Raw genomic sequence first — 72089 nt, 5'->3', positions numbered from 1 at the left:
AATGGCCGCTGCTGCTCCACTCTCTAATACAGTTGACATAACCTCATTACCCTACACCGACGTGAAACCACACATCAGACAACGGCTTCGTGAAACATGGCAAACACACTGGAGTGAACAAACAGACAACGAGGTACACGTAATAAAACCTCATTTGGGACCATACACCACCGACACACGCAATAGATACACTGAAGTCGCCTTGGCTAGATGACGGATAGGGCACACACATGCAACGCACTCGCACCTTCTCCCTGGATCCCCAAGACCTCTGTGCAGCAGGTGTGAAGAGGCCCTATCTGTGATCAACATCCTCATACAATGTAAGGCACTCGACATTACACTACGCAAACACTTCCCACAACTACACACATGACATATTCTACCACACCAGTCATACTTCTTAGGAGACGATGCCACGTTTTCTGTTCAGCGCACCTTTAGGTTCCTATCAGAAGTTCACTTTTTACAACTCATCTCATACCACATACACCCATAGTTTTACCCCTGGTCCTATACACTAGCCACCTCGTTCTTTTAACCACTCTTGTTCTTCACCCTGGCCCTTTACTCCAGCCGTGCTGATAGTTTTTAACTGATTTTATTTCGTGTTCTCTCCTCATCAAATCACTTTGTGTTTGGCGCTCTTTGCCCATGTCGGCCTTGCGCCAATAAAATCAAACCATCATCATCATCATCAGGTTGATTCACTCTAGCCTGGTTCCCTGAATTTGCTTTAATCAAGCTTCCAGGTATGGAAGCCAGCAATTCTGCAGGAAAACCGGCATTGCGCAGGCGTCGTGTTTGGTGCTGAAGGCTGCATGCCACTTGGTGGCAACAGGACTTTTTCAGAGCTGCGCACATGCGTTTTTGGCTATACCTCTTTTTACAACCTTGGAATGGGCCGAACTGTAGTAAAGTACTGGTTTTTTGGACCGGGGATGGTATCTCCAGCCCACCTGACCGTCATGGAAATTGATGCTTAAATCGAGAAACTGAAGGGATCCCTCTTCAGGTAACTCAAAAGTGAATTTGAGCCCTTTGCCACATGGATTAAAAACGCCTAGAACTTGGTTCGCAAGTTCAGCCGAATCATCAGCACGCACATCCTTCAAAAGAACCAGGTAGTCATCTTCATGCCGAAAGACGTTTAGAACCTTAGCACCGCAGACTGTGTCAAGGCACGCGTGAATACGCTTGTCACAAAAGAATCAAAACAGATCACTTAAAATTGGGGCAATACATGAACCAATACAAATCCCCTCCTTTTGAAGAAAGGGTGTATCATTAAAAGCAACTGTTGTAGAGGACAGGTAAAATCCTAATGATTCCATAAAATTGTCAATAATAAAAACCAATAAAATTCTGAGAAGTAACAGGGCCAAAGTTGTAGATGCTTTCCCGAACGGCGCAAAAAAGTTTCCCGAACGGCACCTTAAGCAACTTGAGATGCCTTTGCAAAAATCTAGAGAGGGTCCCTTGCCATGAATCCTTCTCCGTCACAATCGCCCATAATGGAAATCCCTCTTTGTGCGTTTTTTGCTAAAAAAACATATCTAAGAAGTCTTTTTTCGCACCAGCTATGGTTTTCTTCAGGCTTTCCAAGGTAATCTCATCACACAGAGCCATTGCCTTCTTCCTTAATTGTTTCTTTGAGCACTTAACTGGAATAAAATCCTTCGATAGAGGTTGCTGTGCTTTTTCAGAAAAGTCCCCCTTAGGAAGAACTACGAATCCACCCTCTTTATCTGACACTAGGAGCGCTAAGTTATTCGTCTTCAAAAAGTTTATGGATTCCCAGACTTCGAGGCTAGCGTTGCTGCTCGGTCTTGTAGACATAAGGCAGTCAGCACCTTCTGAACGAACCCGGTTTTGTTTATCTGGCAGAACTCTATTAGCGACATTCCTTACTACAGAAAGCAGTTAAACAGGACTTTCCTGAGAATGTACAGGCTTTACCTGAAAATGTACAAAACGTATTGGACAGGGGACCTAAGTTTTGCACCGAGGGCCATGAAAATATTGCTGAACCGCTTTCTGTAGTAAGGAATGTCGCTAATGGAGTTCTGCCAGATTAACAAAACCGGGTTCTTTCAGAAGGTGCTGACTGCCTTATGTCTAGAAGACCGAGCAGCAACGATAGCCTTCAAGTCCGGCTATCCATAAACTTTTTGAAGAAAAATAACTTAGCGCTCCTGGTGTCAGATAAAGAGGGTGGATTTGTAGTGCTTCTTAAGGGGGACTTTTCTGAAAAAGCACAGCAAGCTCTATCGAAACATTTTATTCGAGTTTTATTTTATCCCAGGTTTTATGCTCGGCATCTGTATAAATGCAGATCATGTCCGCGATCGTTTATTCAAGCGCTTGCTCAAAGCGTTTGCCTGCGGACAGTATGCGGTTGTGTGTCGTGGAAGTAGAGGAGGAAGAAGGGCGCGTGCACACTGTCATCACTAGTAAATAAAGGAGGTGGAAGGGCGTTTCCAGTTTTGCCGTAGCCTGGCTTACTGGTTTCCTGCGGTTTACAACAACTTTGGTGCCGAAATCACCCTTCTTCAACCCCCCGGCATTGTCCGGAGGAGCCATTGGGCCTCAAAGACGACGATGAACCTTTTGAAGCCCAAGCGAACGGCACGGCGGGCCCTTCTGACGAAACTGGTGAACGAAGCCAAGGCTGAGCTCCAATCTACGCCTCCAGACTTGCTGAGCTCGCAGTGTGTGCTCCAGCGCTTGACAACTTGCGAGGTGGAACTCCGCGCGATCAATACCGAGATGGAACCTTTGATACCTACTGAAGTACTGGAAGCTGAGCTAGAGGCTGTGCTACAGCACGAAGATGAGGCGCTTAACGCGAAATCAAGCCTCAACACAGTCATAGAATCTCTAAAGAGCCCTACTGCGTCAGTTGCAGCATCTGCGACTTTGATTGACGGCTCGTCATGGGAGACGCTTCAGTCATTTAGCCGTTCAAGAGGACCCCGTCTTCCGCAATTGGAAATAATGCCATTTCGCGATGACATGAGCAAGTGGCTGTCGTTTTGGGAGCAGTTTGAGGCACCTATCGACAAAAACCTGACCTTGAGCGTAACGAAGAAATTTTTCTACCTGAGGAATTACCTTTCTGGAGAGGCCGCATCAACAATTGCCCATTTAGAGACAACCGAAGCATGTTATAAGGATGTCACCGAGATGCTTCGCTCTAGGTTTGGAGATCCGTTCCGCATAGAACAGGAACATCTCTACCGTCTACGATCCCTAACTGCTGATCGGTCTTCCTCCGATGATACTGGGTTACGCCGCCTCTACGATACCCTCCAGAGCTGCGTTCGAGGTTTTACGGCATTGAAAGTGCCAACTTCATCATACGCCTCGATGCTTATGGACATACTGCTTCGTAGTCTTCCTCCCGACATTGTTGTTCAGTACCATCGAAGTTGTGCTGAAACTTCAACATCGACTTCTGGGGAGCGTGCTCAAACAGCTGATAAGAGACTGCAAGGTCTCATAGAATTCATTTGTATCGAGGTTGAAGGCTGTGAGAAATCACAACCAGTGCTTGAAAAAGGGTCAGGAACCTACCACAAGACGTATTGATGGCGCAACCAGGACCTTCACAAGCCACGTCCTCCGACAGTTGTGGTCTTTCACAAGCGCAGGAAAGCCACCATCGAAAGAAAGTTCTTGCCTTTTCTGCAAGAACAGACATTTGACGGAGGAATGTACGGCCAAGCTGACGAGTACTGACGAAAAAGAGATTCTTCGCATCGACGCACGCTGTTTTCGCTGCACAGCCAAAGGGCATCGCTCAAGCGAATGCCGGAGACGCATCGAGTGCTCAAAGTGCGAACGAAGACACGCGACGTCTCTCTGCATGCAGCAAGGTAATAACTCTGGACAGCCGAAGACTAACGCCGAAAATAAGTATTACACATCTGCGGAGACAAGCCAAAACATGAAAGAGGGTCCTGCTGTACTTCTTCATACCATACGTGTATGGGCTATTTCCGACCAAAGCAGGATGTTTTGGCGTGCTGTCGTTGATGGAGGGAGTCTTAGAAGCTTTCTTGGGGAAGATATATCCCAGAAGCTGAAACTTCCGGTTGTCGGAGACGTAAACGTGCCCATCAACACATTTGCAACACTCGGAGAACCAAAAGTCGAAAATATCAAATAGTTCGACTCAAGCTACAAAGCCAATTCGACAGCGGTGAATGTGTGTTGCACGCCGTAGAAATTCCAGAAATATGCCAGGATATCTATTCCCGTGTAGTTAATATTCTATTAGTCAAGAAATTTGAAAAAACAGGCGAAGACATCGTGGACAGTGACAAATTTGGGCGGAGTGTTGAAGACGACACTATCGAACTGCTTATTGGCGCTCATCAGATGTGGCTAATCATGACTTTAGAGGTGACCAGAGATGCCAACGCAAGCCTCGGTCCCAAGAACACAGTGTTTGGATGGACATTTCAAGGTCCGATGCAACACCACATGCCTTGCACGCCCGCATGCTTGGTTAACTTTTTGCACAGCTATACGACAATGACAGACCATGAAATCCCTGAAGCCAAGCTTGGGAATATTGGGAGATGACCAAGAACGCCACACAAGCAGAGTATTGGAGGATTTTCAGCTTAATATTTCCAAAGTCGATACGCGATATGAAGTAGCCTTACCGTGGAAGTTTGATCCGAAAGAATCCTTTGAACGCCACCGATCCGAAGCCCTGGGACGCTTGAATGTTCTAGTTAGACGACTCTTGAAGAAAAAAGATTTGCTATACGGCTATACAAGGCTACGCAGCAGTATTTGGTAGACGGACATGCTGAAGTAGTGCCAAAGTGTGACACGTGCGGAGACAGGCCGCTATACTACATGCCCCAAAGGGAGGTTCTCAAAGAAGAGCGCGCCACGTCAAAACTTCAATTAGTCTTTGATGCCTCTTCATCCGGACCACCCAGCGTTTCTCTGAATGACCGCTTGGACACGGGCGTGAATTTGAATCCGGACATTCTGGAACATTTACTGAGGTTCACACGACACAGATTCGGACTTAGCGCCGATGTTCAGAAAGCCTTACTGTAAATCGGAATACGAGAAAAAGACCGGGATGCTTTTCGATTCTTTCGGTATTCGAGCGCACCGACTGGAACTCCTTTAGATCGCCTTGAAGAGTGACACATGACCCGTGTTCCGTTTGGAGCAACATCGAGCCCTTTTGTGCTCTCCGCATCGATTCGTCACCACCTCAGCCAAGTTTCGGAAGACAAGAAAGGAACAGCAGAACTCTTAAAATCATCATTCTACGTTGATGATTTGTTGACCGGAGCCAAAAGCGAAGAGGAGACTGTACGCATCTATAAACAGAGTAACGAGATCATTGAAGATGGAGGGATGCTACTTAAGTGCTCAACTAATTCCTGTAAACTACACATTTCATTTGACAGCAACGAGTAACAATGGCTGCACTGAGCAAAAAGGAACCAGTCCTACCATCGAAGGATAGAAAGGTTTTTGGCATTGTTTGGGATGACGACGATCCACTTCATGTCAGCATGAACTCAACAATACCTTTGTTGAACAAAACACCAGCAGCAAAGCGGATTGTGGTACAAGCACTCCCAGGAATTTTTTACCCACTCGGAGTGATATGCCCACTCGTCGTCAAGGGCAAAATGCTGTTTCAGTGACTCTGGACAGAAAAGACCAGTTGGAATTTGCCTTTTCCTCCACACATGTAGGAAGGATGGTCGAATTCGTCAAACAATGTCTGCAAACTTTAAGACATCAGAACTCCCCGCTACCTGTTTTATGGGCATGAGAAACCACCTTGAAACTTGGAGGTACACGTACTTTCTGATGCGAGTCCTCAAGCTTATGGCGCCGTGGCGCACCTTCGTTTTTTGAGCAACACCACATCAGCAGAGACTACGTTCTTGTTTTCGAAGTCGAGAGTACCACCAATCCGAAAGTTGACAGTGCCAAAACTCGAACTTATGGGAACTCTCGTAGCCGCAAGAATCGGTGAGAACCTGAACAGCAAGGTCTTCTATGCCACCACAGCCATTTGGTACTGGACGGATTCGTCAATCTCGTTGGGATGGATAACTGGTAACCAAAGGCTGGAACCATTTGTCGCTCACAGAATTTCCAAAATTCGTCGGACGACTGATCCCTCACAATGGAGACTCTGTCCTGGATCAGATAACCCCGCCGATCTAATCACCCGAGGTTGTTCGGCTGAAGAGCTACTCGGAAACCAACTGTGGTGGAAAAGTCCTGACTGGCTGAGATTGACTCCGGATGCATGGCCTGAGAATATTCTCAGCATTCCCCCCGACTATTCTATGCCAAACACTGTACACGTCATACTCACTGGTTGCACATGAAGCATCGAAGCCGACGTTGTAGATATTCACAAACTGAGCGACTTACATAAGCTGACCAGAGTAATCGCAAGGGTATTGCTGTTCTGTTTCAATTCACGTGAGCACCCCAAGAGACCACTCACTACACGAGAACTCCAGTCAGCGGAGCGGTTTCCGGTAAAACAAGAGCAAGAGAAACACTACAAGCATGAACATGCCGATATAAAAACATCGAGGATTTGCAAAACTTACCCTATCATGACGCCTAAATAATTCATTGACGACTACGACCTGATGCGCGCCTGAAGCCGAATGTCTAATTTTCAAGTCACCGAAGAAACTAAAAACCCGGTGATATTACCTACCAAGAGCCATTTGACGGTCCTAATAATTACCGCTACTCACCGTAGACTCCTGCACAGCGGTGTCAGAGACGTCCTGATAGACCTTCGCGAACAATTCTGAGTACCAAAGGCCCGGGAGCGCATCAAATTCATTATTTATACATGCCCAACTTGTCCAAAATACAAAGCGAACCCAGGTTCTGCTTCTACACCATCGGTTCCAGCTGACAGGCTTCGGAAGTCAAATTCGTTTGACGTCGTCGGCATTGACTTTGATGGACCACTGCTGGTTAAATACGGAGTGACAAAGACGTGTATTCTTTTGGTAACTTGTGCCGTGACGAGAGCCATACACTTGGAGCAAGTTTCCAGTCTTAAGACAGACTCATTCATCTCGGCATTAAAGCGATATATAGCGCGAAGAAGAGTGCCCAGTGCCATCTACTAGGACAATGGCAATACTTTCAGAAGCGCCAACCGAGAGCTTCGATCACGCTTCCGAGTTTGCGCTTCCCCTGAAATTCAAGAGTTCTGCACTAAACAGGCGATAACTTAAAAGTTCAACGCAGACCCTGCACCCTGGTGGGGAGGTTTTTGGGAGAGACTTGTGGGCAGCGTGAAGCGAGCTCTGCGAACTGTTCTCGGCAGAGCTTCAGTAATTGCAGAGCAATTGAACACCATCCTGTGCGAAATCGAAGCGGTAGTCAACTCCCGCCCGCTTACTTTTATGAGCAATTCCATCGGTGAACCCGAAGTTTTGACCCCAGCTCACTTTCTCATCGGTAAACGACTGACTGCTCTACCCACCGTTCAACTCGATCTCCTGGAACAACGTGCTACCGACATAACCAAAAAACGGCATTATCGGAATGCTCTGATGAACGCATTTTGGCTGCGATGAGAGAAGGAGTATTTGCTTCAACTTTCATCGTTTCATCATGTCCATACAAAGAATTATGTACCTCTCAAGATTGGAGACGTAGTCCTCATAGAAGGAAGAGGCCCAAGAGGATTATCAAAAACGGGAGTAATAGAACAGACATTTCCTGGCGTGACAGCGCAGTTCATGCATGCAATGTTCGACTTTCAGCGGGACAGTTGTTGACACGTCCCGTACAAAAATTGTATCCCCTGGAAATCGTCAAGAGCCCGGGGGAGAATGTTGTGGAAATAGAGGAGGAGGAAGGGGATGTGCACACTATCAGCATTAGTAAATAAAGGAGGTGGAAGTGCGTTTCCAGTTCTGCCCTACCCTGGCGTCCTGGTTTCTTGCGGTTCACAACATTGTCTTCCTTTGGGAAGTCCCGCTGAGCGTCATGACAGCTTCCGTGAGCTGCGCCGCGAAGGCTGTTCCGCGATCTATGACTGCAATTGATGGAGGGCCGTGTCTGAGCAAGATGTTCTCGAGGAAGAAGTGGGCCACTTCTGCAGCTGTTCCTCGTTGTTAGGGTCTTGTCTTGTCGTAGCAGTTGCGACAGTCAGTTGCAACGATTACGAACTTGTTCCCGGAAGATGAAAGTGGGTAAGGTGCCAAAAGACCCCTTCCAACTTGTTCAAATAGTTTTTCAGGAATCTGAACTGGTTGAAGCAAACCGGCTGGTCGTCCCAGTGGAGATATCTGTCGCTGACAATCACGGCACGTCCGTACATAATGCCTCACGGTGATGGAAAATCTTGTCCAATAACATTTTTCCTGGATTCCGGCCAACGTGCTAGTGAAGCCCCGATGAACCCGCGTCGGGTTCGTCATCACACGCTTGTAATATTTCATTGCGTAGCGTAGCGGGGATGACTAGAAAGGGGGTATTACCACTAGGGGTGAAGTTTCTCTTGAAGAGCACATTGTTCCGCAACGAAAAGGATGAAAATCCTCCTGTGAAAGGTTTCTCAAACACCACTTGTCTATACCTCCAAAAAGCAACGAGAGGCCGCAATTATGGGTCTTCGCGCTGCTTCTGGGACATGGTGGTCGTGTTCACAGCTCCTAAGAACAGAATGTCGTATTCTTCATCGTCTGCAGGCGTTAGTGGAGCTCGGATGCAACAGTCCGCATCGGAGTGCTGTCGTCCATATATATATAAACGGCGATTATGTCGAATTGTTGGAGCCTGAGGATCCAGCGCGCAAGGCGCCCCGAAGGGTTTCTAAGGCTCGTCAACCAGCGTAGTGAATGATGGTCGCTTACGATTTGAAACAGCCGTCCATAGAGGTAAGGCTGAAATATCAACACCGCCCATACAACCGCAAGGCATTCTTTTTCCGTTGCCGAGCAGTTCGACTCCGCACGGGAGAGCCTCCTGCTTGCGGAAGCAAGAACCTTTTCGGCACCAACTTGCTTTTGTACTAAGACTGCTCCTAATTCGATATTGCTTGCGTCCGTGTGGATGATCGTCTCTGCGTCTTCGTCAAAATGGGCTAAAACCGGCGGTGTTTGCATGCGCTGCTCCAGGTCATTAAAGGGACACTGAAGTGATTTGTAAACATTGCGGGATTACGTGCGCAAATTGTAGTTTGGAGTCTCTTGGCCCTCTTTGGACCACTCTGAGCGGGTTTACGCGAATTTATTTAGTACAAAAATCAATTCGAAAATGCTGTTCTCCTCTTTGCATCCTCGCCCATTTTCTGTGGCGTTTTCGTGTGACGTCGGGAGGTGATAAGCTGGCAATTGGCTGCGCTCCTGCACGGCTCCCCGGCCTTTCAGACAGATTCAGTCGGTCCAGCGTTTCGTCCGCCGGTCGCCGACGGGTCGTCGCAATTCGTTGGCTTAGTTGAAACGAAGCCAGGACACCTTTTTGAATAAACGAATGTGCCTTTCTTTACTTCGTTAGTTTGTACACTGTATCTAGCTCCAAGTCAAGGTCGATTCACACAAGCGCTGCACAAGCGCACACGCGACGCTTCGCTAACTCGTACACCAGTAGGTAAATATAACGCCTCTTGACGGCGGGAGAAGTGTCAGCGAAGTCAATATAGGTACTAAGGAAATAAAATCAACTGATACTTTCACAGTATAGCGTAAAATTAAGGTGCGGGAAGCACTTTCTTGCGCGCGGCGAACAAGCACAGCGGTCAGCAGCACGATTACGCATCGGCGAACGCTTTTCCGTCTAAGAAATGCAATTGCTAGACGTGAGATATTGTGGAAGCTTGGGGGACGCTTACTGCACGAGCGAAATACAACACATAGTCACCTAAGCTGCTTTAAATGCTAAAACTAAAGAAAAGGCTAAACTGGTTATAAAGTATATATCTTATATTTCCAACGTCGGCAGCGCTCTGCCGTGGCGTAGTAGTCTGGAGCGCTGGGTATGTCACCAAAAGCGTTTTACAAGTCCCGAGTTCGAATCCCCGCGGGTACAATTTTTTAAATATAAGTTCTTTTTCGTTTTCCGCCGATGTGTTCTGTGCGGAGTTCACCTTTTTTTGGGCCGCAACGTTCATTGCTCTACGAACTAGTTCACAGAACGCGCGCAGGCTGGCACTGGCCTGCTAGCGAGTTCTCGTTGGCGTGCTGTTGCCATAAACACCGATGGCTTGCGGGCAGTGGGCACAGGCCAGAATCAGAGACCCTTGGCCTGGTGCGAACACGCGTTTTACGATAGAGGCATGAGTGAGGCAAGCTCCAAATATGGGGGAAAAGCGCATGGCATTTGAGCGTCTGCGGGGACGCGGAGGGCGTTCATCCACTGCATAGGCCTCGGATAGTGATTGCTACAATTCCAAGCCGTCCTGGGAGGCTTCTGTTACGAATTTTACAGCCGACAACATGGCAGAAGCGCGGGACGACGATTACTGAGTTATTCAGAATGCCCATCCAAAGATGTCATCAGATATCAAGCACGTTGTTTTACAGAGCCGAAACCGAAACTTGTTTGGTTGCTAACCTTGGGCATCGTCCAATCACGGTGCGTGTCCTCCCGTCGTCACAGCCTTTAGTTGGTGCTGCCGCCGCAAACCGCGCATGGTAGTTTTTCTTCTTCCGCGCTTTGTAAAGTAATTACCGACTTGTCAACCGGATAAATGATGGAACGTGTGCTAATTTGAGCCAGTCTACGCAGTGCAAGAAAAAATGAAAGCTTCACAAATTCCCTTCAGTGTTCCTTTAAATGCCATTTGCTGTTCCTTGTTCCACACAAATTGGGTATCATCTCGGGTTAGGCGGGTTAAGGGGGCTGTGATGTGGGAAAAGGCTGGAATAAATCGGTGCTAATATAAGAAGAGTCCCAAAAAGCGGCGTACACCTTTTTTGCCCGTAGGTTTCGGAAAATCGGCGACAGCTGCAATTTTGTCAGAGTCTGGCTGTACTCCTTCGGGGTTAACGACGTGGCCTAAAAAGCGGAGCTTCTCGTAAACGAAATGGCACTTTTCCGGCTTGAGTGTGAGTCTGGCCGAACGTAGTGTCAGGAGGACCTAGCAAAGTCTTTCCATGTGCTCCTCCAAAGTGGCGGAAAAGACAACAACGTCACCGAGGTACACAAGGCACGTTTTCCATTTCTGCCCGGCCAAGACACTGTCCTTCAGCCGTTGAAATATTGCTGGAGCTGAGCACGAACCAAAAGGGAGAACCTTAAATTCATAAAGCCCACCCGTGACCCGGTGTCACATATGCAGTTTTCTCCCGGTCGGGCTCATCGACCTCGATCTGCCAGTAACCACTCCTGAGATCCTGAAATCGACGAAAAACAGCGTGCGTGGCGCAGTCTGTCAAGGGAGTCGTCGATTCGCGGCAGCGGGTACACACCCTTCTTGGTGACTTGATTTAGCGTGTGGTAGTCGACACAGAAGCTTAGACTACCATCTATCTTGCGCACCAGAACAACAGGAGAAGCCCAGGGGCTTTGCGATGGTGGTATCACATCGTCCTCCAGCATTTGTTTCACCTGGTCCCGTATAGCGTCTCGTTCCTTCGGAGATACGTGATACGGGTTTTGGTGAACAGGTCTCCCATCCTCCACGGTAATGATTCGATGCTTCGTAAGGGGCTTTTGTCGTACCTTGGTTGTAGAAGAGAAGCAATCAATAAATGGTTGTAATAGCCCCAGCAGGCATTGTTGCTTCGTGGCTGGTAGACCAGGGCATATGTCGAAGACGGAGGGTTCACCACCACCTGGCGCTGTTTCGGCCTGTACGGCTAGACATTCTATGTTTTCTTCAATGTTCTCAAAACGTGCTACGGCGGTTCCTTTGCAGATTTGCTGGCGTTCGTTGCTGAAGTTTCAGTGCTATTTTCAGTAGTTCGGTGCTATTATCATTTACGTGGACTACTCCTCGTGCGATTGAGATGCCACTGGTTCAACGAAGGTCACTTGTTGCTTTAACTCTCCCTTCGCCACACCAGAATCCCTCGCACTTCACGGAAACCAAGGCGCACGACCTCGGTGGCAAGACGACGTCTTCATCAACGACACACAAGGTCGATGAGGATTGTTCGTAATCAAGGTCTCGAGGCGTGACGTCGTAGAGAATGTGACTAGATGCTCTGGGATATTATATGCGAACGCATCTCATTCACTCAACTTGTCCCTGCATCCATCCGGCGTTGTCGGCGTCCAACCCTCCCCATTCTCGTCGCCGCGCCAGGTGCGCTCTCCGCCGCTCTCCGCCGCTCACCCCCTCTCCTCTCCGATAGCGAACACTCTCTTGCGAGGGGCATTGGATTGGATTGGATTGGCTTGGCTTGGCTTGGCTTGAATTGGATTGGATTGGATTTGATTTGATTGGTTTGGCCTGGCTTAGCTTGATTTGATTTGATTGGCTTGGCTTGGATTGGATTTGGATTGGGTTGGATTAAAGTGGATTGTGTTGAATTGTGTTGCGTCATAGCCGCGGCAGACGCACTGGCGCCGGCGCGTCCCCTCACCGTTCTGCGCGCTATAAAACGCGGTGCCTGCGCCGCTCCGCTCCATCGTTCCAGCGCCGTTCCTCCGCTGTCGAAAGCTGCAACGTGAACCCCCTATGCGTCGGTTCCCGTGAGGGGAGGTGGGAGTTTGATAATGGCGTGATATGCTCTCTGAAAGACTATTCCCAAGATAAGGTCTTTACAGCACTGCGAAAGCATTAAGAAAGTGCCGGCAAAGGTCGTATTATTTATACGGATTCTCGCAGTACAATTGCCCGTCGGCGTGATTACGTCGCCGCCTGCGGATTGAATCTGTGGCCCAGACCGCGGCCTTTTTACTTTTCTGAGCTTTTATGTGAGTCCTTGGCTTATAAAAAAAATCTGTGCCAGTATCTACCAGAGCAGTTACTTCCTGCCCGTCGATTAAAACAGAAAGATCGGCGCTCACCCCTTAATCGGCGCATTCCTCCGCCATACGCCGACCGACCGCCGGCGACATCGGAGGGTCTTCGGAGGTTCAATCGGCAGCAACTTTGCCTGAATAGGTGGCTGGTTCTAGTGACTCGGAGACCTCCCTCTTGACGCATCCTGGGAAATTGAACGATTGAATGAAGTGTTCAAGCGAGTTGGCGAGGTCGAGTGTGGCCGCTGTCTCACAGACTGTTCTTGCCTCGCCGCGAGATAAGCGTCGATTTCAGGTGGTCGTTTCCGAAACGAGGAAGGCGACGAGCGGCGGGTGAAAACAGGCAAGTGCAATTTCTCGGTATGGGCAGCGACGGTACACGTGACCCGCTTCACCGCAATGGTAGCATAGCGGTCTTTGTTCTGCGGTGCGCCATAAGTTGGTTTGCGTATCGGTGGCTGGAAGATAGGTTCAGTGCGGGACTGTCTCAGAAGGCGGCTTTCGTTGCGTCAGAAAAGAGGGTCGTGCAGACGACGGAAGACCCTGGGCTTTCGCATAGTTTACTTGTAAAACTTCTTGGCTGGGTTCAGGGGACACAGTCGCTTGACGGATCTCTTAGCGGATGACCTCAGCGTTGGTAGCAATGGCTGGCTGCAAATAATTTGTGGTAAGCATTCTAAGTTCCTCTTGGACAATCCTCCGGACAAGGTCACGCAGAGAATTTTTGTTGGCTGATGAGAGAATGGCGACGTGCGCCGAAGTTGCGTTGTCAAGTCGGTTGTATTTGCGGCAGCGATCCCGCAGCGCTCGTTCGATGGCGGTAGCTTCTTTTATAAACTGCGGCACAGTCTTTGGCGGGTTTCGCACGAGTCCAGCAAAGAGCTCCTCCTTCACGCGGTGCATCAGGTACCGGAGCTTTTTTGGCTGGGACATGTCGGAATCGGCTCAGCGAAAAAGACGCGCCATGTCCTTAGCGAACATCGCCACACATTTGTTTGGCTTCTGCCCGCGCGATTCAAGGTGTTGGAATGCGTTGCCCCGACGATGTGCGTTCGGGAATGCCTCGTAAAGGTCGTGGCAGAAGTCGTCCCACGTTCGAAGGCTAACTTTATGGTTCTCCAAACCATATACGGGCACCGTCCTCTGGCGAGTAGTAAACGTTTCTTTGTTTGTGGACGGCATTCCAGAGATTGCAGGAAGCGACTCGTTCGTACTGGTCTAGCCAGTCGTGGACGTCTTCGTACACTTCGCCATGGAAGCTGGGTGGTGGCCGAGGCTGTTGGAAAATCACATGTGAGTTGTTGGACTCCATGGTTTGCGTTTCGTAAGCTTGACGCGCCTGAGCGTTCCCGGGCATGTGGCCGAATTCAGGGGTTAGGCCTAGAAGGCTACAGCTGATGCGATGGACAGCAGTGGCAATGAGAAGAGGCCTGCCGGGGCTATACAAACGGCAGCCGGTAGGACTGCTGAACATAACCCGCACCTCCATCAGGGTTTCGTTGCAAGAAAAGCAGCAGGCAAAGTTGGGGGCAAAGACAGACGGGGATTTATTTAGGGGAACTTTTGCCTCTAGGAAAAAAGCACCAAAAAGACGTGGTCTCACGCGAAGCGCCGATCCCCAAATCAGCGTTCTAGAGCACGGGCCGTTCCACGAACTCTCTTACACGCGCCCCGCGAGGAGCCTTTCGTCGTCGTCGTCGTTGTGGCTGCGCCTCATAGCAGGCGCATTCGTGACAATATAGGCATCCTTGGAATTCGGCATCGCAGCTCAGTGAAGGTTATTTCGCCTTCCCACAAACCCCCAAAATTGTCATTCTAAGTGAAATCTAGAGGTAAAGAAGCTTCGTTTGATAACAGTGCGTATGGGAAAAGCGTCTAGTTGCAAAATCTTCTTAACCTTCAGGATTCAAAAAGCGGCAGGTTTGGGTTGCCGAATTGAAAGGGAGCTGCGCAAGCGAGATTACTGGGATTACCCGCTATCCGATATCGCAGATGCTGGTATGCGACGGAATATATGGCGAACATTCTCGCCCTCAGTGCAGCTGGTGCACCGAAGTGTTGGATACTTATATTATGTCGGCATCCCGTGTTCTCGTGGCCCGTATACAGTTGTGTTGCTTGTTGTCGGTGTATCAACATCAATTACAAGTGCATTTGTACCACTGTATTTCCGTGATGTGTGTTACAAGCAACACTTATTAGGTTTCGATGTGAAACGCCTTCTGCCATGAGTCCCATTTTTTATTCTTTTTTACCTTCGCTATTTTTGATGTGTATTATTCAGTTATGATGCATGATGCACTCCAATTTTCGTGTACTAGTCTAGAAACATATCTTCATTTTTATTCCAAATTGAGGCTTTTGTCATTGAGAACAAGCGTCCCATTCCACTGCTTCTTGCCGTAGTTTCCTGGTACCAGGTTGAACTAATGGAGTACGTTACAATCTCCTGACTTAAAAAAAGTCAATGCTGCCCGCTAACGTGAATGACAATCTCTAACTACCCGAAAGACAAACTTGGGGTTAAGTAGATACTGATACAGTGAATTGAAGGAAAGACAATGATGAAAAGGCAGAGCCAGAATCATTTACAAGGCAAAAAAATTGCTGGACGTTGATTGGGATAATCGTGCACGTACCACGATGAGCGCGTATGCGTGCTGGTGTTTAACGCTAACGCACGCATCAAGCCTTGCGCGCGAACACACACATTGCGGTTTCTCGAATGACGATTTGCATGTCCTTCCTGCGGGCAGCGCTCGATCGTTCTTTATGCTTTACTGTATAATTCCTCGATAATCGCTTCCGATTTTTCGCCTACGTAAATGCTTTCCGCGAAGCGAGCACAAAAAGCCTCCATGGGCGACGCCCAGCAAAGTCATAACTTCCTCGTGCTATGTCATTAGTACGGCGCTGCGATTCTCCTGATGTCTACCGGGGGGGGGGGGGGGGGCGACTTTGTATAGGCTGCTCGACGGTGGCACTAGCCTACCACTCGTACCTCCCCTCATGTTAACCTCCACAACCAAGAACCCTGAGGTAAAAATAAACAAAGTAAAAAAACGTACCTTCTTCCCATTCCTCGAAACCAAAGAAAAGCAATTTGCCCAGTGGTGAAGAGTTTGATGGGCAATTTTTAGTAAAAACTGCTGACATTAAAACGGATGCGACGATATCCATTACGTGGAGCGAAAACTTTTGCTAAAACTTCTGCTATAAATCGGGGGACGAGATGGTGGTGTAGCCAGGGTTCATAACACATACCTCGAATCTATAGGTTGCGGGAAAATTTGACTACTCCCTTCTGGACATTTTGAGATTCATCCGCGTAAATAACGGAAGGCTCCGGGTGGTTGGATGAATTTTTTCTAACAAGGGCTGTTATTAGAGAGCGCTGGAAAGGTTTCGCGGAGGGTGGACAAGTGCTTTCAAAGAAAAATTGTTTTCCTCTAGTATCAGGTACTGGAATAATGTCAAGAAAGTTAATAGAAATATGAGTGAAGAATGTCTGCAAGTATTTCCCTTTAGAATAAATGCGCTTCAGCAACGAAGAAAAGTAGAATCCTTTTTTCTTTCGCTTTTTGTACCGAAAGCTGCACTACGCTACTCCGGGCAATCTTCGCAGGGTGACCTTGAAAGCTAGTGGTCAAACCACATCCCCTCCCTCAAGCGCCCCTCATGGAGCAGCGTCCGGTGGCGAGGGAAATAAGAGACCGGGGAGAGATAGGTGAGGGGGGAGCTGAGACGGGTGCGGAACCCGTGTCACCACATGGAGAAGGAAGGCGAGGAGGTCAACGCCGCTGCGATAAGCACACCCCTCACCTAGGGAGCCTACATGCGCCGCGCCTTCGCCGTGCCTTCGTCGACGAAGGCGCGGCGCATGTAGGCTCCCTAACGATGATGATGATGATGATGATCATGATGATGATTAGCGGCTTTCCCTTTAATTCGGGGTGTCGGTTGTCAGCAACCGACTTGCCTGTTTTATTACGTTTACTTGCCCTACTCCCAGCTAACCTATAGATTTGCTTCCTCCAACCCATCTCTCCCTTTTTTCTGTTTTAAACTCATCGCCCCCCACCCCTTTTTTCTCCTCTCGCTGTTCTAAATTCTCATTCGTATGATTACTCCGCCTGCGTACCCATCCCTTCCCTATTTTTCCTCCACCACTATTCCAGTCGCCTCTTCGTCACCTCTATGGCCTTGAAGTTGAGGTTCCCCCTCTCCCCAAATCCCAAAGCCTCCGCCAGGGTCGTTTTCTCCTCACCCTGCGGTGGCCGTATCTCTGTGCAGCTCCTGACAATATGGTCTATAGTTTCCCGATCACTGCCGCAGCATGCACGCGTTTCATCCTGCTGCTTGTAGTTACCCGTGTATGCCCGGGTTCTCAAGCACCCTGCCCGTGCCTCGAAGAGCAACGCACTGCCTCTCGAATTGCCATAGAATCCCTCCTCCTTAATTTCCCATTTCTCTGTCCTATAAGTCTCCAGGGATTTTCCGGTTCCATTCTCTGTGCCCACTTCGTGGTCTCTGCTGCCTTTACCTGCTTTTTAACTGTTGTGTAAACCCCGCTTTTCCCTACCGACTTTTCGTACCGCTTGGTCAGCTGTCTGGTCCTCCGTCTCCACCGCGTGTCCACGCTCCTAATATACAGGTAGCTAAACACCCTCGCGGCCCATTTTTCGTCCTCCTTGTCACGAAGTCGCTCCTCAAACTTTATCTTGCTCTGCCCCTCCCTCTCCTCGAAAGTCGAGCAGCCCATATCCTCTTGTAACGCTTCATTTGTAGTTTTGCTGTGGGCCCCTAGGGCCTATCTGCCTAGCGCCCTCTGCTTTAATTCCAGGCCAGCTTGAGTCTCTGGCTTCATGCACAGAACCGAATTAGCGAAACTTAATCCTGGTACCATGACCCCTTTCCAGACTCCGCTTACCACCTCGTATTTTCTGTTTCCCCAGAGGGCTCTATGATTCATTATAGCTGCATTCCGTCTTCCTTTCGTCTTAAGGTGAACCTCATGCACCTGCGTGTAATCTTCGCGGTTGTTCAGCCATACTGCTAAATCTTTGTACTCTTTCACCAATGGTATTTCTACTTGCTGCACTGATACTATTTTGGGCTCCTCGCCGTCATTAAAGACCATGATCTCCGATTTTTCTCAGCTAAAGGATAGCCCTAGGTGCGTCGCTTCTTCACCGCCTATATCCATCAAGCCCTGCATACTTATCCGGTTGTCCGCCATCAACAATATGTCGTGTGCATACATTATCCCCGGAACCCGTTGTTCCACCACCTGCCCGTTTTTCATGTAGGATAAGTCGAACCCCAGCGTGCTGACTTCTAGCTTCCTCTCTAACCCCGCCATGTAGATCATGAACAGCAGCGGAGAGAGAGGACATCCTTATTTCAAATCCTTGTAGGTGTATAGAGGCCTATCGTATGTTACCCCCTCCCACACTATTTGCACTTGGTTCTCCCGGTATAGCTCCCTGAGTAAGCTAATGAATTCTGCCCCAACTCCCTCGTCCTCCAGGATACTCCAAAGCTGCTCCCTGTCTACATTATCATACGCCGCTTTAATGTCCAAAAAGGCTAACCACAAAGTTCGGTTTTGCATCTTCGCCACCTCTATGCATTTCCTTACCACAAATAAGTTGTCGCCCTGCCTTCTGTTCGTTCGAAACCTATTTTGAAGCTCCCCTAATATCCTATTTTCTTCCACCCACTGCTCTAGTTCGAACTTCACTGCCTGTATTGCTAACCTGTACAGCACTGACGTGACGGTTACTGGCCTATACGAGCTCGGGTTTGTCCCGACTCCTTTGCCCTTGTGCACTAAGTTCATCCTGCTCATTTGCCACGCGGCCGGTATTGCCTTTTCTTCTATCCTTGTTCTGATGGCTTGCAGTAGCTTTCCCTTGCTCTTTGGTCCTAACTCGTTAATCAACTCCATCGGTATCCCATCCGTGCCTGCCGCGGTATTTTTGGGGATCCTTTCCTCTGCTCTTTTCCATTTGAGCTTGTCCCCATCTATCTGCAGACATTTCGGCCTACTCGCCGAAATCTCTGTGTCGCTTGTGCGGCGACATCGGTCACCGGCGGGATGTATGCCCGACACCGAAGGTGACCGTCTGTGCCCAATGTCACGAGCGAGATCCTTCGGCCGAGCACACATGCACCCCAAAGTGCAAATTATGCGGCCTTGCACATCTCACGGCAAGCAAAGAGTGCCGCAAGAAGCTTCACCCACCACCGCCACCTCTGCATGTCCGCGAACGCCTAGCCAGGACCGCGGTAACCTACCAACGACAGCCCCAACAACCAGCTGCTGCCGCCCATCCGCCGCCTCCGACCCAGATTCAGGACAACGCTCGTCGCCAGTACCACTCATCGCAACAAGTAAGCTGGTCTTCAGTCGTAGCGCCCGAATTTGTCGCCCCACAAGACTTCCCCCCATTGCTTTCACCGACAATCCCTGCGCCTGACAACAGCCCCCGCATTCAACAATTAGAGCCAGAAAATGCGCAACTCAGGAAACAGTTAGAAGCCCAGGCAGCCCGCACAGAACAGCTCGAGCGCCGCATAGAAGAACTGCTCACTCATCTCAAAAACTCACGCCGGCACCGGCAGAGAGCACATCACAAGTTACGCCTGCTTCAGCAGTAATGCAGCAACCTTGCCTGCCACCCACGCCGTCGGATATCGGAAGGCTAGAAAAACTTATTCGAGAGATTGGACAACAAATGGAAAGTCGCATAACTGCTATAGAACAATGACAGGAAGCTAATGAAACTGTGAGGAGGAAGAATCGTAGGAAATAAAAGACCCCAGGCCCTAGCAACCCGCCTAGCACAATACCTTCCGACGATGATTTCGAACCATGTGAAAGCGGGGAACTCTAAAAGCTCCCCTATAAAACCAGCAGTGATTTGGCAGTGGAATTGCCGATCGTATAGAAGCAAGCAAAATTCCTTATCTCATTTTTCATCACTACATACGCCCACAGTAATCGCTTTCCGAGAAACAGGCACCGAAAAATAACGCTGATGGGATACAACACGTACTCTGCAGAGACGAATTTGAAGACGGCAACCCTAGTCCGTGCAAGTGAAACAGCGCAGGCACACACCCTCCCCACTACAATGGACTACACATTTGTTGAGCTAATTCCGAACAAGAAGACGCAAACCAGCCTGTTTATTCTCAATATTTACAGTAAGCCATCATCGCTAGGAGACATCGATCGCGTCTTTAAAATCGCGAAGCAACGCACGAAAAGACACGCTTTGATTATTGTCGGTGATTTCAATGCCCATCACACCACCTGGGGCTATCAGCGTGATAACAAAAAGGGCCAGCAACTCCATGACGCCATCCGGAACAATAACCTGCATTTATGCAATGCAAGCGACACTCCTACGAGAATAGGGAATAGTGTCTCCAGAGACACTTCCCCTGACCTTGCTCTAACATACGGCAAAAAAGATATCATCTGGGAATGCCTAGAAGAAACACTCGGAAGTGACCATTATGTCATTCAACTGCAACTTCCGCATCACAAAACCCCACCACAGAGAATAGGAACTGCCCGCGTCACCGATTGGCGAAAATTCCGAGAAACAGCTCCAACGAACCCCATTGATGACATTGAAAAGTGACTGAAGAAATGTTTGAAGCTGCGAAAAAGCAAACTAAAGAACTGCCGCTCACCCAGGATTGTCCGGCCGTAGATGCCCACCTACTGCGCCTTTGAGAGGCCCGACGAGGGCTAACAAAACGGTGGAAAACTCGACGAACAAATCGAAAATTACGGCTCAGAATAGCCCAACTAACGCAAGAAGCTGCAGACTATGCATGTAAACTTAGCCAAGAAAATTGGTCTGATTTCTGCACGAAACTGCAAGGCACACTCGGCACGCGACGCACGTGGCATCTCCTAAGATCCCTATTGGGAACTAAAGAAAGTAAATCAGTCACAGCCCACCAACTAAAACGTCTATCCACAACTACGATGGCACGGAAGAAGATCTCCTTGAGGAAATAAAGAAACCATGGCAGGACGTAACTAATCCGACCCCTTCCCCTCTTCAGTCATACACCGGTGCTCCAAACCCTGAAATGGACAGCCCTTTCACCCTAGTGGAAATTGAAGCAGAAGTACGAGGTTTAACGAGAAATACTACGCCCGGGAAGGACAAGATTCCAAACAAGTTGCTTCGAAATCTGGATGCCGCAGCGTTAGAGACCCTTCTAGACTACATTAATGAACATTGGACAACCGGCAATATCCCTCCTCAGTGGAAGCATGCAGATATTACCTTGATACCGAAACCTGGAAAACCGCTAACCCCTGCTAACCTGCGACCTATTTCCCTCACGTCTTGTGTTGGAAAGGTAATAGAACATATGGTTCAAAATCGCCTCTCCCCCTACATTGAAGATAATGGGCACTTCCCCAACACCATGTATGGGTTCCGCCCCCACTTGTCCACACATGACATCCTTTTGCAGTTGAAGGAAGATATCATTGACCGGCTTTCTAATACACACAAGAGGTGCATCCTGACCATGGACATCAAGTGCGCCTTTGATAATATCAGCCACCAAGGCATCCTTCAAGGACTAACTTCTATCAACTGTGGGGAACGAATGTACGACTACGTCGCAGACTTCCTGACCGGGCGCACAGAAACAATAGGAATCGGTCACCTTCGATCGACGACATTCAGGACAATACCCAGGGGCACCCCTCAAGGATCTGTGATATCGCCGCTTCTTTTCAACATAGCGATGAAGGACCTTCCCCCTCTTCTGGAAGACATCCCACATCTCCGGTACGCACTGTACGCAGATGACCTCACCCTCTGGACCCCTACAGGATTTAGAGGTGAGCAGCAAGATGCTCTGCAAACAGCCATAGAAGAGGCGCATCTTTACCTGCGGGCTAGAGGTCTCGAATGCGCACCAGAAAAGTCGGCACTCCTTGCTCTCAGTAGTGGGATGGCTCAACGAAAAAAGCGGTGCATTCCGGATCCGGAAATTCACATAGCAGGAAAACCAGTCCTCAAGGTATCCCATCTGCGCATTTTGGGACTTACAATCCCCCAAAATGAATCAGGCCTCCACACCATAGCCCCACTAAAACGGACGCTCAGTCAATTGGCTCACTTAATACACCGCGTATCAAATCGCCGATTTGGATTGCAAGAGTCGGACACCTTGGGCATGGTGCAGGCAATACTAGTCAGCCGGATGGCGTACGGTGCGCCGTACTTGGCTCTCAAAAAGAATGAGAAGGCAAGATTGAATACCTTTATCCGCCAAGCATATAAGACCGCCATAGGATTGCCCTGCAAGACATCGACAAAGAAATTGCTTCAACTTGGATTACACAATACCTGGGAAGAGATAGAGGAAGCCCATCATACCTCTCAAATAGAAAGCTTCAAATTAACGCCAACAGGACGTGCGACCCTAAGAAGATTGCACTATAAAACTCCGCCAATACAAGACCACAAGGTTAGGATTCCCCTACTTATTCGACAGAACATCAGGGTAAGGCCACTACCACGCCACATGCACCCAATTTACAATCAAGCTCGCAGAATCGCACGAGCCAGGGCCATGGACATAAAGCATGGGCGAAATCCGACCACAAGGTACACTGACGCGTCTCCTTATCTGCAGCGACCAGCGCACGCGGTATGCGTCAGCAATTCAACAGGGCAAGAAGTGACCTGCCTCACCGTCCGTACAACGCAGACGGAAAGCGCAGAGGAAGTGGCTATTGCTCTAGCCGCAACGACTAGCGAGGACGCAATCACAGTGCTTACGGATTCGCAAGCAGCGTGCCGCAGCTATCTACGGGGACGCATCTCCAAAACAGTCCTCCGCATCCTCGAAACCAAGGGTCAGCTACCTGAAATAGAAGTCGTCTGGGTACCCGGACACACATTCCTCGCCGGTAATAAGGCGGCCCATGCCGCTGCCCGCGCGCACGTACACCGGGCCATTATCTACGAGGGACAAACATCGCCTGCTGCTCCCAAAACAGAACCTCTTGTCAAATATGGAGACATTCTGGCCCACTATCGCCAAGGCAGAAGATTATTCCCGGCTCCACATCCCCAGTTATTGAGACAAGAAGCCACCAGCCAGAGAAGGATACAAACGAACTCCTATCCCTATCGCACCATCCTTCACGCGATCTACCCCACCGTATACCCGGCCACCTGCAATTTCTGTCCCTTGCCGGGCACGCTTTACCACCAAGTATGGGAGTGCGGACAAACCCCAGGCCTACCCCCCAACCCTTCCCCCTCTTACGAGCAGTGGGTGGCCTGCCTGAAACGTCCAGACCCTAGGACCCAGCGTATACTGGTGAAGAGGGCCTGGACTGCCAGCCAAGCCCAGGGCATCCCGGACTAGGGACGCCCCCCACCGGGCGGGGGCCCTAACAGCAGCACCAGCGCTCGTGGAATAAACATTTATTCCTCCTCCTCCTCTGTGTCGCTGCGGGGCCTCTTCATCCACCTTACCGAACTTCTCCGTGATGATTTTGTGTTGGTATGCCAATGCTTCCTCCTTGAGCGTCTGCCCCTGCTCGTTTTCTATAGTACCGCCTTCTGTGGGACTCGTACATTTCCCTAATGTCTGCACATGGTTCCAAAACCTTTTTGGTGCGTCTCCACCCCTTCCTGGTATTTGCGCTACCCATCGCGCGCTGTCCCCCTTTATTTTCGCCTGCACTAATTGCTGCACTTCCTGTTTCATTTGCTTGTACTGCTCCCATTCTAGGTCCACCTCTTCCTGATGTCTCCCCATACTCTTGGCCTGCCTCTGCTCTCTAGACGCCTGTTTAGGCCTCTCTATCCCCGCCTTGATTTCTTTGTTCCACCATCTTTTGGGCTTTTTTTCCTCTCCATCGATTGGCCCCCTCGGCCTTGACTATTTTTTTCTGCATAGTCTTGATGAGGCTGTCATATTCCCACTCTTCTTCAGGATTTCTTTCTATGTCAGCCTCTATTCTTTTGGCTATAACCGCAATTTGTTTGCTGTTTAACTTTGTGCGCTGCCCCGTCGACCCATTTTTTCGCCGCTCAGTTTCCCAAAACTCAGGTTTATGCGTTGGTGGTCACTGCCCAGACGGTGGCCCCCTTCTTCATCTATGGTCATTCCATCCAACGATTCATAGAGTCCCTCTGAAATAAGGCAGTAGTCGATACTCGACTGTCTCCTACCACACTCCCACGTTATTTGACCCTCGCATTTTTGTTCCCTATTTACTATGATCAGCTTACGGCACTCATGCATATCTAGCATTAGATTTCCGTTGACGTCTATGCCCCCGTCTAGATCTTCAATGTGGGCGTTCATGTCCCTTACCAGTACTACCTCCCCGGACCGTTTCAAATCTTCGACGTCCTTTTGTAGACACGCCACTAGTTTTTTGTTTTGTTGTTTGCTATCCTTAACCGTCCACAGGTAAGACACCCCTAAAGCTATCTCCCTACCCTCCAGTATCCCTTTCATCCACACATGTTCTTTACAGTTATCTTTCACTCTCTTCCAATAAGCCCCCTGCTGTACAAGCATCCCTACTCCTCCGCTTTTTCTCAATGCAGCCGTCCTGTTACAACCTTCCCATACAAACTCTCCAATTACCGGAGGTTCATCCAAGTCCCGTAAGTGCCTCTCGGTCACAGCGTATACCTGGATATCTTCCTCTTCTAGCTGCGTAGTAATCTCCATCCACTTCTCTCTTTTCCTGCCACCCTGCATGTTTATGTACGCGAGCTTCAGTTTCCCTCCTCTCTTCTTTAAACGCCATCGTCGTCCCTTTCGTTTGCCTGCACCGATCTGCACCGGCCTCACTATCTTCCTTTGCTCCTTGCATTTGTCTACGCCATCTTCGCAAAGGACTGCGGGTGCCCTAAAAAAGCCACAGTTCGCGCCGCGTGTCCTCTTCCGACGGCTGCTCCCACCTGCCCGTTGAAATACCCTCCGTCACACTGGGGCGCCCTTTTCCGGCCCACCCATCGGACATCCCTGTTGATGTCTACGACAGCGAAACTGATCTCCTTGCCCAGCTCCCGTATGTCTCGGTTTACCGCTACAACTTTCCTTTGCACGTGTACTCCTCTCCGAATTATCTCTGGTACTGTGCTCACGACGACCTGCACATGTGGGCACAGCGCTCGAAGTCCCTTCACCCCCTTTTCTAGCTGCTTGCGCACTCCCGCTCCCCTTCTCTGCAGAACGTCATTGGATCCTCCTGCGACAATCACTAGGTTTTTCCCTGCATATTTTCCCACATTTTATCTTTTGCCTTTTCTAACACTACCCTGATCGTCTGCCCCTGGAACAGGCCAACCTGCAGTCTCTTATCCTCTCTCACCCGTCCTATAATCTCCATTTATGAGTACCGCATGTTGGAGTCGCCCGCCACGATCACCATGCACCTTTCTTCCTTTTCATGGCTGCCCCCCGGCCAGTGTTGCCAAATGTTGGCGAGCAAAAGTAGCTAGATGGCAACGTGAAAGTAGCTAGAAGTAGCTAAAAAATTCGGCAAGAAGCTAGAAGTCGCTAAATATTTTTAAAGCGGTTGTTTAACATATTCTGCGTGTATAAAGCATTTATTGGCAGCTGTAGTACCTTAAAAGATAAAACGCAGCTATCAAGTCATGTTTTCTTGTAGGAAACTACGCAGAACATGTATGAACAAATAATAAATGGGCTTGTAGTTTGATACCAATAATTTATGGCTGCCGTGGTTTTCGCAACGCGTAAAGGTTTGCGCACTCACAAAAGTTGGGTACCGGATGTATCACTGCTCTGTAAACCTGTTATAATGTTAAAAATAAAATTTATGGACGTCGGGGATATACAGCTACCTACCAAGACGCTGGGCAGTGTCGGGACGCCGCAAGGGTCGGTGATATCGCCTATTCTGTTCAACATGGTGATGATCGGGGTGGCCAACAGGCTCGCCGGCCTTCCGGACGTCAAGCACACGATCTACGCCGACGACATCACCCTGTGGATGACGGGAGGCAGTGACGGCGACATTGAGGCCGCACTGAAGCAGGCGATCGACGTTATCGAGCACCAGTTGCAGGGAACCGGGCTGATCTGCTCGCCTGCAAAGTCGGAGCTCCTAATTCTGCCACCCAACGGAAGGTGCAAGGGTACAACCCCGGACATCACCCTGAGAACGCGGGACGGCACGGCCATCCCACACGTTAAGACCCTGAGGGTCCTCGGCCTCCACATAGACGCGCTCAGGCACAACGGCCTCGCAATCAGGAAGCTGGAAACTAAGATGGAAACGGCCACTAGACTCATCCGGAGAGTGTCCACCAGGCATGCGGGGATGAAGGAAGCAAGTCTGCTCCGGCTCGTCCAGTCATTCGCAGTCAGTCACGTAGCCTATGTAGCGGCTTTCTACAACTGGAAGGCGGCGGAGCGCAAAAAGCTCGACGCCATCATCCGCAAGGCGTATAAGGCGGCACTCGGGCTATACACGCACAGCAGCACGGACAAGCTCCTCGAGCTGGGAGTTCACAACACTCTTGACGAGATAGCCGAGGCCCAGCGCACGGCACAGCTAACGAGACTAAGGCAAGCGAGAGCGGGACGCGCGATCCTACAGCGGCTCGGGCACCAGGGACATGGAACGCAGGGCGGCGCGGAGCGAGCCTCGCTCCCGCGGGACCCGCTCCGCAACCTCCACGTGCCACCCATCCCCCGGCACATGCATCCTGAGCACAATAAGGAACGACGGCTCGCCAGAGCCAAGGCACTCACGGCGACACACGCGATGGACACCGGAGAATACTACGCGGACGTAGCCAAGTACCCGGACCGGCCCAACACGTACGCCGCGGCGGTGGTAGCAGCCACCACCGGGGCGCTGTACACGGCCGGCAGCGTCAGGGCCAAGAGCACGGACCAGGCCGAAGAGATGGCGATAGCATTAGCCCTTGCGAACCCAGAGTGCACCACAGTCATCAGTGACGCTAGACAGGCGATCTCGCACTACGCTACGAATAGTGTCTCCCTCAGTGTTGTGAGGGTGTGCGGGGCCCTACTCTCCAGACGATCAGCGGTGACTATTAAGTGGTTCCCGGCGCACGCCGGCCCGTTGAGCACGGGCGAGAACCGCAACGAGGAGGCGGACCGGGCGGCACGCGCGTTCACCAGCCGCGGCGTGAGCCCGAGCCTCCAACTTGCGGCGGAGGAAGACGACGAGGTGGTGCCACTCACCACCTACAAGGACACCCTGGAGTGGTACCGGACTAACCGCCGGACGCTACCCCCACCCCACCCTAAGCTGACGCGACGCGAAGCAGTGGTGTTTAGGCAGCTGCAAACACGTGCGCTGATGATTCCAGTAATAGCTAAACACATATGCCCGGAGGTGTACCCCAGTGATGTGTGTGTGATGTGCAAGAAGGACAGGGCCACGGCGGCCCACATCCTGTGGGACTGCAGAAGACACCCGAGCGAGGCCAGTGCAGCAGATACGTTCCCGCCTTACCTTGTCAGTGCGGCGGCGTGCAAAGACTACGTCATACAACACATGGCCGTCCAGCAAGTGTCGGACTACCTCGAGCTTCAACGCCCGAATGTGTCACCCCCACCCGGGGGTAGGCATGAGTAGGTGACGGAAGCCGAGTGGCCGGCTGACACGACGTGAGGCCGCGTCGCGCTTGCAGGACAAATAAAGATGTTTTCTCTCTCTCTCTCTCTGGGCGTACCCAAAGGCCTAAGAAATTGAAAGTGAAATTCTTTTCAAAATGTACAACTGCAAAAATAAAATAAACGAATATTGCCTCGACCCTACGGACTTCTTTAATCAAAAATAGAAATTTAGTGTCTGTTATATAGCCCTACGCCAAGCATTTCTATATTGTTTTTGTTGCCATATGCAGCAGCACGAGCACGGCCAGACTGAACACAAAATTATCACAAAAACATTTGAAAGCTTTTTGCATGGTGGTTTTATTAACAAAAACTTTTCCGTCAGCATAAATGGGAGCACGTCAGCATTGAACATATATAAATGAAATTGCACATTTGCAACACATTTGCAACAAACGAAGCAATCTAGAATAGCATTTCATACACAAAACGTACAAAAGAGATTTCAGCGTACTTCTAAAAGAACAATCAACCACACTGGCGAACAAAAACAGAACCATCTGTTAGCGACTCCAGTAGAAGGCGTAGAGCAAAACCATTATAACCAATGATAGTACATAAAAACAAACAGTCCTGCTGTACACACAGTTCTTCGATAATGTCTACAGCTTGCAGAGTATCGTCCTCTGCCGTTGAGTACAATGCTCGTGCCGCTGTTTGCCATTACGTCACTAGGCAAGCTCTATTCATGACATTTTTTTATGCCTCCGAAGCCCGTTCCTTACACTTTGCAACGCATTCAGTGTGTAAATTTCCAACCTATTACGACGCTTGCTCTTCACGATGCTCATATCGCCGAAGCATGTTTCGTTCGACTCCAGCGTTTGTGAAAGGCAATGACAGCACTGTCATGGCGAGCGTGGCTAGCTCGGCAAAGGGGTTGTCACCATGCGCGCCCCTATAGGAACCGACTTCGGCCCAGAAACCATCAGTTGTATCCGTACAGCACCATTTTACGTGCCCCAAATTCCTCCACTGCTTTTCTCAAGCGGACACGGCTTCCAGGGAGAGAAACTGTGCCGCCAATTCCGTAATTGGCTCCTGTGTTGCTTTCAGTCCGTGCTCTACAGAGAGCAGAGAAACTTTTCGCAAGCACTGAATGTTTTCTGGAAGCCGCTGACGTAGCTGGTTGAAAAGTTGCACAATCAAACGTCGGGAGCTAAGACGCAGCTCCTTTTCATCATTACGTGGCAAGCATGCGTCTCGCAGTGCTGTTTCGAACCGGTGACGAAAGTACGGATTGTAACAAGTCTTGTAACTAGTATTTTTTTATACCAAAATAGTGATTCCGAATGCCGATAAACTGAAGCCAAAATAGCTAGATTAGAAGTTAAATTTTGAAAGAAGAAGCTAAAACAGCTATTCGTAGCTAGAGTACATTTCTGGTAGCTAGATGAGTCCAAAAGTAGCTAGATCTAGCTACAAAATAGCTAAATTGGCAACACTGCCCCCGGCCCGGCCACCTCGTAGTGCCCCCGGCCCGGCCACTACGAGAGAGGGCACCACGCGTTCCTAATCTCTTACCTGGCATTAGACTTCACACAAAAAGTGCCCAGTAACATTTTTCTGTGAACCAATCATGCGGAATTTTATGGCGTCTTGAAGTTAACATACTGTTGTACTCAAATCCGGGAGAGCAATGGGATATCTGATCTTGCAGCGACACAGTGCTTGATTTAGGAGTGCCAAGTGGTCCATTTTTGAGAGACTGCCCTTAGACGCCATTGAAAAAAAGTTATATGCCCAGGTAACATGCCTCGTTCGATTTACGTAGATGAAAGTGCGCAGGGATGGAGCGTGAAAGCTCTTCTGCATCAAACCGGGAGCGCAATGAGGTCCCTGAATTTGGGTGAGGAGTTATTGATTTTTTATTTTTGGCTCCCTTCAGTTACGGAGCGTCGCGCCACCACGGGCCGACAGAGGCGCTGCTCTCCGCGGAGGCGCGTGAGCAGGATTTCTGGGTTCGTTAAAAATAAATACCAACAAGACAGAAGCTGTAATATATCGAGCGAAAAACAAAATTATATGTGATAATCTTCAACTGGTGTATGGAAATATAGTTATTATTGTTTCAAACATAAAGTTCGTGGCGTAGTCTTTTCAGAAACACTCAGCTGGGATCTACAAATCAACCAAATACGAAATAAAATGAATAAAATAAACGGTGTAATATGTGAACACAGTTACTCTCTTCCAACGGGAGTGAAGCTAGTTATATACGATGCTTTTTGCTTCCAGCCATAACATTGTCATACCGTGTTGGGAAGAACAAAAAAAAAAAAACATTCAAAATTTACTTGCAGTACAAAAACGAACAGTTAGACTAATTGTAAGTATACCATGGTATGCGCACACCGAACGCTACGTCACACAATATCATGTAATTAAAGTTAATACCTTATACGCCTTTAGATTGCTAGTTATGTATAAGAATGGATTATCAAGAAACAATGAATCATTTATTTCCATGCCTCAACTCACACGCCATGCCACTTCTTACAACGTACGCCAGCGCCTGGCGTGGTTCCTGCCAGTTTTCCGTACTAACTATCGAATACAGTCCTTGTGAAGAATTTCCATTGTATTTATATTGTCTTGAAAGAAATAATATCTGCCTTAAAAGAGCTTCAAAGAAAAAATTGTATACGGTTCTTTACCTGTTCGAATCAGTGTGAATTATCTTGATGAGACTGCATTAAAATGTTTGTCATGCAGCAAACTGCGCGAACAGCAAACCCTTTGTGCCGTGTTTTAGAATTTTTATGGGGGGGTTTTATGCTGTGCTTTTTAAGATAAGTGCTATAATTTTTATGATTGTGTTTATTTTGTTTTGTTTGTTCTTGTGCAACTGTGTTTTGTGATTTTATTTTATCCTTCTGAGCGACCGACATATTACGTAGACGTTAAAATTGTGCTTTGGCCGATGTACGAAGCGAAATGTATATGAACTAAGCTGTCCGATTTCGCGTATGGGGTCTTCAAACTTCGTTATTTGCAGCTTTTTCCCATGCGTTCTCTCCTTACTGTACCGCAGCAAGAGAGAAATAAAGTTTCAATTTCAATTATGCTCAATGTTTTCTGAAATAAACCAATCTTACAATGTATAATACAGTTTCGCTGAAACTGCTACTGGTATTTACATGTCTTTATTGATCTGCTAGTATTTCAGATATTAAAACAAACTAATTGCTGCCTTTAGTCGGAGTTACTCAATACAAATATCCACAAAATCTGGCCTAAAATTATTAGGTGAATCATCATCATCATCAAAAGCCTGCTTGTGTACACTGGAGGACAAAAGCCTCTCCCAAAGATTTCGAGCCACGTCTATAAAGTGATAGCTGATTCCACGTTGTGAATAAGTGAATGTGTCGTTGATTGAATAAAGGAATGTAGTGTACATATACGTGAGCATGAACGCTGCAGATTCTTGGCACAGAAGGTGGCCGGACAACCTGGATAAACGTTTCGCCATAGCACGTACGGTCAACTTGGTAACCATTCGAGCCCCTGCAACTGCGCTGGTGTAATTTTTTTCACCCACAATATAATCCGGCTACATTTGCTTCACAGGCGCATTTTAAACCGCATTGTGAGCACCGAGTTTCTGACAATGTGGTTAATTTCGTATAAGTAAGTTTGAACTACAGGGTGTACACGTGTTGAATCAAGATACGTTATTAGCGGTGCTCTGGAAGGCAAATCTATTTCATACAAGTTTTGTCAATCAGTACTTCGATATTTTATTTGCTGGTATCTGAGTGCACAGCGTTCCGTGGACTCAGGAACCAAAATTCCAAAAATCGAGCCCAAATGGAGTCCCGAAGCCACCTGAAATAAAAAGGGAATTTTCGGTAAATGCTGGCTCCGTGACTGTAAAGCAAAGTTCAGTAGTTTTGCGTCTTTATTAGGTGCGAAGCACCTTAGGACCTCAAAATGTCCGTCCGTGTCTATGCGCATAGCATTTCCAAAAGCAAAAGGTAACACAGGCACCGCCAGGATTCAAGCCTCTGTCTGGTAGACCGGGCACAGTTAGTGTCGGTGGTCTTACCCATTGGGACCGTGGGTTAGTACCCGAGAGCCAAACGACTTACTCCCTTGGCTGTAACGGTGCGGTGTACCTTAGGACCTCCCGGTGTCCGTACGAGTCTATCTATGGGCACACCACCATCAAGCGAAAATCAAGCGAAATTTGATTTGAGCCGCGAGTTCCAGTTTCATGTAGGGAATAATCAAGGTGCCTCTCAGGGCGCAAATCGAATGACGGTCGGGGCGCAAACCATATGCCACGCAGCGCGCAACTTGGATGTCATTTGGAGTCCCCGTACTCCGTACTCCGCACCCTCGCTCATTTTTGGTATGAATTATGCAGGCATGCCGTTAACATTTCCAGGTGATGGAAGCAAGAGCAGGTAGAGTATGATGTGTCTCGCATTTTTTAGTCCTGCGCTGGTGCTGATGGCAGTATTTACGGTTACGATGAATGGGATGGTCCCTTCAGTATTAGGAGATCCATTTATAAGTGAGGAGGTGGCACAAAATACGAAATATTAAGTACGTTTATGTGCACCATGCTTAATTCTTACAAAAACGTCGGTGCTGTGGCTCCTCCGAGTTGTCGCGATACTTCATTTAGCTTCCAACCTGCCATCGCGGACTATACACCTATTTCCCATTTCTAGGATCCCTGTTGAGGGAATATTATTGACACATTCCTCGGTACGTTTTACGTTTCCTGGATTTGTATCAAGATTGTTGTAAAACCTGAACGCGGCCAAATAAAGCGGGTGCAGTGCGGGCCATCATACGCTTATGTACAAGCACAGAAGGTTGCCTTGAGCGCCTTATTAGGTCACAGGATTGACAACTTAGGAAACGGAATAGAACCACTTTTTTCTGTCATGTGCAGCAAATAGAAGGAAGCTTTTTGCGCATTCGAGGCCGCCTAATCTCGGGAAAGAATTGCAGCTACCAACGATGTACGTTTTATAAAAGTCGATGTGAGCTTGCATACAAACACAGGCAGATCTTATACTTTACGTTCAATGAGAATCCTTTTTAATGGACAAGCGTTTCATATTCAGGTATTTGTACGTCACTACATAACATTTATCTCAGAAGGATTTTAGCGTTTACTTGGAGACGTTATCCCAGTAGCTATTGGTGCTGGGTGCAGCGTGATTGAAGCAATGTTTTCCGGTGGCTAATATATCGCAGGTTCATACGAGAGTGGCTTAAATATTTTCAGAAGCTTGTTTTTATGAAGTGCGCATTTTGAGTGCACGTAGCCACGTTTCCAGTTCTTGACTAGAAAGACATTCGTCCAACGGTGGGCATATATGTTGCTGATTTTGAACCAAAGGGCTGTGCGGTATCTCGATGAAGAGACTTCGGTTACGTTTCGGGCCGCAATAGCCACATCAATTCACATCGTCTTTCACCACCGCTGCGGGTGAGATACTCGCACTACTGCTCCTGCTACTACTGCTAGTACTAGTACCGGAGTTTTTTGGCAAGAAAAATACGTAAAGACACATTTTGAAGGCTTCTTCACGCCACGGATAACATGACCATGAATGTCGTCAACGTGTACGTAGAGGAATAGTAAAGAAGGGGCATATAGAAAGAAATGCAAGTGTAACTATGCGAGAGAAGGAATCTGCTCATAAGTCAGCACCTGCTGACGGGCGTCCAGTATTTGAGCATGGTTTCCAGCAAGCAGGAGGCTCAGCAAACACGTTTTGGAAGCGTAGCCCCCTATCGGAAGGATAGCACTCCGATAGACTGGATCTTTATGACAGTGGATCGTTTCACTGCGTGGTGTAGAAAGATACAAAGGGCTTTGTCGGCTTCTTCGACCCTTTGGACAGGCTTAGCATTAAGAAGTAAAGGTTGCTAATAACGGCAGATGTCGTGTGGGACTTTTGGCATTTATGGACACCCTATCCTGATACTCAGGTATAAGGGGTGCCAGCGATGACTGATAGACTTGTGGACGGGTGGAGGCACTTTGCAGTCGAAAAGCGTGGGTTGCGTGGCGTTGCCTTTGGGTCTACAACCTAATTCGCGAGCGCCCAGTGCAGTGGTCCCAGGAAGTAATGAGGTGCCAGAAATGTGGACAGAATGGAGAAAGGAACGAGCCGCCGACACCCGTTATGATGCGTGCTTTAATCGAATATAGAACTGATGATGATGAGGGGCACGAGGGAGGCGAAGCGTCATCTTTTTCAACATCTTCCCCCGCGTGAAGATGGCCAAACATTTCACAGCGAGCTAGAGTTCATGGCCGAAAGCAGTCCAGTTGACAGGCATCAAGAATTCAAGTCCGTTGAAGCAATCAAGGTCAGGGAGCTCACCGCTTCTGCTTCCACCGATGAAATCGATGCTTGTTATCCCACCGAAGGTTGGAGCTCTGACGTCTATGAGCAGCTGCGGAACCTTGCGTGTATATGAGAGTCCTGGAACAGACGAAATCACCACTGCTTGTGGATCCAAAACGCTTTGTTCGCTGCAGGCTTTTCAGTTCTTCACAGTAGTGTGCTGTTTGTGACCTCTTTAGACGCATCGGGTAGTTCTTTTGAATCGAAGGCATTGTTTACTTTTGACTTCCCTTTGGCTTAACCCTCTCCGTCGTCCGGGTGTTGTTTGAGGTGAGGGTGTATCCTCTGCATCTTGCCACAACGCATCCATTTGTGCCGCTTGCGTCTTACATGTGCCACGTTGTGAAGCAAACCACTCCTAAATTGGTTCTCTATCGGCGGGAGTGTTCTTCTTCTGTCTTTGTAGCGGCCTGTCAGGGGTTTTATGCGGTCTCTTACTTTAGGAAACAAACATCTGCGGACGCTCCACAAACGTGGGAGTTTTTTCTCTTGCCCTTCAGATGACCTGCTGCTATCTGTGTCTCGCGGCTTCTTGTGGTCGTATACCTTAACTCCCCCATTTATCATTCTTCCTGTCTGATAACCAACGGTCCAGTCGCCAACGGTGTTTTCCGCTATCTCTAGTCGCTCTTTATTCCGAAGAATTTCACTTTGCTCTGAGCAGTTATCGACCGTGAGATGGTATGAAGATTTGCGGCACGCACTCAAGACAGCCGTTTTCTATTGGTAATATATCTTGCAAATTGAATGCTGAATAGTAGTAGCATCTGTGATTTGGGGGCCCAAAATTGTTCCTTTCCTTCAGTGTTTCCATATTTTCCGCATTTATATCTTAACCCTTTCGCTTCTGTCGGAGGTTTGACCAAATTCGGGTTTTGACGGACTCAATGCGAGCTTGCTGGTTAGGGCTTGACTCGGTGTTTTTAATTTAGAGTTACACTTTTGCAGGTATTACTGTGGCTTCAAAATCAAACGCATGAAACATCTCTGATTCAAGTTTGGCAATGTAAACAGTGTTTTCAACTTCTCAGTTGATCTGGGCCAGCAGTCATTTTTTCCTTCAAAGTCTTTAGGAGGTCAGCCAACTGACGTATCGGTGGTATCTCGGTGCGGAGAAAGTCCTACACCTTGCCCATCACATCTGTAAGTCGCTCCCGGACGATGCACCGTCTTTTGACGAGGGCCTGCATGATCCAATCTAGCGTCAAAGACGTCGTTGATAATGGGATCGGACTCACAGGGCAAACGACAGCGTGATCATTCCATGAGGTACGCAGCCGCAAAGGCGAAACTCATATGTGTCGGCAAAGGTCAGCACGAATGGCTCCGGTTCTTTCTTCTTCTTTGGCCGGCCCCAGCTTTATCGACGGGTCCGTGGAAACGGCGGCTTCATTCGTGTTCCCCAGAGGTGACAAGGCGGTCGAAGATAAGGCAACTCCGCTCGTAATGGCTCACCTCTGGAGGTCCCTTGGTCCCGGGTTTCTAGCACCAAAAATGTGGAGAAAGGGACGACGAGCGGCCATGACCCATTCTGATGAGTGCTTTAATCGCATATAGTACTCATGGTGATGATGGCCACGAGGGAGGCGGAGCATCATCTTTTTCAACAGACAGCTTTAGCCGCAGAAGCTGTGTAATTGGCTTTGAGGGAAAAAAAATTAAAAATTCCGTAATGGTTTTTCTCCTCGAACCGAATAAAATTTAAAAATTCCGTAATGATCATTGTCCTTGAACGAATAAAGCAGTTAAGAGTTAAGCTTCGTTTGAAGCGCATTATATATCTGTTTCTACGCTTCGCGTACTAATCGGCCCTGCGAAGATTATAGGGGTTTCATAACAACAGTAACTTTCACGTATCTATCAACTTCCCATTCAATTATGGCCGTCGTTGAGATTGCATATTTCGCATCATTTTCCTGTGATCAGAACGCGACCAAACGTAGGGACCAGAAAGGACCCCTTCGCAGCAATCATTCCTCATCCCTGCTTTTCCAGCGGGCAATCTCTTCGTTGTCCTCGTGAAGGTTAGCGTAGTATAGAGTCTGATATTTGAAGCTTATTCGCATTGCTGTGGTTAGTTACCTTATCTTCATATCGAGCACAATTTCAGACTTCTATATGCGTGTAGACCTTTCTACATGTACATTAGGTTTGGGTTATTACAATGCCCCATTTTGTTATATAAATTCAATTATTTGGAAAACGTTGAGAATTCTTGAACATAATCCCAGATAGAAGACACATCTAATAATATTGTAGTATACAACTTTGTTAAATTTGTATTTCCAGCTGATAGTCCCGGGGTGTCGTAGGGCAGAGAAGTGCACGCACCACAGAACTGATAGGAATTGTTAGTCGAACGTCGTTATTTGGAATTCCAAGGGGATAAAATATCTGCTCGAATTCGCCGCAGTTCGAACTAACGGGGGTCCCTTTTATTGGCAGTATAGCGCACTGTACCAGTATTAGAAACGTATGCGCGATTAAGTAGACGGTATTGCACGTCCTTCGAAGCGAAATTTTAATTGGGTGCTTCGAAAGTACGGAATCCGCACTCGTCAGTTGTAGATGCGAACCGAAATTTAGCCTGCACGCACTTCCGGACTACGATACATAGTGCAACAGTCACGTGGTTTGTGCCAGCTTCTTCCGGGTACGGGAGCACGCACGCGGTTACGTGTATGGGAAGCTGCGGAGGCCTTCGGCTCCGGCTGCGAAGTTTACCAACATTATTCTGCGTGGACGCGCAATATTCTTCGACAAAATGTGGCACGTGCTTCAGGTTCAAATTAGCGAGAGGTCTTACAAAATAAAATTCACGTCACATTTCTGGGATCAACGAAGCTGTTCAAATAATCCGTTGGTTCAAATTATGCGACTTCGAATTAAGGGCTTTCAAATGTATATTGTTATTCAATATTTGAAACGTTGTGTTTTGACTTTTTGACTGTAATTTGTTGTGCAGAAACAAACAAGGGAGTTTATCAAGGACGATAAATCAACAAGTGAGCATTAAAAACAGTTGCGCTACGGACAACTGATTTTTGCCTTTTAAAAGGTGCAAAAGCACGAATAAGTTGACAAAGGCAAAAGTACAGGTACCGAAATAAAGTGAATAGTGCGAAATATTTTTTAGTCGAAAGCACACATTATTACGTTACGGAGTGTGTTTGTAAAAAGCTTCATAGAGAGTTTTTGTTCCTCTATTCTTTACGTTATTATTTTGAACAAAAAGCAGTTGTAAAATATGAACTAGCGCTGAAAACAACGCCTTGAATGTCTACTGTTTGCAGTGACGAATAGGCAATTTAAATCTACCCGCCGCTATTTCAAAGCAACCGTTTAGCAGCCAAAAAACACAGTATTGTCTGGGCGGGTTTCGCTACAAACCGAATTATCACGATGTCCACTTACAGAACGCATTTACGACTCTCTTCACGAATCCATGCAGCTTATCAGTGACAAGCTTTATCAGATCACAAAACAAATTCTTGAGTGCGTCCTTGGGCGAGACGCCGATGAGGTCCTGGACAAAGCACTGAAGGCAAGAATAAAAACAATGTACAAATAAAACATTTTTCTTATGCAGGAGTTGATGGACGATACCGTAAATATTTTTCCAAAGAAATTGCTGGAAAGCACGCCAGTTTACTATGCTCCTAGTGTGAAGAGGAACCAAAACGCTCCTTTTGGTCGTAAAAGGTGCACCACAGTAACTTACTCTCAATGGGTGTGTGAACACGAGAGATATTTTTTTCTATACATGCACAACATAAAGAACTAGCTGGAAGTGGATGCAGAAAAGCACTTCGCAGGACTTAAGGAAAAGGTACTGTACTTATTGGTACATTTAGGATATTTTTAATGCGCTTGGTGCAAACCTTGCTTCGGGCATATGTGGCACGCTACTTGATAGATATTTTGCGCGATGCCGTTTGTGCTGTCAATGTAATTTAGTAATCGTTTTTCTTCTTAGGCAACACAAAAAATATACAAATGTACACTTACAGAGACAACTCTGCCAAGTGATTCCAGAAGTGATATCTGCAATTGATGTAACAGCTAAAGTATTGACATTTCGGCAAGATGGTTTTGGATAAGCACGTCTAGCGGCAGCGTAGTAGCACAAACAAAATGAAGAAGATAGCAACATCGCCCTGTCGTCTTTTTGTCTTATATCTGTATCTACACCGCTGCCGCTGAAGAAATTAGGATATTTTATCAATGGCATTGATACACAAGTGTACTGTTACAAACAGTGCCAACTGCGCGTTTGCTAATTAGGAATGAAACGAATATCTACTTAAATTCTTCGCAGAGATGAAGGTTTTCGAGGGCACGAATCACCCATAAACATGGCATTCCTATTCTACTATCAACCCTGCGGCTTCTATTAAACATGGAGCTCATCAAAGCAGCAGCGTTACTTTCTGAATTGGAAGGAGATATCAAACTTGTCTAACGTTAACAAAGGCTTGCTTTGACTCGGATAGTCCGAATACCATGCTTGCTTGTCTACCCAGCTGTTACAACGAGTTATAGTACATCTAGTGCCTCCTGAATAAAGAAACCTTAAAAAATATTTTAAAGTCACAAGTAACACGAAATGCGCAAATCGAAAATTGCAGGGGAAAAGACCAAGCTCTGCTAGGTGGCCGCACTTGGAGCCCAACTGAGACCAGTCTTGTTCAGAATTTTCAGTGGACTGACAGTTTACTCCTCATACTGTTTGCGGTGTGTCTACTGTAATTAGGTCTTGCTTAAAGCCACGAAATTCGTGATGCTGCATTTCTGACCTTGTCTGGAAATAACTGGCAACCAAACTCTGCGATAGTAGTAATCATGCACCAACCTCTCCTTTCGGGCAAATCAAAATAAGTTCGTTTTGAGCGGTGATAAGAGCAAGGCCCTGTAGACATCTCTAAGATATCAAATGCCGAAAACATAATTGTAATTATTAAAAGTTTGTTGCACTATGTCTGTGTGCTTTCGCAGGGCCATTTGCCGAGCATTTCTGTGTGACATCAGTGTCGCGAAGCAATGAGAGCTAACCAAAGTATGAGCTTGCGGGATTTTGTTTTTCACCAGGAAAATAAGTACCCTCATACTGGGAAATAAATTATGCGATAACTATTCTAATTAGCACTGTCGTTCTCCTACTAGAAATATGCAGCTTCTGGTGGCCTGATTTACATTTTCTTTGACAGAAGCCAAAAGTTAGGATGGTATGTCGTTGGCCCGACACTTACGTAAATGGGTTTTCCTGCCTCGCAAGAGAGGGCGATATTGTTGAGGCACTGAAACGAAAAACAAAATTGTTGTTAGATCAAATAACACCATTGAAAATTTGCAAGCCTTGTAAACTCCATTTGTTCGGCACGAAGTAAGTTTGCAAACCTCGGTACAGTACGACCTTTGTCTAGAAGACCGTTCCGTAAGGTCAGTTTACGGATTTACCTAAACGTAGTGTTGGTACAGAAGCGTGCGACACAGATATGTTGCGGATGTCATGCTGTTAATAACTAATAGAGGGCTCACAGTACAGCTTCGAACGCTTTCTATGAAGGAAATGTACATAGGAATATCTTCAATCGTCCACCATGCGCCTTTTTGTTAGTATGACCTGGTAAAGAGTGTTGCGCCAGCGCATTTTTGCATCACGTTTGAAGATACGTCATTGAGTGCACATAATTTCTTAGTTCGACATTCTTTTTTCATTGTACAAAGTCGTTTCCTCAATAAAACAAAAAACTAATTTGTTGTTGTTTAGAAATAAATCATGCAATAGAAGGTCCTAAGCCGAATCTTTTAGCGAAACAGAGCGTGCGAATAAAATAAAAAAATTAAAAGCAGCACTTGTATCATAGCCAATTTGGTCAGGAATAGTATACGGTGGCTATAGAGACATGGGTTTGGACTGGCTTCAACACCGACTGTTGGACCTCTGGGTCCTCCAGCTGCGGCGCGATGCTCAGAAAGCAGAGCGACACGTCGTGATCCGATGAGGCTTTTATGGAATCAGAAGAAGAAGTGGAGCGAGCCGACGCAGCCACGAGAGCATGCGGCAGCTCTTGAAAAGCAGCATGAAATGATGATGATAAGTGTCTTCTGCTAGGAGCGAGGAAGTCACAACAGTCTTCCCCGCCGACAGATGACGCTAGGTGGCTTCAGAACGGTAAAGTCGGGGTTCGGGGCGCTTGAGTGGAGTGCCGAAAGAAAAAACGTAGGTTGTTGGACCTGAAGACTCTGTCGCTGCGGCCGATCTCGATTCTTCCGTTCATATCAAGGTCTACACATGTCTTGGAAGAGCTTTTCCGAGTAGCGTGCTATCCTTCAATAAGTCCGCATTTTTGGGGGACGTTCCAGGTGAACGTTCCGCGCTTCGTTCCTCTTCGGTCCTCGTTCCAGACCGCTTTCTCCGCCATCGGTGTTTATACCGCCTAATCTGCTGCTTCTTACAGTTTGTCCAGGGTGTTTTGCTAGCCAGAGGGGATTTGTAAGGATAGGAGAAGGAACGCTTTCTAAAGCAGAGAAATTCGCTGTAGACGGAAAACTTTTCTTGTACGTGTCGGACCTTCTGTGAGGGTAAGCGTTTGTTGCCTTTTCTTTGTGTTTTCCTCCCTGGAAATCTTCGCGTCTTCACTTCCGCTGTGTTCCGTGTGTGCACCGCGACAGTTTTCCCTTGATGCCTCACTTTGGGCTCGGCATGACGTCTTCTGGGTCGTTCTTTTTGGCGCTTGCGTCTCTTCGACTCGTTTCGCATTTCAGACGTTCGCACGCTCACGCAAATTTCCAGTTTTCTTTGACTCCTCGCGCGAGTGCCGGAGGTTGTGGGGCTTGGACGAAAAGGTATCCAAGCGCGTGTTACAACGAGGTCCCAGCACTCTAAGGATTGCAGAAGGCGAGCAGAAGGTTTTCTCCGGCAGAGTCATTCCTTGTTCTAAGGTGGCGACAGGGTTGTTGCTGGCACGCTTACAAATGCTCGTGGAAGCTTCTTGTATGGTCTCTCTTTCCTTGTTCTCCATCGTTCCTTCATTAGTGGTGGCTCCTATGAGCGGATCGCTTGTACCCATCAAGTATTGCGGTGGTCGGTCTGCCAGTGGGTAGTGATTTTCGGCCAGTTGAAAGTGATGCTTCAAGGTAGCCGTCATGAGGACAGGACTTGAAGCAGCTCCAAAAGGCGCCCTAGTCATTTTCCACGAGCCTAAGTAGGGTAGCGGATGGTCTGGTTGTGGAGATGTCCACTTGATGAGCTCTGACTTATCCAGCGCCAAATTGCTGCCCGTCGCTCGTTTATCTTCGGCCTTGACTCCGATGCTCTCATGATCCCTTAAAGGAGTCACAAGTTTCGAGAACACTTGGTCTTCAACGGACGATCGAAGCACAACAGCACTGGAACACTGGACGAAGTCGGAAAAAACAGGCAAAGGGCCTTGTACAGTCCATCCTAATTTAGTCTTCACCACATTCAGCTTTCCCTGCACAGGTCTGACGGTATCGGTCACTAGCTCCCAATAATAATCTGACCCGATAAGGACCGCAATCTGTTTATCCTCCACTCCTCGTACCGAAAGAGCCTTCATATCGATGTGCATATTATTCATCTCCCTTAGAACTCTTTCTTCTGGTACAGGAATGTTTACGCTGCAAATCGTGCCCACTTCCAGGGCTTCGATGCTGATTGGACGTTTGTTGTCTGCAGCGAAAAGAAGAACTCGCACCTTCTTCATCGTTTTCCGTGTGTGTTTACCTCCGAACACACCTACGGTCAACGTTTCGTCGCCCAGCGGTTTGCAACCGAGTTTTTCAGAAGCACTGGCAGTAATGAAGCTCCGCTGTCTTCCTCCATCGAACAGAACTCGGTAGCGTCCTGATGTTTTCGCGCCTGCTATTGTGGCTGAGAGTGTCTGCAGCAGCACTACGGAGCCTGCTTGTTTCGCGACCAGGTTGACCGGTGCAGACGTCACGTTCTCCATGTCGTTGTTAGTGCTGTCTGCAGGGCCCACAGATCTTGCGTGCCTTCTCGTGCACTTGCCACATTTTAGCTGGCTTCTGCAATCTCTCGCCAAGTGACCCTTCTTGAGACAACGGAAGCATCGTCCAGCTTTGGCGAGCATCTTTTTTTTGCACGAAAGGCTGAGTTCTTCGGCATCACAGGCTTCGGAAGAGGGTGCTCCAGAGTGGCAAACGAAGCACTGCTGCGGCCGGTTCACTAAGCTTTGTAGAGCAGCTGCCGTGGGAACATCACACGGGTTTGGTGTTTGTGCTTCTTTCTCTGGTGTGCGATGAAGTTTCTGTTCCGCGCGTTCAGCAACAGCCTCTCGACACATAAGCTGGTGTTCGAGGAATTACAGAAGCACTTGAAGCTCCTGGTCGGGGGAGGCCGTTAAACCGGATGAGTTGCCGTGTGGGTTCGATAAAGCGCCATCTGGGGAAAATGGCGTCTTGCGCCACTCATGGAACCGCACGACCATGTTTGTCGGTAGTACCCTTAGCAGGATTTCACGCAGCATGGTGCAGTAGGTTGTGGAGCTCGTGCCAAGCGCCCTGAGGCTTCGGATATGAACCTGGACCCGATCGTAAAGGTACCTCAGTTGTAGGACGTCGGATGACGGCGACACCGGCTTCGGGTCCAGGGGGCCTCGCAGATGATCTTGCTCAATGATGCGGTCATCCCCGAAACGCTTCTTCAATATTTCGAAGGCGTCCTTGTAGCACTCTTCGGTCGCTTGCAGTCCAGATGTGGCCGATGTAGCTGCTCCAGTCACGAGGATGCTCAAGTAGTTAAACTTGTCAGCCGTGCTGAGCTCGTCGTTGTTGTGGACGGCTGCCGAAAACTGCGTCCAGAATCGCTGCCACGATCTGCGGTTCCCGTCAAATTTGAGGAGCTCTAGCTGGGGAAGCTTGCATTTGCCAGTCGATGATGGGTAGACGGTTATCTGACGTGGCGTTGAAGACCGGGATTCTTGCAGCTTGGGACGAAGGTTCGCGGTAACGCTGACAACCTTGTCGCGGTATTGTCTCGTGTCTGTCGTCTCGCTGTCTACTACGTCATCCGGTGTCTCTTCAAAGATCGCCTCGTCCAACTTCTCTATCTGGCCATAAAATGCATTTATTCGTTCGAGCAGTACACTCACCGCTCCTGCCGTCGCCTCTCTGTTGCCACTTATGTGGCCTTCCGCTTCCGTTAAAAGGCCATGCAGTTGCGCCAGTAGGCTGCGTCGTCGTCGAAGCTGTTGTTCCATTTGGTCGCACGCAGCTGGGAACTCGCCAAGATCGCAGGCGCCGCGTCTTTTTCTGGGCTTTCGCGGCTCCGTGCGTCGATGGGCTTGGCGTCGTCTAGAAGTCCCGGGTTTCGGCACCATGTGTTGGACCTCTGGGTCCTCCAGCTGCGGCGCGATGCTCAGAAAGCGGAGCGACACATCGTGATCCGATGAGGCTTTTATGGAATCAGAAGAAGAAGTGGAGCAAGCCGACGCAGCCACGAGAGCATGCGGCAGCTCGTGAAAAGCAGCATGAAATGATGATGATAAGTGTCTTCTGCTAGGAGCGAGGAAGTCAACACCGACCAAATTTTTGCAAGGAGGCCTTACAAGCAGCCAGTAATCCTCTCAAAAGATTTGCACATTAAGGTACCGCACATGATGTGCAACCCTACATTGGTTGGAGAGCGGCTAGCACCAAAGCCAATATAAAGTTTGACTGGTAGAACTAATACTATGCCCTTCGAGTAATTCCCACACTACATTAGCCTTAGGGTGTACTATTAAAATTTCAAAAATATACACTCCGCGGGCTTGTGCAAAAAAGCCGGAGTTCACACTCGTCGTTCCTATAGACTAACGGCCCCTTCGCGACGCGTTCAACACGGCGATACAAACTCGGCAGTAACAAGAGGTTGTTGCCCAGTATAGTAAAGACGATATCAGGTGCAGAACCGACAGTTACATTATCTATGCTCGCCAAAGCGTTGAGCCAGCGACCAGCGGCGCGACGCGTAGTACACATCGGGGCAATTCGAACACGTTGAGCCCAATAGCAAAACAATGCGTCTGCAGAGGCGCAATTACCAAGCCCTTCGACAACGCGAGGTGAAACAACGCCTCTCGAGCGTTTAACTGGATAATAATGCCATCGCATTCTCAGCCCTTTATAAGAGCTCATTGTTCGTGGGCTTTTATTTTGTCTCATGGCTTCACTGTTTAGTTACACAAAATAAATATAATTTGTAAGGACACTTCGCTGTCTTCTACCTGGTGCTGTACACCACGAAGATAAGTAACAGCACCTTTGCAAGACAACTGCAATCTCCATTGCCGTAGTTACTTTACAGGCTAGCTAATATTTTTCGACCCTTTGTTTATTCTATCTAACTGCATCGTAATTTATCGTGGACATGAGGTATATACAAGGATGAAAGAACTCTGTCTCTGATACACTTTCACGGGTCACCTCTTCCTACTCTTACGGCCAAAACACGGCTAACGACAATATTTCTCCTTTTTCGGTGGCGAAAAGAGATACAGAAATTTTATTCCTTCTAAAATGCATGAACAGATGACCCTCCAGCACCGCCTCCCTAGTCTCCCGCAATCTTCGTGATTTACGTTGCTTGCAATATTTTTTATCATCCGTTGGTCTCAACGATGCTTTCTGAAGCTGTAATGGACTTCGTAGTCTCCCAACAAAAATGCTGTAATATAGTTTGGTTAACCCTAACTGATAGCGAAAGCTTCACTGCCCTGGCTGGGCCCATTGTTGAGGTGTGGTCGAAGTGTGGTTTCGCAGTTATATACAGGCATGTTTTCAAGGAATACTCTGCTTATTCATCTCTCTTTTTTCCACTCACGGCGTTGTTTAGGCCTCGCCGCTGTACGAGCGACCAAGGCTGGATATTCATCTTCCTCCATCGCACATGGCTCTGCGCTGCACGTGGGCTCCTGTTGTTGCTTTGCGGCATGTGCGTATCGCTGTGGAGGTGGCCTCTTCGCCTTCCTCCGCCAGGTTGTGACAGGGGTTCCCCGCACGTCTCGGTTCGCTCATCACCTACGTCTCCCCTATCTCCTATCTCTCCCCGCCTTGGGCTGCTGGTCCGAGCCTGGCGCTCTGCCAAGAGGCGACACGGGGCACGTGCATGGCTTCCTTCCCTCCTTCCTTATCTCTCGGTAGAAGGGTTTCAAGCTGGGCTAGTTGTCAAGACATTCTTGGATGAAACCAGTGAGCAATTAAACGAAGAGAAGCGAAGTAGAACACAAGTTGTACGAACGTGCGTTTGAGAGAGCGTGAATTGTCTATAAAGGTCCCCCCATCCTCCCATCTTTCTTCCCACTGTACTAAGCGCATCCGACGTAAGCCGAATCTTCAAGCCACGGACATGTTATTTAGGACCCGTGAACCAATTGCCTGAGAAATTATGGAAGCGTTCCATAAGGCAGAAAGAGCAGACACCTGTGTCAGCCGAGCGAGCGTGTGTGTTCATTCCAAATAGATTGCATATCTCGCTGGGCCTTGACTGTAGCGGGTGTCTACCTAGTTTCTTGTCACCGTGACATTTGTAAACTTGTTTGGCTCATGCGCAGTCTTTTTAATTGTTTTCTGTGAAGTGTTTATATTCACCCTTCATAATATTAAGCTTTAGTTCTTAGACAAGAGGCTGTGCTTGTGTTCCACTTTCTTTGCCTTTGTTTAAGTTCTCGCTACTTGCATCCAAGAATAAGCCTATCTCTCCACGCCATCGGGCAGCTGCTCCGTGGCGGGCGGTTGAAGTGGGTGTGGTTTGACCTATAGCTCTCAAGGTCAGAACTGGTGACCCTGCGAAGACTGGCCTCGGAAGCGTAGTGCAGCTTTCAGTACAAAAACCCAGTACACAACTTCTGGTGATAATGTTTTATGCGGCCGCGACTCAGGAATAAGGGGCATGCCTGGATGCAGTGGCGGGCTCATGTGGCACCTGTCTAAATGCTGTAGGCACACCATGGCGCACATGGTGGTCTATTTCCGCCCATTTCGGCTGCTAAATGAGACATCGCCTATCAGTTTACGGTGGCCGTGCCCCAGAACAATAGTGATGATCGGCAACAGCAGTTCAGTTCTTTACTGTTAATTGACACACTGGAAATGCTTAAAATTTTCACGATCTGAAAAAGCGCATACTCCCCAACTGTCAACGGCCGAGCTGAGCCATTTTGCCTCTCATTTTTTGGTCTTGCTGCACGAATTGCGTGCCGCCACAATAGTGCTTATCGCTACCCACAGTTCTCAAATGCGCAACTAAAAACTGGTATTTAGTGGACCACTGCGCTAACCAGGACAAGTTCGTTTGGGGCTTCATGGCTACTATAACAAATGTCGAATTCTAATCTTTCTGTCTGGCTTTCTTTCTAAAGAGCTTTCGCAAACATCATGACAGCTGCCGTTAGCACAAGGCGAACTACAGGCGGATGCGGAAGGTGGTCGCTGTGCTCGCGCCACACGGAGTATCCCTACACACGATATGATTGTTGCATGATTTCTTCCCTGAAGGAAATGCGGGATAATTATTTGAGGATGCCCCGTGGGTTGAACCACGGGAATATGCCAAGTCCAAGATTATTTGTAATATAAAACATTCATGATACAAGTTTGTGCCACTAATTATGACCGCCTTTCGTTTAAATGCCTTCCCTGAACTCACCGCTGCATCACCGGGTGAAACGTGTTTTCGACTACTTAGTGTACCCGACCTCCGCTTGCTTCACACAGGCACGTAATTCTGTTTGCACCTCTCTGGTGACGCCCTACAACGTGTTCTTCCGCCGAATCGCGCTATTGAAGCATCTAAATCTTCCAAAAGTTGCCAAACATTTCGCACGTTCTACGACGATAGAAATGTCTCGAAGATATTTTCGCTTCTAGGTAGCATACCGCTATCTTCGGTCCTTGCTTGTGGATTTTGAAAGAAACTGCAACTTGAGTGAAAACAATTGTAGCAAGCCTGAAATAGAGCTTAAGGTCTTGAGTTAAAATATTTGAGTCGCAGCTCACTGAGTTATGAGGCAGGGGCACTTGCGTCAAAAAAGCTGGAAGAATACAACAGAAACGTAACCTCTTCTTCAAGCTATATTATCCGAAGTATTAGCGCTGCTACTTCTTCGAAGTTCCTGAAGGAATACTGCTGGTTTCAACTTTCGTTGTTTTATTGGAGCTTTTGCTTTCTAAGCACGACGTCACGGGTTCAATTCCCGGCCGCGGCGGCCGCTTTTCTGATGGAGGCGAAAGTTAAAACGTCCCCGTGTACGAAATTTCGGCGAGTGTTAAAACTCCCCAAGTTGTGAAAATTAATTCGGAGACCTCCACTACGACATGCCTCATCGCCTGTGTAGAGTCGCGCGTGTAACCTGACAATCAACGAAGAGTATGACAAAAAAGGAACCTCGTTTTCCTCCTGGAGTATCACAAGTATTAACAACGCTACTGCTTCAGAGTTAATGAAGGAATACTGCTGGTTTCAACTTCGGTTTTTTGATTAGCGCACTTGGTTTCAAGGCATGAACCATATCAGAACACACATCAAGACCATTTTTTACATCAGGAGCGCCCTAACAATCGTGTTTAAGCTAGAAGACAAACACCACCTCAGGACCATGCACGATGTAAAATGTAAGCCACATCAAAGACATAACCCAAGTGAAAAAATTGATTTACCTTGCCGAGGCTGATTGGGATCGTGATCTTAATTTCGCCTTCACACAAATAATTTGCAATGATTGCGTCCTTGCTGAGTTTTCTTTGCCCCAAAGCTGCTTCCAACAACGTTACCACTGCAAAAACGTAAGGCTGCTATGAGGGTACGAGAAAACTACAAACACTCGCGTTTCGACTTCCATTCTACAGTAATTAAGAAGAGGTGTGCAGATGTAAAGCTCACTTCGTAAACGAAGCGTTTCTTCCCGGCCTGGTCTGCGGGAATAGGGCTTTAAACTATGATGCATAGGCACAAGTGAATCAGAAAAAAATAAATTACACTCCCACGCACTTGTGCCTTCATAGCTGGACCATGTGCTTTTTCTGTGTGTCTCACCCGCCTCCCCCCAACCCTCCGCAAACTGCCCGACCGATGTGAGCATCTTCTTACCACTTACCACTTACTAGCTCAAGCTCACTGTTGAATAAAGTTTTCTCTTCCTCCTCTTCCTTTAGTTGTGATGCTCGGAAAAAGGAATTTACGAGCAGCTGGATGCCATAAATGCATGCTTTACGAGAAGCGCATACTGTACAGACTCTTGCGGAAGAACGCGAGAAAGGTGCAACTTTTATTTTGGAGGGACTGGCACCGCTGTGCTGGGCAACGTACCGGGAAATTTCCAAGCGTTCTGTGTGACTTCCGCCTTCGGATTTTTAGACACTTGCGGGTATTTGGAGAAGTAGTAGTGCTGATTGGCTCGAAATGTGCTAGTCGGAGCACGAGCTGCGCCAGTTTAATAGCTTCTCTTTCATCCGAAGAGGCGCCTGCATTTTTCATGCACTAAGAAGTCTAACGAGCAGGCATGCCGCAAAATGAACAAGCGTATTTTTTCTGCGCTGGTTGCTTCAAGGATGGGTTGAGTGGTGCAAACTGCTTCATGTGCCCGTCATTACGTGCACTCGCTTACCGCAGGGAATCGAGCAGCAAGATTAGGAATTTTGTTCCAAAAAAGCCAGTAAACTCTCTTAATCCGTCATTCTACGGATGTTTTATTAGCGCGCTTCCCCTTGCTGAAAAGAACTGAGTAAAAACGGCGAGAAAGAGGGCCAAGGGAGCCCTATGCAATTCTAGCTAATGCTTTTTCTTGAAATAAAAGTGCACCTTTGCGCTTTAACATCATAAACTAGACTTTTATCCACGTGAAGTGACGTTTATCTTCAGAAAAACCTGCGGTGTGTTCTTTCGTAAAATGTATGATCTTAAGGTGCCCAACGTTCCCTTTATTTGGCATACTTATCACTAACCTGTCCAATTCGGATAGAAAAACTATGTTTCGCTTGGTTTTCTAAACAAAACAGAATTACAGTAACACGCCCGAATATATGTACAAGCTAATTATGTCAACAAACATGCCCCTTGCACCAACTATCGGTTTGTATGTTTTGCGAGAGTTTGCAAGTACAAAGGCATTTTAAGGCGCTGTGTTAAAAGTAGAATGAAAACGCAGTATTGGCTCCAAGAAGGGGCAATGAATACTACAAAGGAAGTTCGATACACCGGAATAAAAACCAGTCACAAAGTGAAACCAACCGTTAAAATATCTTGAAAGGACGCAGGCGAAAAAAACATCGTATATAGGACACGAAAATAATTTTGGTCGCAACATACATTGCTAAGTTTCAATTGCTGGTGAGATTACAAATTTCCAGTGGCCATTTCTCGATAGAGTATTAACGTTAGTTAAAACACCTTTTGAGCGCTCAGCGGGAGGTTCAGATGAATATTATAGAGCTTGTTCCAGTGGGAGAAACAAATGTGGTTATTTTAAATCAATGCAGACAGAAATAATTTCACAAAAACCTACCTTCCGGCCTAACCTGTTTGGCAAGGGCAAAAAGAAGCTCTTTCACCGTGACGATGAAGTTATCGGGAGACAAATGTTTGTAGAGAGACGTTACAGTGCACTGAAAAAAAAATATCATGTTGAGAGGCACGTTTTGTTGCAATTCGTCACTATAAGTTAGATCTATATCTGTTCCAGCTAAACCAACCACCAGGAAGGATAAAACCTTGTTAATATGCTTTACGTATGGCAAAGCTTTCAATGTGCATTGAATGTTTTAATAATCATGTTTATTTATTATTTTATTGATTTGTGAAATACTGCAGGCACAAAAGGCCCAAGCAGGAGGGGCACAAACACATTCACAAGATCAGTGCATGAGTGATACAGCTTGACTAAAATACATCTGCATAAGAGGATAGCTAGTACAAGAGAAACATCACAATAAAGAAAGCAAGCAATACTCGGAGAGGGGGGATGGAGGTGTCGGCATTCACAGAATTAAACATTTGGTTCATCAAGATATAAGGTTTGGAGGTAATCAGAAGGCAAGTTGTTCCATTTTGTGACAGTTCTCGGAAAAAAGGAAAACTAAATAAATCTGTCCCCGCAAAATACGGAGTTAAGGATAGGACATGAGAATGACGCGTTTCCCTTATCGAAACTGGGGTAACGTAATGTGATGGGTCTAGCCCAAGTTTGTTGTTAATTAGTGAGTACAAGAATTTTAGACGTAGAAGCTGTCGTCGCGATTGTAGTGTCGGGGATTCATTATCTCGCATTAGTTTAGTAACTGATGTACCACGACCATACTTCGAGAAAATAAAACGGACTGCTGGCGTTTGAATCTTTGAATATGTTAGACTTATTATGCGGATCCCACACAATGCAAGCGTATTCTAGCTTTGGCCGTATTAAAGTGTTATATGCTAATATTTTCACTTCCGAGGGGGCGTCTCTGAGTTTGTGCCTTAGAAGACACTGTTTATGGAAAGCCGACGATGAAACATCGGCAATGTGTGCATTCCAAGACAACTTATTCGTTATCGTTAAACCTAGGTATTTATATTGACTAACTTCCTTTAAGGGCTGGCTATAGGAGGAATAGGAAAACTGAAGCGGATTTTTCTTGTTAGAAATTTCAAGGAAAACAGATTTGTCGAAATTTAGCACCATGCACCATTTGTCACATTACAAAAGAATATTTTTAAGGGCAGTGATGAGAGCGATTTGGTCATCTGGCGAGTGTACATCAGTGAAAATATAACAGTCGTCTGCAAAAAGTCATATTTTAACCGGATCAGTAATAGCATTAACAATATCATTGCAATAAATTAAAAACAGCAGCGGTCCTAGAACACTACCCTTCGGTACGCCGGAATCTACTGGGAGTTGAGGCCATGTCTGTCCACAGACCTCGACATACTGTTTCCGGCCGTTTAGGTAAGCAGACACCCACGACACTAGGTAGTTTGGAAGCCCTATAGTCTGTAATTTCTCGATAAGTTTATTATGGGGAACACGGTCGAAGGCTTTACTGAAATCTAAAAACAGTACATCGACCTGACCAGCTTTGTCTAAACTAGAAGCAATGTGATGAACAACTGAAACGGACTGAGTGACTGTGGAAAACCGTTTTCTAAAACCATGCTGAAAGGGAGATAAAATGTGGTTATCATCTAAGAAGCTGTTGATACGAGTGGCAATCATGTGTTCCAGCATTTTGCAACATGCGGAAGTCATATCAATTGATCGGTAGTTTGGTATGCACTGTGGGTCCCCTTTTTTCACAAAGGGTAGAACACGTGCCAATTTCCAATCGAAGGCTAAAGTGATGAACTCATTGAGGCTCGGAAGATCACAACAAGGTACTTGGACAATTTTTCGGCCTATCGCCGGAGAAGTGCATTAGGTACGTTGTCTGGTCCAGGGGATGATTGAACTTTTAATCGCAGTATTAAATTTAGGACACCATTGAATGAAATAAGGTTAAGATTCGAATCAGAAGCATCAATGCTAATTGAGACAGGCAGAGTAGAAGCTGAAAAAACACTATGAAAATAGTCGTTGAAATTTTTCGCGATCGCTAGGGGATCTTCAATTATAGTGCCGTTAAACATGATTCGGTTTACAGAGCTTTTATGGTCCCTAATAAAATTCCAAAATTTTTAGGGTCTTTTTTGATGAAGATTGGCAACTTGAAATAAAATAGAAATTCTTGGCGCTTTTAATAGCTTCGGAGAGGCAGTTACGAATTTCCTTGAGAACGTGAGCGGGAGCACCTTTTTTTCTGATAGCGCTTGACTTTACGCTTCATTTGTATTATTGGCCTAGTTATCCATGGTGTGAACTTTGGGGGTTTCTTTGTTTTGTTTGGTACAAACCGTTCAATGCAGTGGAAGCATAATATCTTAAACTTATCCCAGAGAACAGCAGCATTGTCACCATCAAAATTCACGAATTCAAATTCAAGATAATCTTGGATGCTCGTATCGTTAGCACGGGAAAATTTTTTTACCTGTTTAGAATTCGGTGGGCTATTAGAACGATTCAATGAAAAGGAAAAGAAACTGTGACCATGTCGTGATCAGATAAACCGGGTTCAACACAAACACATGAATCAAGAATATAGCGGTGCAAGAACACAAGATCTAGTAAAGAGGACGAAGCATCGCCAACACGTGTAGGTTGCTGAAAAATTTGAGCGAGATTGTGGGAAAGGATTATATCGAACAGTATATTTGCATTAGGCGAATCAGATATAGACTGCATTTGGCTCCAATCAATATTAGGCAGATTGAAGTCACCCGTAACAATTAGCTTTCGATTAATATAAGTTTCCATATTGGTTTTCAAACTAAACAAATAAATCGGCAACAAATTTGGCGTCCTGTACACTGAATACAACACGAAAGACTTACTGAAGAGTGAAAGCCTCAGGCATACGCTTTCTGTATTGTCAACGTCAGGTAAACGGGTGACATTAATTCCGGTTTTAACAAGTACTGCAACTCCACCATCTCTTGAGGTGCATTATCTCTGCATATCTCTGCAGTACATTTCATAAGCGGGAGGTACTAAATCTTGGTCACAAATTTCACTATTGAGGCACGTTTCGGTTATTAAAACTACACGAGGGCTGTATGCTAGGAGTACAGCCTCAAGTTGATGGATTTTAATTACGATGCTTCGAGCATTCAAATTAATCAATGTAACTTGCTCCTCCGCAGCTCGTCAACACTTGCTATCCGTACTTTCGTTATCGGGTGCACTGCTGATAGACTCAAGTGATGGCGTGGTACTACTACGGCTTTTAATTAAGTGGCGTTCGTTTGTTACGTCATTCCAAATAAACAGATCACCATCTACACGCAAATTATCATGCACCAAAAACGGCTTCTTGCCTTGTTCTTTTAAGTGCGAATGCACTTCTTAAGCGAGCCTGAATCATCCGCCGCCGTCGTCCGCATAGCAACAGCTGCGGGTGGGCGAGCTCCTCGTCTTCCTCCTCGTCTTCCCTAGCAACGGGGGGAGATGGGCGCGCGCTACTCTCCTCCTCCTCTCTCCGCTCAGTGACTGCGGGTGTTGGGCGCCGCCTCTCCACTTCGGGCGGGAGAGCTCTCGCTCGCGTAGCGGGCGCTCCGCATTCCGACGCGTGAGGGCGCTCGTGTAGCCCTCGCCGTAACGGCGGGCGCTACTCTCCTCCTCCTCTCTCCGCTCAGTGACTGCGGGTGTTGGGCGCCTCCTCTCCACTCCAAGATCTCGATATCCACCGTAATCGCGTATTCAACAACCGTGCATTCGCACTTACACACTCTCCCCCTCGGGGAAGTGCGAGGGAATTTTTTTTCGGCTTTTGCACTTTCCCAAAGTTTTTTTTCGTTTTGCTAACGTCTGCTTTGAGTAGTCGTTCTGAACTAAGATGTTAGTACCCTTTAGTTTGATCGCCTTTTTCAGCACAGCTTGCTTCTCGGTGAAGTCTTGAAGATACAAGATAATCGGTCTGTTCGAGGCTGATCTTCCAAGCCTATGAATCTGGGCAACAGAAGTGCATTTAACGCCAAACTTGGTGTGAAACGTTTCAGAAATTACTTTTTTTTAAGGTCAGACTCAGTTTCTTCCGGCTTTTCTGGGATACTAAAAACAATCAAGTTTGAACGTCTGCTTCTATCTTCAAGATCCGTTAGCTTTCGGGCCTGGAAATTCATTCAGTTTGTGTATACCTTAAGAAGATTGTCTAGATCATCTAATTTAGAATTTTTAGTTTTTATTTCAGCCACATGGGCCTCAATTTCTGAAAGTCGCCGCGTAAGGTCCGCTAACATGGTTTCCGTTTTAGTTGTAAGGTCTGCTACCTTAGTATGGAGAGCTTTTTGACCCTCTAAAAGTTTAGCCAACATATCTTGGTTGGTAGATCCAGCGTTTTGTTCGACATCACAACAAAGTAGTAACTGAAGTACGCAAAAACAATCATATGCAATTTTACGACACTGGCGTGGGCACGGCGTAACAACCAAACAGCGGCCATAGCATCGAATTGAGCTGTACACCCTACTAACCTGCACTAGGCAGAGGAGAGGTTTAGCCATGTTTCCACGGATTTCGCCGAGCCCACTGAACGAGGGGGGGGAGGGGTCCAGATGTCTTTAAGTAGTCGATGATCGGATGACGTCACGGACCAAGCACTGCCAGGCGGCAGCAGCTTAGTGATGACGCCACACGGTTGCGCGTGGTGCGGCTGTGACTTGCAGAAAGGAAATTGTTGGTGCGAAAGCGGCGGGTATCCAGTGGTGGCCGTTGTAGATTCCGGAGATACGTTGGGGACGCAGAGCAGCAAGCCCTGCACAAGGCACAGGAGAGGTTTAGCCATGTTTCCACGGATTTCGCCGAGCCCACTGAGCGAGGGGGGGGTTCCAGATGTTTGTAAGTAGTAGATGATCTGATGATGTCACGGACCAAGCACTGCCAGGCGGCAGCAGCTTAGTGATGACGCCACACGGTTGCGCGTGGTGCGGCTGTGACTTGCAGAAAGGAAATTGTTGGTGCGAAAGCGGCGGGTATCCAGTGGTGGCCGTTGTATGTTCCGGAGATACGTTGGGGACGCAGAGCAGCAAGCCCTGCACAAGGCACAGGAGAGGTTTAGCCATGTTTCCACGGATTTCGCCGAGCCCACTGAGCGAGGGGGGGGTTCCAGATGTTTGTAAGTAGTAGATGATCTGATGATGTCACGGACCAAGCACTGCCAGGCGGCAGCAGCTTAGTGATGACGCCACACGGTTGCGCGTGGTGCGGCTGTGACTTGCAGAAAGGAAATTGTTGGTGCGAAAGCGGCGGGTATCCAGTGGTGGCCGTTGTAGATTCCGGAGATACGTTGGGGACGCAGAGCAGCAAGCCCTGCACAAGGCACAGGAGAGGTTTAGCCATGTTTCCACGGATTTCGCCGAGCCCACTGAGCGAGGGGGGGGTTCCAGATGTTTGTAAGTAGTAGATGATCTGATGACGTCACGGACCAAGCACTGCCAGGCGGCAGCAGCTTAGTGATGACGCCACACGGTTGCGCGTGGTGCGGCTGTGACTTGCAGAAAGGAAATTGTTGGTGCGAAAGCGGCGGGTATCCAGTGGTGGCCGTTGTAGATTCCGGAGATACGTTGGGGACGCAGAGCAGCAAGCCCTGCAAAAGGCAGAGGAGAGGTTTAGCCATGTTTACACAGATTTAGCCGAGCCCACTGTCGAAAGGGACAGGAACACAGAAAATCTTATGGGTTGCATAAAAGTATATTGGTATATATTTACACTAGCGGTACTTCCGGCGATGCCCTGGTGGAACAATATAATTATGAGATTAATGGGTATACCACGTGTACAAATTTACACTCTTGTCATGCTTGGTTAGTTCACCGTGGAGTTGTACACAACTAGGAACTCACGCCTGCTGCGAGTACATGACCTCCTACGCGAGGGGCGTGGTTATGAGACAAGGATGGAACTCGTGTTTCAATGAAACTCTCCCGACAAAGAGTGTACCTAAATCGTGCTCTGAAACGCCTACTTACCGATGGGGAGTGTTACCTCAGTAGGTAGGAATGTTACGCATTAGTTGAAGTTTTAAGAAACGTGGGCTAGTGCGAGAGGCACATGGTTGCAGAAAGTCCTAATAGATGTCGAGCGCTATGCACACTCCCGAAAATTGAACCGAATTCTACGTCCAGAGTAGTGTAAGATTAAGATTCTATCTGGCCTCTTTATACACGTGCTAGGACAAAATTGTGAAGTTGGCTTTTGGACGACTGTATGGGCGGCATGTGCATGCAAAACAAGATTGGATATATCTAGGCGCTGTATAGTTATTGAGGAATGTGTTAAAACACACAGTTTTCCCGAAAGCCTCATTGCCGCTATTATGTGGCTGGTTTTGAAAAACATTCAAGAACGGTTACCAGTACAAGTTACTTATATCAACAAAAACCAGTTACATATCCTGAATGTGAACATCTTCGACAGAACTCTGTCTGGTTGGGTTAAACTTAAGAGGCAAATACACCAACCAAGGGCGTTTATTCAAAGCGGTCCCAACGTTTCGGAGCCAACTCGGCTCCTTCATCAGGGGTGACTATGTACGACAAGAAGCAGCGGTTATATAGGTGTCTTCTTCTTTTTCTTTTTTCTTACTGTATTCTTTCCCGTGCGCGTCGGAGGCCGTGGGCGTAGATGGTGGGAAGGGCTCCGAGGGATCTGTTCAGGCCTTGCCGGTTCCCTTGTATGTTCCAAGACTCAAGCAGTAATCTTTGTGAGTAATTCGTTTCGGTGCCAATCACCTGCGCGCCGTCAAAGTTAATCCGGTGGTCAGCTTTTTCGCAGTGCTCGGCCAATGCACTGCGCTGAGTGTCGGACTTGCGAACGTCGTTTTTGTGTTGGCGGAGGCGTTCCGGGAAGTTCATGGTCTCCCCAACATAACTAGCGGGGCATTGTGCGCAAGCAATTTTGTAGACGACCCCTTGTGATTTTTCTTTTGGCGGCCGCTCTTTAGGTCGAGGTATGAGCCGTCCAAGAGTTGACACTGGCTTGTGGGAGATGACAATGCCTTCCTTGCGAAGAATGCGGGATAACGTTTCACTCGTTCCTTTAACATAGGGGACGGAAATACGGGTGGGTCGGCGTGCGGAGGGGGTGGGGGGGCAGACGGCGGAGACAGGAGAGGGGTTGTTGACCGGCGGCGTCAGTGCAGAGGAATTCCCTTGGTTGCAGCCCGGCTGGGGGAGACGGCGTTTGACGCGTCGTATGAAGTTGCTCGTGTATCCATTTTTCTTCAGGTCGGCGATTACGGCTTTTTCTTCTTTCTTCCGGTCCTCTTCTGTTGAGCATATAGTTCTGGCTCTAAGTAAGAGAGCTGAGACCACAGAAGATTTGTGGGAATTTGGGTGGCAGGAGTGGAATTGCAGGTAGCGGCCGGTGTGGGTGGGTTTCCTGTATACTGTGAAATTTAGTCCGTCTGGATGTCTTTTTATCAAAACGTCGAGGAATGGTAAGGTGCTGTTCGTTTCTTTTTCCATGGTGAATTGGATGGCTGGTTCAATCGAATTTAGCTGCGACAGGAAGTTGTCTGCTGTTGTTTCTTTGATGACACAAAAGCAGTCGTCCACGTACCGGAGAAACACCTTGGGCTTTTCGGGGAAATTTTCCAGAGCGGTCGTTTCAATTTTTTCCATTACAAGGTTGGCTGTGGTCACGGAAATAGCTGCCCCCATCGCAGTTCCCGATGTGCCCCTCCGGCCTATTGTGGACTTCACAACTTCACCACTTCGAACCCTGTCCAACTTCCTTCATCAGGTTCTCTCCCCTCTCGTCGGCAAAACGCCCACCCACGTCAAGAACGCTGGCCATTTCGTCGAACTTGTCTCCGAAGTGCCGATCGACCCTGGGGACAGACTCGTCTCTTTTGACGTCGTGTCGCTTTTCACCAGCGTCCCTGTTTCCCTGGCCGTCGCGACCGCCACAAGTGCTCTCGAGAACGACGACAGCCTGAGCTCCAGGACCTGCCTCAGCGTCGGCGAGATAACGCAGCTTCCACAGTTCTGCCTGCAAAGCACATATTTCTGCTACAAGCAGGAATATTTCAGGCAAGTAAGTGGAACTGCGATGGGGGCCGCTATTTCCGTGACCACAGCCAACCTTGTAATGGAAAAAATTGAAACGACCGCTCTGGAAAATTTCCCCGAAAAGCCCAAGCTGTTTCTCCGGTACGTGGACGACTGCTTTTGTGTCATCAAAGAAACAACAGCAGAGAACTTCCTGTCGCAGCTAAATTCGATTGAACCAGCCATCCAATTCACCATGGAAAAAGAAACGAACAGCACCTTACCATTCCTCGACGTTTTGATAAAAAGACAGCCAGACGGACTAAATGTCACAGTATACAGGAAACCCACCCACACCGGCCGCTACCTGCAATTCCACTCCTGCCACCCAAATTCCCACAAATCTTCTGTGGTCTTAGCTCTCTTACTTAGAGCCAGAACTATATGCTCAACAGAAGAGGACCGGAAGAAAGAAGAAAAAGCCGTAATCGCCGACCTGAAGAAAAATGGATACACGAGCAACTTCATACGACGCGTCAAACGCCGTCTCCCCCAGCCGGGCTGCAACCAAGGGAATTCCTCTGCACTGACGCCGCCGGTCAACAACCCCTCTCCTGTCTCCGCCGTCTGCCCCCCCACCCCCTCCGCACGCCGACCCACCCGTATTTCCGGCCCCTATGTTAAAGGAACGAGTGAAACGTTATCCCGCATTCTTCGCAAGGAAGGCATTGTCATCTCCCACAAGCCAGTGTCAACTCTTGGACGGCTCATACCTCGACCTAAAGAGCGGCCGCCAAAAGAAAAATCACAAGGGGTCGTCTACAAAATTGCTTGCGCACAATGCCCCGCTAGTTATGTTGGGGAGACCATGAACTTCCCGGAACGCCTCCGCCAACACAAAAACGACGTTCGCAAGTCCGACACTCAGCGCAGTGCATTGGCCGAGCACTGCGAAAAAGCTGACCACCGGATTAACTTTGACGGCGTGCAGGTGATTGGCACCGAAACGAATTACTCACAAAGATTACTGCTTGAGTCTTGGCACATACAAGGGAACCGGCAAGGCCTGAACAGATCCCTCGGAGCCCTTCCCACCATCTACGCCCACGGCCTCCGACGCGCACGGGAAAGAATACAGTAAGAAAAAAGAAAAAGAAGAAGACACCTATATAACCGCTGCTTCTTGTCGTACATAGTCACCCCTGATGAAGGAGCCGAGTTGGCTCCGAAACGTTGGGACCGCTTTGAATAAACGCCCTTGGTTGGTGTATTTGCCTCTTAAGTTACATATCCGTACTGCCGTGCAATAAAAACATACATATGTGACAAATTATTACGGCGCTTTTATTTCTCTCCTTACTGTAGAGTTGAGCTGGCACACCATACTCGCAATATTTTCATAAAATTCGAAGCCGTTTGAAACAGCAGTTTTCCTAAGCGTCGACATCACCCGTTCGGCTCTTCGGCTCATGAGGCGTGTCATTTAAAAAAAAATTATTTTCGCCCTTTTACCGGTGTCTCAGGGCGAAATCTTTCAAATTTGTTTTGTGTGAATACATTAGCAACACGTATTCACAAAAATCGATTGGGCAAATTAATCAGGACAACATTTACTGAAGGATCTTTAAGAACATTCATTCAGTTCCGAAATGCAGAATTCTTTCGATATACAGGGAAGTCATTGGTGTACATGGGCACACGCTCATACTTGCTTACTGTGAAGCTGTTAGCCTCTCGTCGGTTCAAAGGATTCGTGCCATTGTTTGTACCAAAAAACCGGGCTAACAACTGAAGGAAACGGCTTATATTTCTCTCCTTCAAATAGGCATTCATCACAGTATAGAGCTTAGTATTCCTTTAAAAAACCAAAATTTAAATAGCAAAACCGCACAAATGATACGGGGAAACTCCTTATGCGTTCATCGTAAAAATGAGGTTTGCAGCTGCTCTCAAAGAGGGTTGAACTTAGCTGAGGTTGAGCGCATGCGTCAGACGAACCTGGACTCATCAATTCTCATCGAAGACCCCGAGCGCATGCGTCAGGCTAAGCAGGACACAATTTTCCGGCAGAGAAGCCTTGTGCGAGTGACAGCCCACCGAGACGACGACGACATTTCATGCATTCCACCATCAGCATCTCCACTTGTTTATGACAACATCGCTGGATATACATTCTCGCAGGACGGGATGACGGCGATTTTGTCCTTCTGTACTTTTCTTACTTTGAGCAGGAGGGGATAACGGGCCATTTTATGTGCCGAGAAGAGTAATCATAACACTAGTACCAACCCTACGACAACGTTTTGTACGTCTACGTGTTTTTTTACCATACATTGTCAATACTTAGTGAGATCACGGTTGACATAATCACCATTCTTCCTTTCTCCTTATTCCATTCCTTGCATTCGTTTCCCTGACGTAACTATCCTACTCCAGTTTTTTTACCCTAATGACAGTTTCGTGTGATTCTGCTCACCTTAGGCACGTTCTAATGTTAAAAATTTTTAAATTTAAAGCCGTGAGGTTACTTTTTGAGGTGACATTAATCGTCTTACAATAATTAGCTTGCAGCGTCAATATCAATAAAGTGAGTTCACCTACTCGCTCATGATACGCACCTTTCAATAGGTAAGTAGTGTCAAGTATATCTTCAATATTACGTTTCTGCTACAAAGCCGACATTACCCAGCACCTGCAGACAATTTGCTCTAATCTTTCAATAACTACAGTATATGCACTAAACGAGTATAACGAAAGCTAACACGTGTTCGGACATCTGGTGTAAATAGAGAATTTGTCTTAAACACGTTCATGTTGGACGTGCATTAACTATTTCATGCTGAAATATAATCAATTGCGTTGATTAGAGACACGATGAAGTCCATGAGGCGTTGGCACAAGGCGTTGTTACTGAAAGCGTGCTCGCCGTCATAGATCCAAAAATGGCTGACTCAAAGCGGGAAATGCGTTAGGCTACTCAGGTAATGTTATCATGAACGATAGGGGCGGGGCACAAGAATACATTCCGCGCATCACTTAGGTATGCATGCCTGCTTGAGTGTGAAAACACTAGCTTTATCTTGTCAGTGTTTGCAGCAACATCGTGTGTGGGCTGCTGGTAATGCAATGCTGTTCGAAAAAACTTGTTTCAAGCTCCTCAACACAGCACTCGGAGCGTTCTGCAATCCGGTAACAATTGAAGTAGACGAAAGAGAGGGAAGAGAGCGATGCGCAATAAAGGTACCAATAACCAAGCTTCCGCAACTGTCAGCCAAAAAAAGCCTTAGGGCTACGTACCACTTATGAGATGCCCTTGAAAACTATATGGTCGGAAGCACTTCTTAGGCGTGAAGGTAGAGCCGTTTTTCAGTTAGATTCTGCCCACGTTGGTTAAGGCGACTAAGAACGCCTAAATATACTCTCTACAAGGCCAGAATATGCATTCGAATTTTTAAATAATCTGCGGGTAATTTGTACATGTAAAGGTGCGTGACCGTTCCTTTCATGACAAGATCAAATTGGTGACAAGTTTATGGAATAAATACGTCAATACACGTCTTGAAGTATCAGAAAACTGCAGTGTGCTTTCAGCTATACTTTGCTCACCATTGAGAACTCTGGGTTATTTAAAAAGGCGAAAAAGCAAATACCTCAAGAAAAACTGCTTCATCAATAATCTTTTGTCCTAAATCAACAACCTAGTAATATGGCGACTCCAAATCGGCTGTCGCAAATTCAAGTACGCAAGATATATGCATTTTAAAGCAACCCAAGGGAGTGAAAGGTGAGGACACTAAAAAAGGGATAGCACGAAAAGAAAAACTACGCGATAGCGTATTGACTTACATTCACCAATACCAGGGCTGGTGGAAACCCCGTCTAGGAAAAAGGGAGTAAAAAAGACGCAAACGTTCACGTTGTTTTAGAAGGGGCAGACGACATAAATCTTAAGAAATGAGTAATCTAGGTGTCAGAGGTATGATTTCTCTTTCAATGCGAACTGCTTGGTGAAGTAAAACGCAAGAAAATATGACATGAAAAATACTATACACTCTAACCTAAATTTATGCACAGCTCGGTCACGGCGCATATCTTATGCATCTCAGGAAGTGATCGGGTGATCTGCGAACGCACGGCGGCACGCGCTACTCTACCGTTATCCCGACTCTGCGGACGTTGCTGCAAATCGTGTTTGAGCCAGCCGCGCAAATGTCGCGTAGTTCGGGTGAGGCACAAACGAAGGAGGAGCGTCTGGCGAAAGTGTAAGTGGGATGCGATCGTTGGCGCTGAAAAATGGAGGAAGTGTGAGGTGGCAGGCAGGGAGACATACTGAGCCGTGGCGACGCGCTGGGAGGTGACGCCTTACCAGCTCGTGCCATCCTTACCCCCTTCCCATTTTCGCCAAATACTGCTCCTCGGTCTTGTAGCGTAAGCTACACTGGCCGAGGTTGAGCAGTTTCGCGTGTGCCGTGAAGGGCCGTTCTGCGCAAGCGCGAGCGACATTGGATTGAATTGGCTTGGCTTGGCATGGCTTAGCTTGGCTCAGATTGGATTGGATCGGAGTGAATTGGGTTGGATGGGATCGGATTTGGATTGGATTAAAGTGGATTGTGTTGGATTGTGTTGCGTCATAGCCGCGTCGGACGCACTGGCGCCGGAGCCCGCCCAGGTGTGCGCCTCACTTGCGCAGTATCAGTCTGACTCTGCCCCGGAGCCCCTTGATAGACGTTTCACGTGGCTCAGGAAGAGCCGCGCTGAGCATGCCCGAGGAGCAGTGACTGGATAGGACTGGACTGGAGTGGACTGGATTAGACTGAATTGTACTGGACTGGACTGGACTGGACTTGACTAAACTGGACTTGATTGAACTGGACTGAATAAGACTGGATTGGACTGGATTGCGGAACCTTAGCTCACGCTACGTATATCCTGGCATAGCAGAGCTAAGCCACTACAAACGTTTTTTGTAGCGTAAGCTACACTGGCCGAGGTTGAGCCGTTTCGCTTGGACCCTGAATGGCCGTGCTGCGCAAGCGCGAGGAACATTGGATTGGATTGGATATGATTGGATTGGATTTGGGTTGGATTAGATCTGATTGAAATAAATTTGATTGGATTGGAAATCTAATCCAATTGTAGTACGGATGTGCAGAGAATTGGGTCTGCACATTTGCCAGTCTGCACATTCCAGAGGAGTGACGTCATAGCCACGGCAGACGTACTTGCGCTGGCGCGTGCCCAGCTGTGCGCCTCCGTTGCGCAGAACCCAATTCGGATGCTGCGCCGGAGCCGCTTGATAGCCGTTTTGCGTGTCTCCTGGAGAGCCATGCTGTACATGCGCCAGGAGCAGTGACTGGACTGGACTGGACGGGACTGACTGGATTGGATTGGATTGAATTACTGAACCTTTCTTAAGCTACGCATATCCTGGAATAGCCGAGCTAAGCCACTGCTATTTTGTTCTGCTTTTTTTTGCGCGTTCTGGCTAGCTCGGTCGGTTACGAGGACGTCACTGCCGCCGTAAAATAAAGGTACCACGGGTGAAAGTACTGAGCAATGAAATGTATAAAACACAGTTTTATTTAAAGCACAGAAATAAATTCCCCGGTTGCACTTTAGATTTCATATAATGTGCTTTCAGAAGTAGGTTCTCTTCCCCGTGGTCGCGTCTCTCACGGGACGACTGAGGCACGTGAGCGAGTGTTTCAAAATAGAGCAATGCTTAAATATTACAAAGCGATTTATAGAAGAAAATGTTTAGCACAAAGTAAAGAAGACACGGAACCACACTCTAAAGGCAATAAACGAGTGAGTTCTTAGTTTTCTTTGTTAGTTTGTGCTGTGCAATTTACAAGTACAACAGCACAACTCCCACCGCTGATGTAAACGACACCGCTATAACTACAAGGTATTAGCCCATCAGCTCTCTCTCGCTTTCTAAGCATAAGAAAACCTAAAGTTTCTTCCCGGCAAAAACGGCATGAAGAGTTTCGGAGGGTGCTTTGTTTACGTAACTTACTTTCGCAACTGTGCAGAAATCGACATATGGTCCCAGGCACTGAAACGTAGAGAAATATTTGTACTTCAGTATTGTTATCTTTCGGCACATGAAAATACATTACACTTTGCTTGAGCCATAGCTAAACCCTTTCATCTTGTGCTTGATCCCTAGAAAAGTTTTTATGAAGGATTGTCATTGCAGCAGTAGGAGCTCACGGCGATGATCCGGTATTTACATTAACGGTTAGGTATTCGATGGTGCACAGTATATATTAGAAAAAAAGGGGAAAAAAAAAGAATAATCAACACTAGTACAACGGACGGAACAAAATTTTAATTTAGGTTAATTTGAGAAAACACAGGTTTCAATTCGTCGAAATATTATTGCAACTTAGCCAGGACATAATGATTTTGAATTCCGTCAGAACGGCTACCTCCTAACCGGAAGTGCCACTAGCGGGGCGCCGATGCACGTGGCCTCTTCCATCGCAATAAAAAAGGCTTTCAGTACTTCGTCTAGCTTGTTACTCGAACTCGCTATAAGCTTGGTGTGATTAGAATTTTAACGGTAATTGCAAAACTTGAAATGGCGCCAAAATGCCCGGAGACTATACTTCTAACAGCGCAATATGGGATTCTCTAAGGCTTTTCTTGTAACAATGGCCTGCACGCTTTACAACAACTTGCTTGCGGGTTTGTGGGATTTCATAGGTAACATTCCTTGTCAGCGATGGCAAAATTACTTCTGAAAAGTAGTTAAAATAAATTACTCATTGCTCCCCGAGAATTTTTATAATGTAATTATATTACATTAGAAATTGCAGGCGGCCACAATAATGCCATTACATTGCTATTACTTTCCATATTTAATGAAAGTAATTTAAAATCACTTTAACAAGAATTCATCACTCATAAACTATCAACGCCTACACACTTTATTGACACTCATATACCTATACACTGCCATCTCAAAAATCTGTTTATACACCAACTTAAGTACAATTTATTTACAACGCTATGCATTTGTATGTTAGATATCTTTATTACATTTCAGAAGGAGCTGCAATTCAAAGTGGGCATCGGAAACGTGTCCCCGCTTCTAAGTCGGAATGTATTTTTCTTTGCTAAAAAGACACTCTGCTGCCGCGGATGCGGGCAATGTTCTGTGCAACATAATGAAAACCTTTTTCATTTTCGGGTACTCTCGGAAAACAGTACCATTAGTGATGCCGCTGCTCCTACTACGCTCCAGTTCGTTAGGTCAAAAGTAATTGGGAAAGTAATGAGTAATTTCATGGAAATTACTAGCCTTAAGTACTTCATTAAATTACTAAAAAACAAACACTCAAAAGTAATTTATTGCATTAGTCATTTCAGGAAACATAGTTTATTTACTGTAACTTCATTACTACCAAGTCAGTTCCATGTGCATTTCGTGTACTGTAGTGCACATTCCTCAAAGCAAGGCCTAAATTTCGCCTTCGCAAGCGTCGCGGATACTTTGGCAATTTTTTACGGTGCCCTGAATACCACATAACGTTGGGCCATTGTCAGATGGCGTGTCAGATACCGTGTTCCGAAAGTGGTCAAGTGCACCTACGCCTATCAACCGGTTTTTAAACATTCACTCCTTGTTTTGTTCTTGAAGCATATCACAAAAGCTAAAGGTCATGTGCGACGGCCATTAACTTTTGCGAACCTTTGATTAAAAAAAAGCGGTTTTGATATTGGGACGGTAACACCTTATTACTGCTTCCTTAAGACAAGTAGAGCTACTCCTGTTTTTCATAATTTACAATGGGCGAGGTTCCTCAAAATCACCTGCCTCCAGAAGCGTAGCTAATACTCCAAATACGCATCATTTTTAGAAACGCGAGCGTCAAATACAAAAGGCGAATGGTAAAGAAACTGCCGCACGCAATTTAATTCGATAGCCTCCAACGCACTTTTACGTGGGTTGGTGACATTAACTTGCAGGTGCTCCAAACCTCGACTGTGGTAAATTGGTAACCGCTACCAGATAATCGTTCATATATCTCATTTTTATAATGACACATCACTCATCCGCACCGATATGAACACGCATGTTAAAGGCGTTAGGAAACTTGCCTGGCAAAACAGAGGCAGCGAAGAGCTACACCTTTGCGGTGCACGTAATCTATTCCTCTGAGAATAATGAATGCAGGCTGAAAGTCTGCAATGAGTCTGCGGCAATGCTTAATATGTAATCTTGTTTTCGGGAATGCGTTTCAAATGAGCGGTGGAAATTTTAACCTTGCATTGGTGCTAAGCGTGCAACTTGCGTTAGTATTCGTTTTACTCCTTTGAGTAACATGAATTACTTTGCGCTGTATGTTTTAGTTATTTCGAAGGTCTGCGTTCGCAGAGTACATAAAAGCTGCTTGGTATTTATCTGCAGACATGAGAAGCAAATGATCATGAGGGCGTTTTACTAATTTTTGTGCATGGGTTCCTGTTGGTTATTCAAACTTTGTTTTATTGAAAGCAGTTGGTGCTTTCTCTAGTTTCTCTTTATTTCCAAAAGAGTGTCAATAAACTGCTGCGAAAAATCCTTGTATATTTCTTGTATATCCTTGTATTGTAATCAGATGAATATACTACAGATAAAGAACCCCAGTATTATGCCTTGCCTAAACTGGCGAGGCCTAGTCAATAATTCGTCTGCATCTCTTGCGTCCCATGTCAATTCCTGCCAAAATTCAGACGCCAACTCAACTACCCAAGCATTGATTGATTTATTGTAGGGTTTAACACGCCGACGCAACACAGATGATTAGCCACGCTGTAGTGGAGAGCTCCGGATTAATTTTGATCATCTGGGGATCTTTAACGTGCGCCGAAATATCGTACACACGGGCGTGTTCGCTTTTTGCCTAAACCAGAAAAGCGGCGACCGAGGCAGGAATCGAACCCGCGGCCTCGTGCTCAGCAGCACAACGCCTTAGCCACTGAGCCTCCGTGGCGGGTCACCCAAGCATTGCAAAAGATATTAATAATACCTTGCCGATTCCGAGCACGTTGGGTAGCCCAACTTGAAGGCAGGGGCCGCTTTGAGTCGAGGGTGATTCTTCATCGCTAGTCGAAGGAGACTCATCTGTTGCTATGTTTGGAGGGAAAAAAGAGTTATTTTGGAGTGCCAGCGAGCACTGTTGTAAAACTTGAATATAAAAACCTACGCGCCTTGTCCACGTAATTTGAAAGAAGTGTATAGGTTTACGTCCACTAGGATGTGTGCATAGAATCGACCATCCTGGTGTATTTTTTGAACCATGGTAACGAATGTGGTATTGTCGCGCGAGGTTGACACACTTCGTTAAGAAGTGATTGAAATGCGAAAAAGCATAGAGATGTTCAACCCCCTGTACGAAAAAATGAAACAAGGTCAGGAAGCACCAGCAAAGGAAAACAAAGCTTTAAAGATAGAAAAAAAAAACACTTGGCCAAAAGGCTTGCACATTCAGAGCAGCACTCTCTAAATAATATTATTGAGATTTAAGACTTATGCATGCACGCAAGACAAGGACTAAAATGACATCTTGCAAAAAAAAGGTTCAAAATTGCGTGTCCAGTGACTCCTCCAGACATTGCCGTGATCCACCGTGTCCCCGCCAAGAAAGACAAAAACATAATAGCCTGATTTTGCGTAAGAACAAAGAAGGCTGATTTCATCAGTAAAGCTAAAAAGGCTAGGTTGAGTACGTCAGACCATGACATCCCACAGACACCTGCCGCGCCAGCGTTTATCAATCGACATTTGACGCCAGAGAACAAGCGTCTTTTTGCACAGGCATTGGCTCTAAAGAAAGAAGAAAAACTAAGTTTCTTTGGACCGATGGTTGCCGCATCAAGGCTAGGGAAAGAGAAGACAGCCGGGTGTGTGTCGTCGGAAGCGCAAGGGAACTGCCTAAAATTTGCTAAATGGTCAAAACATGATTGCCTTAACTTGATAATTGGTTACGTGCCTTCTGAAATAAAACCATTAGTTTCAGCTAAGAAGCCTGAAATGACGTTTTTCCATCAAAATGTTCGATCGCTACCAAACAAATTAGACCACTTGACCTGGCGAATCGACAGTCTCGAAGTGCAGTGTTCAGCAATTACGTTAACTGAAACTTGGTTGACGCCCACAACGCACACGTTTAAGATTGCTAGCTATGAATCGTTTTCCCGTAGATGTCAAGATAAACGTGGGGCGGTGTCGCGCTATTGCTCAAAGATGATATCGGCGCTGCGCCCATAGACGAAGTCACTAATATAACTGCCGACTATGAGGCGTTAACAATTCAGAGCCAGAAAAACTTGTTTTCCGTCGTGTATAGGCCACCATCAGGTGATGCAACGGAATTTCTCGAGTTTCTTGAAGAGCTTTTTAACCATGTTTTATGAAAGGCATCAATCTAGTCTTAGTTGGTGACGTCAATATAAATATGTGTTCGTCTTCCACGCTACAAATGGATTTCCTATCTCTGATCAAATCTTATGGTTTTTCAAACACAATATCTTCTGCGACTCGCGTGACTGTAGAAGGCGCCTTCCTATTGGATGTATTCATCTCAAATATTAATATTGATTCATTACAGGTGACGTAGTGTACACTGATATTAGGGATGATCTGTGTATCATATTACTAGTGAATAGCGTCCAGTGTGTAGCTAGGAGAACTAACATACCAGTTTTATCTCAGTGTATTACTTTAATAAATCTCGAAACATTTCGCCGAGATATTGCTCAAGAAACCTGGGACAGCGTTTTCCGAGCAAAAGATAGTGACTCTGCGTACGCTTCTTTTATGAGCACTTTAAAAACGCTTTACCACTAACACTTTCCCAACAAAAAATAACGACATCCAAAGCACGAAAACCTTGGCTAACATCTGAGCTTCTTGAAATGGTTAAACAAAAAGATGCCTTATATGAGAAATTTGTGAAAGCAAGATATCCAGCCCTGCGAAAGCAGTTCAAGAAATATAGAAACAGCGTAACAAATCAGCTTAGGGCTGTAAGGATACTTATTTCATGAGATAGTTTAGTGGCCCAGCCAATCAAAGAAGTGAGGTAGTTTGGCGAAAATTGAATGGTCTATTAAAGCCAACTTTTATTTCAGCTATTCCGGATGTTCTGCATCATAACGAACAGAAACTATCCGGATATGCTATACCTTACGCATTTAATGAAATCTCATTAAAACCTTCGTCTAGTGATCATGATTCTCTAAACTGCTATGCTCAGTGCCTTCCCACAAACACGTTTATTAACACTATTTCTTGCCCCGGCTGCCCCTTAGAAGTTTTTTTTACCTTAAGCGATATAGGTAATAGCCGGTCAGTGGACGCCGATGGTATCCAGATTCGCCCCGTAAAGTATGTGCTTGATATTATATGCCCTGTACTCACCCATGTTTATAACCTAAAATTATCCACTGGCATCTTTAAAAACAAATGCACACATCTCGTGTTGTTTCTGCCTTCAAGTATGTGATAAACGGGCACTGAACAATTATCGACCTTTTTCTATCATTGCAGTGTTTTCTAAGGGCATCGAAAACTTAATTCAGGTCAGAGTGCTATCATTTTGTAACCGCCAGAATTTGTTACAAGACTTTAAACATGGGTTTAGGAAGCATCGCTCTACCGAAACAGCCCTCTTGACTCTAAAAGAAATAATTATAGATGCTTTCCATCGCCAACAAATGGCTTTAGGTATATACGTAGATTTCTCCAAAACACTTGACTTAAGCAATCATTCAATTCTTCTTGGCAAATTTGAAAACTATGGTGTGCATGGAACAGCGCATGCGAATCTAAAACCATATCATTCAAACAGAGTACAATTCGTAGATAACAACAATGTAACATCTTCGAGGACATCGGTTGTTCAAGGTGTGCCAGAAGGGAGCATTCTAGGGCCAATTTTGTTTTTAATTTACATAACCCAGGCGGCACAGAAAGTGTGCCCCAAGACCGGCCCGTCTATGGCCGCTTTCTGGCATGTCCGGCCAGCACCCAGGTTCTGGCAGCCACTGATCATGCGTTGAACGGCCAACATTCGGCAACCAGTGCTTCGGCATTTTTCCGTCCGCCCGTGTCCGGACGCACAACGGCAGCTAACCGGCTGCCAGATATTCAGTTCTTTTACGGATGCCGATGTTGAGAAAGAGAACGGCCGAAGTACGGCCTTAGGGCATCCGTTTTTTCTTCGGGAAGCGGTAATCGGCCGAAGCACGGCAAGCGACCGGCCACAGAATATGCGTATTCTTGCGGCAGTTGGTGTTCGAAAGGAGACCGGCCGGAGCGCGGCTGCCGTGCATTCGTTGTTTCAACGGTGAACCGCGCGTCCGGCGGACGTACAGCTCCAGAATATACGTTTTGCATTCGGTCAGCTGTCTTCGGCCGAATTACGGCCAGCGAAAGGCCACAGAATATTTGGCAACCGGTGTTCAAGAGGAGACCGGCCTACGTAAGGTATCTGGTTATACGTCCTTTTTTCGGCAAACGGCATCCAGCCGAACAACGGCTCGCGCCTAGGCGCCGATAATTCATGCACAGACGTGTTTGGGAGGAGACCGACCGGTTTTTTTCTGGGGGGAGAAAAAGCCGTTAGGGAGCCGGACGACGGGGACGCGTTTTTCATCCGCTCCGTGTTTCTACGTTTTAAATGAACGAACATCGTTTGTCAAACAGTAATGAGTGTTCTCGGTGAACGGGCAAGGTACAAGGACTCACTGGACATTAGCAGGGAACCTTTTAGGCCATCGAAATGTCATTTATTGCCCCAAGAAGACTGTGCCACACCGACGGGTGAGCTAAGCCTCGCCAGTCATCGCCGCTACCACGCTTCTGCCTCCGGCTTCGTCAACGCATCATCTCGAGGCTATTCGCCCGCTCAAGAAATGGAGAGCATTGGAGACATCGATCCACCAGAGATGTCCGATCCGAGATGGAGATGGTTCACCAAAATAACTGGCCTTCAAGGGCGTCGAGCAAGCGGCAACCACGCAGGAGCTAAACCGCCACCATGTCAAGGACTCCCCACCAAAAAAAGGCAAGTGCGAGCAAAAGCGCAAGTTATTCTGCTTACAATTAAACTGCGACAAGCAATGTTGCACTATGTTGTTGGTGATAAACGTAGAAGAGACTCGCTCGTGCATTGGTAGAATCAACTTCATGCCCTGCACTATGTTACTTCAGGGGATTTTACGACTGCCTATTTAGAAAAAAAATTATTTTAAGTTTGCGATAACAACAGAGCCTTGTCACTGACGAAGCCTAGCTGTTAATTTAGTTCCGATGTTTGAAGGTGAGCTTAGCTACTCTTGGGATATGACTCATTTGGGTAAACATAATCGCCAGCATCCTAGCAAACACGGATTTTGTCAGGATTTTCTTGCTCAACGCAGATTGTTGAGTTCACGCACGATTTGGCTCTTGCAATAGATAAGCTTAAAGTGGTTGACTGTATATTCTTGGACTGCAGAAAAGCAAATGATGGTGTTGCATATCACCTTCTGCGTAGTACATTTCATCCTATGAACTGAATGAATCGGTTTTTGCATTGTTATTACTATTGGCCCTATAGCTTTGTTCAAAAGTACTGTGTAGTTAACCGGACTATAGCGAATGAACGTGATTCCGTATACCTGCAGCTTTATTCGCATTTAATAACATCCTGGTGTGCCCATTCAGAAAAGTTGTTGGATGTTAAACAGTGTGTTAACGGCCCCTTTACAAGAAAACCTTCATTCCAATTGGATACGTATACCGTAAATTATGCTGCTGTGACAACGGCCGAGGAATATAAATACCTAGGAGTTTATTTAGGGAGCGGTTAGAGGTTAAATAGGCAGGTTCACACCATAAAAGTTACGGCTGCATATGTTTTTGGCTTTCTGAGACGAAATTTCAGTGAACCTTCATCTAACTGAAAAGAACAACCGTATTTCACTTATGTGCGCTCAATCTTGGAGTACGCATGTGTTTTCGTGGATCCCTACACCAAAGAGCTCGTTGATACGCTCGAAAACATACAGAGTATGTCAGTGCAATTCGTATTAGGTAATTGGCACGCTCAACTTAGCATGAGAGAAAGTAAAAGTAAACTGAAATGGCAGGACGTGAACGATCACAGATGAAACCACAGGTTTAACTTTTTTCGTAATATCTATTATTCGAAAACTGTTGTAGAAGGGGAGAAGTATGTCCAAGCGCCATTCTACATATCTCAAAGTGGGACCGCTAGCTTAAAGCAAATTATTAACTTTTCTTTAAAGGTGACGCCTTGCGCGATTCCTTTTATTTTACATCAATGCTGCAGTGTAATTATCTTCGACGTATGATTGCATTAACTGTTTATATTGACGATTTTCTGCGCGCTTTGTAGAATTATTTTGTTATTTTGTCTCATATTTAATGCTTAGTGTTATGTATCTCCCTTCTGTAATGCATGCAAAGGAAAGCAGGT

At 47.0% G+C, this 72089-nt stretch overlaps 1 long non-coding RNA gene across 1 annotated transcript; it reads right to left on the bottom strand.

Moving 5' to 3' along the window:
• Positions 1-39271: 39271 nt before the first annotated feature.
• Positions 39272-61491, bottom strand: LOC144139507 (uncharacterized). Its single transcript, XR_013316238.1, has 4 exons — positions 61459-61491; positions 49559-49658; positions 47715-47830; positions 39272-39328 (listed from the first exon to the last, which is right to left on the bottom strand). It is a non-coding gene; the product is annotated as an uncharacterized LOC144139507 (long non-coding RNA).
• Between the last annotated feature and the right edge of the window lie 10598 nt (positions 61492-72089).

This window comes from Haemaphysalis longicornis, unplaced genomic scaffold (assembly GCF_048455015.1).
Source record: "Haemaphysalis longicornis isolate Haplotype H1 unplaced genomic scaffold, Haemaphysalis longicornis Haplotype H1 scaffold_5, whole genome shotgun sequence".
Classification (NCBI taxonomy): Eukaryota; Metazoa; Arthropoda; class Arachnida; order Ixodida; family Ixodidae; genus Haemaphysalis; species Haemaphysalis longicornis.
Note: the sequence above shows the minus strand (reverse complement) of the source record. Positions and strands in the feature narration are given on the sequence as shown.